This window comes from Zalophus californianus, chromosome 5 (assembly GCF_009762305.2).
Source record: "Zalophus californianus isolate mZalCal1 chromosome 5, mZalCal1.pri.v2, whole genome shotgun sequence".
In the NCBI taxonomy this organism is placed as follows: domain Eukaryota; kingdom Metazoa; phylum Chordata; class Mammalia; order Carnivora; family Otariidae; genus Zalophus; species Zalophus californianus.
The window spans coordinates 37,470,480-37,542,568 of NC_045599.1; positions in this window are offsets into that span (position 1 = coordinate 37,470,480).

A 72,089-nucleotide genomic window follows, 5' to 3' on the forward strand; every position below is an offset into this window, starting at 1 on the left:
GGGAAGAATGAAGGGGAGTAAATTGGAGGGGGAGACGAACTATGAGAGATGATGGACTCTGAAAACAAACTGAGGGTTCTAGAGGGGAGGGGGCTGGGGGGATGGGTTAGCCTGGTGATGGGTATTAAAGAGGGCACGTTCTGCGTGGAGCACTGGGTGTTATACACAAACAATGAATCATGGAATACTATATCAAAAACTAATGTTGCAATGTATGGTGATTAACATAACAATAAAAAATTTAAAGAGAAAAATATTAAAAAAATATTCTGTCAGAGAGAGTGAGAATGAGAGAGAGAGAGAGAGCACAAGGAGGGGGAGCGGCAGGCAGAGGGAGAAGCAGGCTCCCCTGGGATCATGACCTCAGCCGAAAGCGGATGCTTAACTGACTGAGCCACCCAGGATTCCCCTTAGTTTTAATTCTGCTTGATAATTTCACTAATGTAGACTTGGGTAGGATTTAACTCTCTGTTGATTGTTTGGCTCCAACTCATGGTGCCTTGTTTGTATATATGATATATGATTTTTGCTGTGAGGTCTTATACTTTGGGAAACCCTCCGCAAGAATTCTTTGAAATCTAGTCTAAAGTTGGATTTCTCTAAAGAATATTGCATTTGATTCTGCTGGTTACCTCCAGTTATTACCTACTTGACATTATCTGCTGAGATAATGTAAGTTACAGAAGGTAACAGTTATTTGAGCTCTAAACCTAAGTATGGCAGTTGGCTGGTTATTATCTTTCCCCTCCAGCCAGTATCGAGGTCAAATGTGACAGGGTTCCATGTTATCTTCTAGATAGTGAGTTAATTTATTACTAAAGCTTTCTGTGAAAGGGATAGATCTCCAGATTGATATTGGGGTTTCCTAATACGTTTTTACTTTCTACTGGCCCTAGTCTTTACTTCCATTCTTTTCTGCCCTGCATAGCAATTAAAACAGAATCCTAAAGTCAGCAAGGTTCATCTGAAGGTGAAATTCATTTACCTCTCAGGAGTCTTTCTTTGTTCCTTATTCTTTCTCCTCTTCTTTCTCCTCCCTCTCTTCTTTTTCTTTTATATGTGTGTGTGTTTGTGTCATGGCAAATTACACATACTCTGCACTTTGCCACAGCAATGGTAGATATTTTAAAAATGGGTTTAAAAGATATTTTATCCACAATATTTAGTTGTAAAACTATTAAGAGTAACCAATACATCAAAGGACCAGAAACGAAAGTCATTTGCATTCCCAACACAGTAACATTGTGTCTTTCACAAATTTTGCATTCCGTAAATTTGTGGGGACAGGTGGTGCCTGAGTAAGGGCAGGGTGTTCTAGGTCCTTCCACCTTTATTGTATTTTACATTAGACTTTAAGAAAAGTGCTGTGCTGGGGGACAAATTTAAAAATGCCCCAGCCATTAAAAGGTACCTAAGATGGTATATACTGCCTTATTGAACTGAATTGGGTTGAGCAATTACTTTTCTAATATGTTTTGTGTGGGCTTCCTAGAAAATAGAATTTGTGAAAATGACCCTCAGGCCTGTTATGACAATCAATCTTGAAGCCCTCTCTGGAGGCTCAATTTGTCTAAATGTCCAATTTGCTAATGTTTTTTTCTAAACCAGTAACCTGAAGTGTGAAAATGCCTAAAATGTAGAAATGATATATATTGTTTCCAAAGTTGCCCTCTTTAAAATGGTACGAAAGCAGTTTCATGTTGTAGGTGAATGCAGGTCTAGTTTGTGACCCGAGGAAAGAATAAGAAGAGTGTACTTTAAACACCCAGGATGGAGAACATAGAGTCAGTATTACACTGAAGTTCTTAAAAATCTCCAGGCTGATTTCACATTCCATAAAAGACAGAATCCTTTGAGAGGAGGAGGCAAAAAGAAGGAAAAATAGACAGAGTGCCTTCTGCATGTCTTCCTAGCTAGGATCCAAGTGTTGCTTTTAAATTTATGAGATCAGAACATCAAAAGATAGCAGCTAAATATATTCAGGTAGAGTAGAAATTTTGACATAAATTTAGTGACTTATTTTTCCCCTCAAGAAATGAGTGCATGTGTTTTACAAGCTATTTCTTAGGATTTAATTTACATAGAGACCCATTTATTTAGGAAAGAATTAATAAGCAGGAGTCCAAGAAAGAGTTTCAATGGGGTCAGCTGCTCTGGCACTGCAGTATCCCTGATTACCTCCTCTCTACACTATTAGAGCATACATAGACAACCTCTCAGAGGGTTCCCCACTGGAAGCGAGGCCATGATGAGGCATCCAACAGCACCATGGAGGGAGGCTTCTGTTTTACCCTAGACAGGGCACTTACTTGAAAGATTTATAATCTTTCTGAAGTATAAACTTTCTGAAGCTGCTGAACTCTGGGACAGAGGTTGGGTTGTCCCACAGAGCCTATAAAATGTTTAGAATGTAGACACCAGTTGGAAAGCTCCAAACAGTTTCTCATACAGGAAGTAGATAGATACACAGTGGGTTTTCATACAGAAAATATAGAGCAGATAAATGAATATATAGAACGACATGTATCACTGTGGTTAAATCTCAAAATGTTAAATGGAAACAACAAGCAACCGAAAAGAGCAAGTTGCAAATAGCTGATACAATTTATGTAAAAATTATAAAAAATTATAAAAAATAATAGTTTATATATGTATTCCTGCAAAAACATGTTAGTGGGTGATTCATACCATCTTGAGGATAATGGTTACCTTTAGGAAGAAGGGGAGAAGAAGGGAAGGGAATATTGGTTTTTCCTTATTTATAATGTTTTATATCTTATTTTTCAAAAAGTCAGCTGAGACAAATGTGAAATAGAGCAGCATATGTTTTATCTTGGTATTGATTATAATAGATATCTACAATTTTGGGGGGTTTTCTGTGTTTGAGATAATTTATTATTAAACTTTCAAAAGTAATAGCACAATTTTAAAGATAGTCCCTTCTATTAGAACTTCCTGTGATCTTGGAAATGCTCTATATTTGCTCTAATATGATAGCCACTAGCCACATGTGGCCACTGAGCATTTAAAATGTGACTAGTGCAACCAAAGGACTCAATTTTTTATTTCATTACATTTTATTTAATTTTAATTTAAATAGCCACATTTAATTTAATTTTAATTTAAATAGTGAGTAATGGCTATTGTATTAGACAGCACGAGTCTAGATTATACACTCCTTAGGAATGCTGAATTTGTCAGTCCTCACAAACTGTAATCCCAGTGCTTAGAATCAGTCTCAGCACTATTAGGTCTCCATACATAGTTTCTGAACTAATGAATTAATGAATCCCAGTGCAGACATTCCACTTTCCTCCTGTGTTTTGGTTGCCATACATATGGTGTCAAAAATTTACCAAGCCTAGAATTATTTTTGTTATTATCCTATAAAATCAGTACTTTCTAGTAACCATCCTTCTTATCCTACTTATACTAACAATTTCTAGTGCATATTATAGTTAGACGATATTTTACATTTTGCATTACTTAAACTTTGTTTTGTGACTCCTATTGTGTTATGTTCTCTGTATTAAATATTCTGTCAATGTATGAGGTAAGGCTAATATTACACCAAATATCTCAATGACACATTATTAGAAATGTATAAAATTATCTGAGTACTTCTAAAACCTGAGCTTCTGAAGTACAGTAATAATAAAACATAAATAAATGCTTACCAGAGAGAAGGGCATACCATGGACCAAAGAAATTGCTGATCTAATGTGAAAGAAAAAAAATAATTTGGCAAGAAGCAATTTGAAAATAATACAAAAAACCAGTTCAATATCAAAAGTAGGTTTAATGTCTAAGGATCAAGTAAAAGATGAGGATAAAAAATTATATGACCAAAATGGTATTTTTGCTCTAACTCTTCCATACCACTTCCTCTCAAAAGTATTACAAAAGAGGGGTACTTTCTGTGATATGTAAACTATACCTCCGTAAAAATTGATCTACAAAAATACTATGGGGGTGCCTGGGTAGCTCAGTCAGTTGAGCATCCACCTCTTGGTTTTGTCTCAGTTCATGATCTCAAGGTCCTCCCCTTCTCATGCTCTCTCTCTCTTTCTCTCTCTCGCTCAAATAAATAATCTTTAAAAAAATACTATGAAGGAAGTACATGTTGGAAGATTGACTCAAGCCTGGAAAATCTAACATAGTAAAACATAGATGAAAGGGAAGGAAAGAAAATAGGCAGCAACATCTCCATGACAGAATTTCCTTCAATTCCCTACCCAAGAAGGAAAAATGGTAAAGAAAAAGAAAGCCGTTTGTCTCGAAAAAGTGAGTCAGAAAATTGAAGAGACAAGAGACCTTGTTTTAGCATATGAAGAAAGTGAGTAGAGGATAAAGGGGAAGGCCCCTATGCTATGGTGAGTGCTGTGAATTGTGTAAGCCTGATGAATCATAGACCTGTACCTCTGAAACAAATGATACATTATATGTTAAAAAAAAAAAAAGATAGTAGGAAGGGAAAAATGAAGGGTGGGAAATCGGAGGGGGAGACAAACCATGAGAGACTGTGGACTCTGAGAAACAAACTGAGGGTTCTAGAGGGGAGGGGGGTGGGGGGATGGGTTAGCCTGGTGATGGGTATTAAAGAGGGCATGTGTTGAATGGAGCACTGGATGTTATATGCAAACAATGAATCATGGAACACTACATCAAAAACTAATGATGTAATGTATGGTGATTAACATAACATAATAAAATAAAAAAACTTTTTTAAAATCTAGAAAAAGAAAAAAATGCACACACACACACACACATACACACAAAAAGAGGAAGGCCTCTACTGATGGGAAAATGACTTGGGGACCAGTGGACATACAGCCAAACTTCAGCTATGTCTAGATCAATAAGGAAGTATTAAAATACCATTATTTAGGGCGCCTGGGTGGCTCAGATGGTTAAGCATCTGCCTTCGGCTCAGGTCATGATCCCGAGGTCCTGGGATCGAGTCCCGCATCGGGCTCCCTGCCCCTTGGGAGCCTGCTTCTCCCTCTACTTCTCTCTCTCTCTCTCTCTCTCTCTCTCTCTCTCCCCACCCTGTCTCTCATGAATAAATAAATAAAATCTTTAAAAAAAAATACCATTATTTATGGATCCACAGAGCCTGTTGCCCAGGTGAGATGAAACAGGCCTAGAAGGCAGAAGAATCAAGAGGAAGAATGTCAGTGGAATGGCACTGATCCTCACTGATGCAAAGAGCAATGGGGAAATAATTTGAAACAGATTTCATAAGATCTTTTGTTGTGCAGGGCAAGCAGAATGAATAAAGGAGTAAATAAAAGTTAAATGTCTGATGTCATGACTCCCCAAAGCCAATATCAATCAGAGGAGAAAACTTCCCTTGCAGTTCTAAGAAATTGTTTAGCTTTCCCTGAAAGCATTCTCCAAAGGTCTGTGCATTTTTTTTTAATTTTGAGATTCATTTACTTATTTGAGAGAGAGAGCACATGCGTACAAGTGGGGGGAGGAGCAGAGGAAGAGAATCCCCAAGTAGACTCCCTGACCAGCATGGAGCCCATCATGGAGCTTGATCCCACAACCCATGAGATCACAACCTGAGCTGAAACCAGGACTTGACCACTCAATGTACTGAGCCACCCAGGAGCCGCCAAAGTTCTGTATATCTTTAAATGACAGTGCTACAGAACAAGATGGGGATAAAAGAACCAACTAAAGTCACTCTAAGCAGTACATATTTGATGAAAGTGGGAGCACAACAGCAGATGTAATCAGAGGGATGTGCCACAAACACCTATGACTAACTCAGGCTGTGAAGCAGAATTCCAAATTGAAATACAGAATTTCTTGGACCAGGTCACTCCATAACCCTATTTTGGAAAATCCATTCAAGAATCCACCAGCGCGGATGTCATGAATCTCATGTGGGAAGGAGCCCAGAAGAAGAAGAGCATTTCCTTTTAGCTATTGTTAGTTTATTAAGAAGGAAAGTGTGATTTGTAAAATAATTACTTACAGCCTAGTCATGAGAATTGAAAATTAATAATGTTTAGACTATTTATACCATAAATGACATGGAAGTGGAAAGCATTTGAAAAAGGAGAAACCAAGCTTTGGTCCAAATTTCTCTAAACATTTTGTTTAAAAATAAATTAATACTGTTTAGACTATTTTACTGATCCAACAGAATTGACTAGTTTATTATGTTTATTGTGCTCCTAATATGTTTCAAAACATTGTGGTGAATATTATGCAAAAAAACAAATAAGAATAAAAGTAGTTAAGACTTAGGACTTTCCACCATGTGCCAGTCACTGTGTGGGGGTTTACATAAATTATTTCATTTAATCCTCACCACCCTCTGAAGAAGAGAGACTATTTACCCACTTTTTTTTTTCAGAAGAAAAAAAGCAGGTATAGGGAGATTGAAGAGCTTGTTCAGTGTAAAAGCTGATAGGTAAATCTTAACTCTAGTGGATTCCACAAATGTCCTTCCCATTTGTCCACACTGCTCTCCAGAGAATGAGATTTGAATAAGAATACGACCATATTGCTCAGAAGTCTGCAATCTAGTTGGTGTGTGTGTGTGTGTAAAAGAGTACGGCCCACGTTGTATGAGAGGAATGGACAAGGGGTATGAGAGTTTGGGGAACTCTTACTAGCTAATGGCTTTTTAAAACAAGAAGAGAAAGAGTAACATCTGAATTGAAAAATGAGCACAGGCCATGAACAGTTAGTTTCAAAAGTCAGGAAAATGGGTAATAATGGTATGCAGTAATATTAGAGGCAACCTATTAAAAAACAAAACAAAATTCACATTCACTGCTGATGTCATTGTTTTTAGCTCTTAAATTACTAAGTTCAACATGTTTGGACTAAAGTTGGTAAGTAGGTAGAGAAATAGGCATTCAGTCCTACCCATAGAAGCAAAAAAAGCATTTGACAAAATACAGCATCCATGCTTGATAAAAACCCTCAACAAAGTAGGTATAGATGGACTATACCTCAACATCATAAAGGCCACATATGAAAAACCCACAGCTAATATCATTCTCAATGGAGGAAAAATTGAGAGCTTTTCCTCTACATTCAGGACGAAGACAGGGATATCCACTCTCACCATTACAATTTAACATGGTACCAGAAGTCTTCGCCTCAGCAATCAGACAACAAAAAGAAATAAAAGCCATCCAAATTGGCAAGAAAGAAGTGAAACTTTCGCTCATTGCAGATGACATGATACTCTATGTACGAAATCCGAAAAACTCCACAAAAAAATTGATAGAACTAATACATGAATTCAGCAGTCTCAGGACATAAAATCAACATACAGAGGAATCTGTTGAATTTCTATATACCAGTAATGAAGCAACAGAAAAAGAAATCAAGGAATTGATCCTATTTGCAATTGCACCTAAACTGATAAGATACCTACGAATAAACCTAACAAAAGAGGTAAAGGATCTGCACTCTAAAAACTATAGAACACTTACAAAAGAAATTGAAGAAGGCATTAAGAAATGGAAACACATTCCATGGTCATGAATTGGAAGAACAAACATTGTTAAAATGTCTATACTACCCAAAGCAATCTACACATTTAACGCAATCCTTATTAAAATCCCACCAGCATTTTTCACAGAGCTAGAACAAACAAACCTAAAATTTGTATGGAACCACAGAAAATACCCTAAATAGCCAAAGCAACCCTGAAAAAGAAAAGCAAAGCTGGAGGCATCATGATTCTGGACTTCAAGATAAATTATAAAGCTGTAGTCATCAAGGCAGCATGGTACTGGCACAAAAACAGACACATAAATCAACGGAACAGAATACAAAACCCAGAAATGGAACCACAACTCTATGCTCAACTAATCTTCAACATAGCAGGAAAGAATATCCAATGGAAAAAAGATAGTCCCCTCAACAAATGGTGTTGGGAAAACTGGACAGCAAAATGCAGAAGAATGAAACTGGACCACTTTCTTACACGATACACAAAAATGAATTCAAAATGGATGAAAGACCTAAATTCGATACAGGAAACCATCAAAATCCTAGAGGAGAACACAGGCAGCAACCTTTATGACCTAAGCCAAAGCAATTTCTTACTAGACACGTTACCAGAGGCAAGGGAAACAAAAGCAAAAATGAACTGCTGGGACTACATCAAGATAAAAAGCTTCTGCACAGAGAAGGAAACAATCAACAAAACTAAAAGGCTGCCTACGGAATAGAAGATATTTGCAAATGACATAGGTTTAGTGTCCAAAATCTGTAAAGAACTTAACAAACTCAATACCCCAAAAGCAAATAATCCAGTTAAGAAATGGGAAGAAGACATGAATAGACATTTTTCCAAAGAAGACATCCAGATGGCTGACACGTGAAAAGATGCTCAACAATTTGGCATCAGGGAAATACAAATCAAAACTTCAATGAGATACCACCTCACACCTGTCAGAATGGCTAAAATTAACAACACAGGAAACAATAATGTTGGTGAGGATGCAGAGAAAGGGGAACACTCTTACACTCTTGGTGGGAATGCAAACTAGTGCAGCAACTCTGGAAAACAGTATGGAGATTCCCCAAAAAGTAAAAAATAGAACTAACTTGTGATCCAGCAATTGCCCTATTATGTATCTACGCAAAGGATACATAAATATAGAAGGGGTACATCCACCCCAATGTTTAGAGCAGCATTATCAACAATAGCCAAATTATGGAATGACCCTGAATGTCCATCAATGGATGAATGGATAAAGAAGTTGTGGTGTGTGTGTATATAAAATGTTACTCAGCCATCAAAAAGAATGATCTCGACATTTGCAACGATGTGGATGGAGCTAGAGTACATTATGCTAAGCTAAGAAAGCCAGTCAGAGAAAGACAAATACCATATGATATCACTCATGTGTGGAATTTAAGAAACAAAACAGATAAATGTATGGGAGGGAGGAAAAGGAGAGAGGGGAAAAAAAACCACAAGAGACTCTTACTAATAGAGAATAAATTGAGTGTTGATGGAGGGAGGTGGGGGGTGGACAAGATGGGTGATGGGAGGGCACTTATGATGAGCACTGAGTGTTGTATGTAATAAACTACTGAATTCTCCTGAAACCAATATTACACTATATGTTCACTAACTAGAATTGAAATAAAAAGTTGAAAAAGAAAATAAAAAGAAATAGGTATTCATACTGTACTGAGGAGAGTGTAAGTTGCAATAATCTCCTGGGGATGGACGTGATGTCACTTGTCACATTTAGTGACACTATTTAAAATTCTTATGCCCTTTTTCCAAGTCATGTCACTTCGATTTATTTATGATATATACAGGTCAAATAGGGAATAATAGGTACACACATAAAATAGGTATATGTGTATAAAATTATGGTCAAATAGGAAATAATAGGTACACATATAAAGTCTCAGCTATAAAGATATCTATCATGGAGTTGTTTTCAAAGTAAAAAATTGGGAACAAAACAAATGTCCAAAAATTATGAAAAGCTTAATTAAATATATTCATATGTAATGGAGTAATGGAGTATTTCATACGCATTAAAGTGAGATTCTTGAGAGATATTTAAAATGAAGAAAAATTCACCTTAAGTGAAAAGCAGTGTATAAAATGTTCTGTATCTCCTGTTTGCAATTTATATTCACATATATAATTAATTCATCAACATAGACATTAAAATGTCAGTAACTTCAAGCGACAAAATGTTAACACTTTTCTCTAGGGAATAAGATTACAGACACTTGTTCATATTGTATACTTCATTTCTCAACTATTCTTAAATATAAAATACATGTATTAAATTCTTTTTTTAGAATTAATTCTAAAAATTAAATTTAATACATAAATTAAATTTAAAAATGAGAGGACAATCCAAGTTACCATAGGAGCTGACTATAAAAGATACATTATAGAGAGACATTCTAAAGAGAATAAAATCATTCTAAGTAATGAGAAAAGAATCAACACACATAGGATATTACAAAGGATGTTTATAAAACTGAGCCTAGATCAGCCAGGAAGACAGAAAGAGCACTGAATTTAGAATGTTCCTAGAAGTGGAATAAATGCAAACTCTAAATAACTGCATTAGAGGACAAGGGACCTTGGACAAGCACAGTTCAGGTGGTTATCACCAAGGCAAACTGTGTACTCCTTTATCAATTCACTCAGTGATTTATTCATGTAGAAAATACCTTCAGTGCTTACTGTGCACCAGACCCTGTTTTAGATGCTAGGAAATATAAATGGATCAAACTGAGGTTCTAACTCCCTTACGGAGTTGGCAATTTAAGACAGAAATAATCTTATACATTTTGTTCTTCAATTCCCTTCCTGAATTCCATCCCAAATCCCATAGGAACTCTAGGATCCCATTCTGTCCATTTGTAGTAAAATAATCTATGTTTATGAAAGCTGTCCTTTTGTTCATTGGAAGGGAGTGTCAAGCTCCATCATGTCAGCGAAGCCATAAGCCATGATTTTGCTTCCATCTTACTTACCTAGTCCCCACTATAACTTCTTGCATGCTTCTTAGATACAACCTTCTCCTCACTGGTTTCTAATCCACATGGCCTTTCCAGTCTAAACCATCCTTCCTTTTTCTCTGCCTGTCAAATTCTACTCATCTTTCCAAGTCATATTAAATGTCACTTTCTCACAGTGCTCAAACACAGTCCTTCCCTCAACTATTTAGTCCTCAGCCAGTGCATTCAGAGAGCTTATACTTTATACTGAGAGCTCTATTCACAAGTATTACTGTATTATATAATTCTTCCCATAAAGTGCAGTGAAGAATAAATGAAAAAATTTAAGTGACCCCATAAGACCCTTAATGATTCTGTAAACACAGGATTAATTTATAATACTATTAAAATAAATTCTAGCTGAATACCCAGCTGAAACAGCTTGATCAACTGACTACTGGCGTATTTATTCATATTGTTAATATAGAGCAGTGTTTTTCAAACTGGGCGCTACAAACAGTGGGTTATAAAATCAATTTAGTGGATCATAATCAGCATTAAAAATATAAAAATAGAAAGGGTTGGGAAAATATCACAGTATATGACCTACAGAAAAGGCAAGTATTGTGTTACTGAAGTTTTGTCTCATTTCTGTGTGTGCGCATGTGTGTGTATTTATTAGACTGTGAAGAAAAGTTATTTTTTAGACAGGTTGTGGATAAAAAAAAGTTTGAAAGCCACTTATATAAAACTGGTGACACATTTCTGTCATATATCCAAACCCATAAAGGAATGAGACATGTTTCTTCTTAAACTATCCAACATTTCTACATTCTGTAAAGAACCAGCATTTCCTTAGACTGCTTCACTTTCTCCTCACGTTCGTCACAAGCATTACATTTGGATTTGTTTTCAAATACAAGGATTTTATCACTTAATATGTGTTATGCGCATTAGGGCCATGAGGAGATACAGATGATGAGATGTCAGCATTGCTCACCCACTAATCAGTGATCCGCTTCTCTTCCCAGAACAACGCCAAAGCCTGAGCAGTTCAATCCATGCTTTAAGCAAAATAATAAATTATCCTGGTTTGTGGAACTCCAGTGTTTAGGAACAGTTGAAACCGCAAATATTGAATTTTCCAAGATGTCTTGTGGAACTTGTCAAATTATACTTAGAATTTGTCTGCATGGGCTGGCAAATGAACCCACTCGGGGCAGGAGACTGTTCTGTTTTACATTTATATTCCTAGCCAGAACCAGCACTGGCTCCTGATGAGTGCTCAGTATTTATTGGATGAATTACACTGGGGAGGGATCCTAATTGAAAAAAAAAAAAAGAGATTAGTGGGGGCTCCTGGGTGGCTCAGTCATTAAGCGTCTGCCTTTGGCTCAGGTCATGATCCCAGGCTCCTGGGATCAAGCCCTGCATCAGGCTCCCTGCTCCCTGCTCTGCCAGAGGCCTGCTTCTTCCTCTCCCACTCCCCCTGCTTGTGTTCCCTCTCTCGCTGTGTCTCTCTCTGTCAAATAAAGAAATAAAATCTTAAAAAAAAAAAAAAGAAAATTACCATTAGCAGTTTCTTGATTGGTGATTCCTAAAATATTATGAAACTGATTTGGAAAAGCTAAACTTAGAAGATCACTTTCTATCATCCACTATCTGTAAAACCCCGTTACCATCGATCACATTTCTTTCCTTAAACCTTTCAAACATGGCCAAAAAGAAGGAGAGATGGCCTCTAAAACATTTTCTTCAGGGACTGGTATCCTAGCATGATACCTCAGAAACTTCGGGGAGTAAGCTGCAAGGAGCGGGGAGGAGGAAAAGGCAATCTGATAACAAGTGTGTTGCCACGTGTTTAGGCCTGGTTAAATCTTAGAGCTGGAGACAATGAGCTGTGGTTATGGGGCACTAGGACTGCAGAGTCAGACAAACCTGGGCTTGGGCCCTGCCTGGTCCCACCACTTCTACCTGTGTGACCATTGTGATGATTACAGTAACTCCATCTGAGGATTCTTGCATGCCTGGAATCGAATACAGCATGTAAATTCTTGAGCATATATATTGGCACGTGCTGTATGCTCAACATACGTAACTCCTGTTTTGTTGTAATTACTGTGATTACTATGAATGTGACAGGGATCCTAGCAGATTGATTCTTCTAGCCAGCTTCAGAAGACTAACATGAAGACCCTATGTATAAGCATTTATGAGAATTAACATTTCTAAAGTGTCCTTTTATAGCTAAGTAGTATTTTATGTTTGGGGAGTATGTCTACCAGTAAACACGAAAGATACTCAGAAGAAAAATTCCACTGAATCAGGAAGTTCTTGAAAAGAAGGGGGGGAAAATTAGCAAAGGTAGCAATAATCATCCTGAAGGAATTGGTATAGTTTCCAAGTATTTAATGTTACTGCAAGGAAGCATCTTCTTCATTGGAAAAATGTGTTACATCAGAATTGGAAAATGGAAGAGAAAAGCCGGTTAGCTTTATTTTGCCACAAACAAGGTAAAATGTAAAAACAGCAACTTGGGTCAGTTTTTCAAAAGCCATTACAGTTTAAAATCTCCTTACCCACCATTTTAATGGGTTGAAGTGTCACTAATCTAGGAAAAAAATTACAAAGTGTGTTTTAATGTATGGATTCAGCCCTTCAAGACTGAATCAGCTTTAGAAACAACCTCTGTCGTGGTCTGATTGCCTAAGACTTTGGGAGACAGCTAGGCAGAGGACAGTTGGATCATGCCTGCCAGGCACCAAGGGAGGAGGTTTTTTGACTAACACCTCACCTGCAGCACAAGACTTCCTAAAGGGAGAGAAGGAAGGGAAAAATGAAGGGGGGGAAATCGGAGGGAGAGACGAACCATGAGAGACTATGGACTCTGGGAAACAAACTGAGGGTTTCAGAGGGGAGGGGGGTGGGGGGAGGGGTTAACCCCGTGATGGGTATTAAGGAGGGCATGTATTGCAATGAGCCGTGGATGTTATATGCAAATAATGAATCATGGAACACTACATCAAAAACTAATGAAGTACTGTATGGTGACATAACATAATAATAATAATAATAAAGACTTCCTAAAGGGAAATGAAACCTGCTTCAAGCATTTTGTTAAATTCCACTCCTGAGTCTTTACTAGGAATTGTCAAAGCCAGGGTTACAACATTACAGGTTGCAAACTCAGATTTCTAAAGGGGCTAAGGAGATAAGGGGTTGGGTATAAATGGAATTGTTTGTAATTACTCAATTTATGCCTATTATATAATTTGTGTGCACTTTTACTCGCTCAAAATGCACTTAAGATACTGTTAGCAGTAAGCATGTGTGGCTTTTACTAAGTAATCACACTGAAATAAAACCAATCTGTCAAGAAAGAGAGTTTTCCTAGCAGAAAACTTTATCAAGCTGAATCATTTCAGGTAACAGATGCCCCCCCCAAAAAACATTTAATTAGATATTATTTTGTGATTGGACAATTATGTGAGTATAGACAGGACTGAATAAAACAATTAGAGACATAAGATGGCCAGAGAGTGGTAACAGTGGGAATCTAGTATCAGCCCTAAGCGTGCAGGGGCAAGGAGTGAAAAAAGTGTTACCAGACCCAGAAGAGCTGGAGTCACGGAGAAGTGGCTGGTTGGTAGACGCAAGGGCTGCAGAAGAGCATAGTTAACTGCTAGCACCAGAGCAAAGCAAAAGGACAGGCAGGGTAGTAATAAATACTCTACCCTCTCTTTCCTCTCACTTTTTAATCTCCTGTCAGTATCTCTCATTGGTCCCACCCACCCACCGTGACAGTGATTTTGTCCCAGCCCGGTGGACAGAGCACTGGACTAGAAGTAAGGAGACCTGTTGCTTATCTCAGTCCTTATGATTTTAAGTTGGACATCAGACATAAAGAAACAGGGTCCTTCAGCCTGGAAAAGTTTCACTCAAGGGGAGGGGTTGAATGGATGGACCAGAAGGCAAAAGAGCCTGCCATATAATGCACAGAAGTCAGCCTTCCTGGGACAAAGCAAGAGAGAAAAAAGCAAGACCTATCTGGTAGAGGCAAACTAAGAATAAGCAGTAAACCCACAAACCATTCTTTTTGTCTACAAACTCTATTAAGAATTAGGTTGATCCAAAAGATCTTTGTTTCCCCCAATAAATCAGCAAAACATTTGTCAAATCAAGGTAACCTCAGATGGGTTAGGCCTACCATTTTGGTGGACTTGAGCATCTGGTTTATTCAAACACTATGAGTATTTCAGGGGGGCTTACTGATTGTTTACTGGTTACTTTTTTGGTATTCCTTTAGATGCTGCCTTTAGATGTAGTACCTTCTTCAAAGGTACTACAATGTTTAAAGTTCAGTCTTCTAGAGATCCATCTGGGCTCCAGGGCATTTCTCCTGAAGATGCATATTACTCTGAGAATAGAATTCAGGAGTTAAGGGCCCCTGGACCACAGCAGTGCATTTCATCAGCTGGTGACTCTCCCATTTCCTATTGCTTGAATGGGCAGCTAGATTCATGAAAGCACAATATGCCTTTGCCTGTGGCAGAGGTATGCTACTAAAAAAAAAGAAAGAGAGAGAGGGAGGGAGACTGGCGTGAAAAATGAAAAGTACTTAAGCAAGCAGGACCACTGTTGGGCTCTCTAAAAGATAGATGATTGCAGTGAACATGATGTCTGCAACTGTAGTTTGCCCAAATTAAAGTGGAACATAAAAATAGGGAGGAAAGGAATCTAATTTCCATTTAAAGTTGCTATCAGTGGTAGTTGTACAATATTCTTTGTCACACCTTCAGGTGATGGACCAGCAGAGCCACAGAGCCGTGGTAATTCAAAGTTAGCCAGGGGCAAGAGAAATATGGAACTTGCATCTGCCAAAATATGTGTGAGTGTAGAGTTGGCCAGAGAAATGTGGCAAGAAAAACAGCAGAATACAGTTATGAAGAAGTAATCGATCGCTATTAATGGTGCCTGCCCGCATAATAGGAAGCAAGGAGGGAGGGACTCGCCATGGATTTTCCTCTCGGGACAGTGTTCGAGAAGCTGGGCTGTGACTGTCCAATCTTTGACTCTTGTAAAGTCAGGAAACTACTTTGCCATGTACATTTCAAAATGTCTGAGTCCTATTCGTACCCTTAGAAGAAAAATACAGCTTTGTCTTACTACTTAAACTAATCATAGATTTTTCTATGTGAAACCATGATAATCTGATTTTTGCTGACCATGACAGGGATTTTGTCCCAGCGGGGTGGGCAGAGCACTGGACTAGAAGTAAGGAGACCTCTTGCTTATCTCAGTCCTTATGATTTTAAGTTGGACATCAGACGTAAAAAAAATAGGGTCCTTCAGCCTGGAAAAGTTTCACTCAAGAAGAGGGGTTGAATGGATGGATCCTCGTATCGAACTCCTCTCAGGAAATGAATCATCGTCTCTGTCATAGAACCTAAAATGTTGCCCTAGTTTCTGCTTTTCACATTTGCCCACACAGACTTTTCTGACTCTTGGTTCTGTTCCCCTAATAACCCCTGACTTCATTCCTCTGACTACATCTATTCAGTGGTTTGAATTAGCACTTTTACAAATGTACAATTTGGGTCAACTCACATAATCTCTGGGAGATCTAATTTGATCACCTGAGAAATATGGACAATTACAGTATCATATAAAGTTGATGAGAGAGTTAAATATGCTTAAAAAATGAAATGATATTAAGAGTAAAAGGAAAAATAGATAAATTTAATCAAAATTAAAAATTTTTCTAGTTGAAAAACACAAAAAGAAAATGGAAAGGCAAGATTCAGAATGGTAAAAATGTTTGAAATACATTTAGTTGGCAACAGAATTGTATTCAGAGTATTTTGAGTGTTTTTACAACTCAGTAATAAGATAAACAATCTAATAAAATATTTGCAAAATATTTGACCAGATGCTTCACAAAAGAAGTTATAAGAATGGTGAAAAATATCTGAAGAGATGCCCAGCATCATTAATTATGAAGGAGATGTATATTAAAGCCACAATGAGATACCACTTTAACCCTTAAAATGTCCACAATCAAAAAGAAAATAAAAAGTGTTGGTGAGGATGTGAAGCAACTGAAGTTCTCATACACTGCTTATGGAAATACAAAATTATACAACTACTTTGGAAAAAATTTGGCAGCTTTTTAAGAAGTTAAATAAAACCAACTAAAGGTCTCAGTCATTCTATTATAGCTATTTACCCCTAACAAAATCAAAACATACAGGACACAAATCTGAATGTTTTTTGAAGCTTTCTTCAGAATAGCCAAATCCTGGAAACAACTTAAATGTCTAACAGTTGATAAATAATGGATAGACAAATATGGTATACCATTACAATGGAATACTTCTAATCTGTATAGAGGAATACTTATACACACAATAAAATGAATGAACTCAAACCATTATTCTGAGTGAAAGAAACTCAATATAAAAGAGCACATAATATATTAATCCATTTGCATGAAATTCTTTTTAAAAATTCAAATTAATCTACAGTGACAAAAAACAGACTAGTGGCTGCCTTGGGACAAAGAGGATAGAATGGACTGCAAAGGGGCATACAAATCCTGGGGATGATGGAAATATTCTGTCTGGATTGAGGTGGTGGTTTCACAGGTGTATGTATCTGTCACAATTCATCAAATTATACACTCTTAATAGATGCAGCTCATCATAAGTGATTATACCTCAGCAAAGTTGAGTTAAAAATAACAAAATAAGTGAAGTGCTGAGATCCACCTTGGTCCAGAGTTCTAAATATCAGATAAATATTCTTATTTTTTTCATTATAGCGGTTATTATCATGGCAGCATTGATGTTTGACTCTGTCCCATCCATACCTGATGTTATGTCTCAGTTCCATCTTATGTACAATGGATAGGTTGGTAGTATCAGGCCAAGGGCAGTCCTTCCTTAATCACTTAATAAAATTTCTTCCTTCCTTAGAGGATAGGTGGTAGGATCACATGATGATACATGATATAGGAAGTCATGTTTATAAATATTATCTTTTGTATTCTTATTATTATGTGCTTATTCATTGGATGCTCCCTCAGAAAGTTAGCACTTTTCCCAACAAAGAGAAAATAGGTGGAAAAAACAAAAACAAAAACAAAAACATGAATCTCAAGCTTTTTCTCTGCCACCCTTATGGTTCCATCTACCAGTGGTGTCTTAGAATTGGAAGATCTGATGGATAAGAACAGGCTTTGACATGAAGTGGGTCTGGATTCAAACTTCATGTCTATCACTGACCAACTGTGTGAACTTCAACAAGGTACTTAACATAGTTCAGACTCCTCCATTTGCCATATATAAAATGGGAAAGATAGTAATACCTGATATGATTGTTGTGAGATTTTAAAAAAAGAATGTTGTAGAATATATTACATAGCACACAATGCCTGGATCTAATAATCTCAAAGCAGATGGTAGCTATTCTTATACTCTGCCCACTGGTCAGGTTTGATGAGTGTTTGTTTAACCACTGAGGAACCAACCCTGGAGCTATGTAACCTTTTAGAATGAGCAGCACATTATAGAGTTCTTCTCTTTGCATCTGTTTTCCTCACTCTGCTTGAGAAGCTGTGTGGTAAAAGGTCAGGGTGGAGAATGGTCTCACTCTACATTCTCTTCTCTTGCTATAGGTAATTGCCTCTGTCCATGGTGCTTTTAAGGATGTGCTTATCAGTGCTAGTGGCCAATCGTATGACCTCATCATAGCACTGAATCTCAATTCACCTCTCAACGGCTCCAGATGGTATCTGAACATTCACTGGGAAGATAGATAGATAGATAGATAGATAGATAGATAGATAGATAGATAGATAGATAGATAGATAATAAAAATAAAAAACTGGGAAAGATTCTTTTAAAATTTTTAAAGTGTTCTCTAACCAATTTGGATAATTACCTCAAAAATAATAATAATTCTGAAACCTCTCCATAACCCATATGGAAAACCTTAAGATCATGAAGGAAAGAGCCGCTAATTAGCTATTTTCATTTTACCTCAAAAGAACAGGACCAAAGGCATTCAGTCTGGCAACTGAAGTCACATCTTCAAAAGCAAGTTTGATTAAGGAAGAAGTGAGGCAAGCATTCAAGGGCTTGCTGCAAATAAGTAGGTACTGAGGCAAATCTTAATGTGCAAAACGGGCCAAGGAAAATGATTCAAAATGACCCAAATTTGAGGAAAGAAAGGGAAAAGCCATTTGCTTCCCGTAAGTGAAGAACTCAGCTCACCAGTTTTGTCACTCCATAGGGTAGAGATAGGAATTCTATAAAGTAAAAGGATATAATGAGGGCGTTACATTGTTTTTAATAAAAAGAATATGACTTGCCCTTCATACTGCTTAATCAGCAGAAATACTAACATTTCATTAGAAGTATTCAGTCTCTTTCAATTAGTGTTGGTGGCAAAAAAATGTTCCTGTTGCTCCATAAGAGGTAAAATGAACTATTACAGATCCCTCTACAGGCAGAGCCCTGGATCTTGATGGATGTCCAGCAGAGTTTTAGATGCACCTACCAGAAAATGCTCTGGCATTACATGTGGACGCATTTAATGAAGCAAAGGATAATGGATTCCTTTTAGGCACCAGAAAAAGCTGCTAAGAAAATGAGATTTGAGCTGAAAAGTTAGGATTTATCAGACTCTGTCTTGCCCAAATCAAAACTGTATTATCCTTATGGAAATGTTAGCAATGATGTGGCTAAAGAAAGGAAGACAAAGTTAATCTTTTTTTTATGTAATAACTTCACTCTCACATTTAGAGAAGATTCCCCTGTGAAAACCGTACAACTCTTCACATGAGTTTCAAAGTTTATATATCACAGAATTTATAATCCTGAGACCCCAAAAATACAGTGACTGAATTTTGAGGACTTGCCATGTCTTTAAAATAAGATGATAATTTTGTTGTATTTTAGGTATCATAAATCCTAAAACTACTAAGAAAAGTAATTGTGTAGGGCAATCTGTCTTTTTTTTTTTTTTTTGCCTGTCACCCATCATCCTTTATTTTGGTAACAAAACCTGAATGTTCCAAGAAACCACTACTATGTTCCTAAGCTTTTTGCCTGGTCAGGCAGAATATTGCATCTTTGGGCCATAAAATGGCCAACACCTGGTATGAATCTGCTAAAATTGAAGTTAACACAGATCAAAGATCCAAGAGACAGAAGAGAAGCTCCAATGGTTGTGAGTTGAGTCCCTTGACCTTGCCAGGCCTGACACTGGAGCACCCTGGACTCTTGTTGCAGGAACCAATAAATGTTTTTTGCTCAAGCCAGGTTGCGTTGATTTGTGTCACTTCAAACCAGAGAGAGTCCTAGCTAACACAGGAATGCAATTCTTATATTTTAAAGTTGGATATGACATCTAGTAAAGGAGGTTTAATTTTCTTTACGTGGAAACTTATGCAGAAATATATCCCGATTTTCAGATCATTGTCACAGCTCTTCTGAGGAAGAGAATAAAGGAGGGATTGAGAACAGGTGATATTAATGAGCTATTAACATCTAAGAACTAGAGATTTTGAAGAACCCAGTACTTCTATAGTTCAAGAAGGCCTCTAGGAAATACATTAGACCCAGAAGGAAAATAACTTGGAAAAATTTTATTGCTAATAAAATCCTGCTTAATTTCCATAGGCGCAACTGAAAAAAAAAACAAAACTTTGCTGGCAGGAATAAAACCTGCATGAAGGAAAAAAATAGATAATATTTATGTGTTTTTTAATGATACCATTAAGTCCCTCCCCCAGTACTTATAGGATGGCAGTAATTTATTGAGATCTAAAACTGTGAACTATATTTAATTAAAGGTCATGCAAACATTAAAATGTTTTTTCCAAAAATCTGTCTGAGAGAAATAGGATGATCAGATCTTCTCAATCTTTCAAGTATACTTGCATCATAAGCTTATTAATAACTCTGGTGACTCAAGTTTTGCCTTAAGCACATGTGGGAAATACAGAGCAAGGTGACAAAAGCTAAGAAATATTATTTTTGGCATCCATTGTTGCTTTGTGGGCTGTAAAAAGGAGTCATTACAACAAGAGCACAAACAACAGCACACTTTTTCACTTTTCACATTGGATACAATGGAAAACTGATGGATCTGTAAGGAGCCTGTCACAAGCTGCCCTTGACAACTCTCCATTTCCTGCTACACGACCAGCCCAGACTCTCAAACACTAAATGCTAGCCATATTGAATTTGCACGCAGTTCCTCAAACGTACCTTACTGCCTCTTACTTCCAGAGCACCCCAGGTCCCCCGGGAAAGCCTCCACCCATCCCCAACAAACACATTGCTTCTTCACCTGGCTTACCTCTCTCTACATCTATTTTTTCCTCAGGGAAGACTTTATTGATGCTTCTGAACCAGGTTAGTCCCGCATGAGTTCCAGAAGAATCCTGTATTCTGACCTCACGTGCTCCACTGGTACTCACCACAGCATCTTATAAATGCTCATCTACTTTTGATCTGTCATGCCAGACTGTACCTTCCCTGGAGGTGAGCATGTCTGTCTCTCTCGACATTTTATCCTCTGTTTCTAGAACACAGTGATGCTCAGTTGATGTACATTAGACGTTCAATTAATATATGGATGCTTAACACACTTCCAAGGCCCTACAGCGCAGTAGAATAATACTTGGCTTCTCACCAAACATGATCTAAGACCCGATTCAGTTACTTTCCAGAGCAGAGAATTTGACAAAGTTATTCAAACTTTCTGAACTTCTTCATCTTTAAATGAGGCATATATTCTCACGTCACAGTACTATGATAAAGATTAAATGAAACACCACAACAAAAACTTCTAGCATTAGCAAACCTTCCACAAATGTTCATCCTAATTCCTTTCTGTGAACCTCTTTATTCCCCTATGGTCTACTGCGTTTCTCCTTGTTTTCTGCCTCCTGCCTCCTCCATGATGGCTTCCCAGACCACTCTTCTCCTGGCACCTTTCTCTGAATATCTGTGGCAACCTGTGTGGATCCCACATTTTGGCCTTACACTCCTGGAGGGCAGTAGTACTCCTAAGACTTTCAATGAGCTACTGTCGATCTGTGAGAAAGTTTTCACTGTTCGGGGGCAAAATGAGTAAAAATGAGGTTTTTCAGAAAATGAGTTTTTCATTTAAAAGAAATCAGTTGCTATTTTTTCCTGCTTTCTTTTAACTGTAGTTGACATACAATGTTATATTAGTTTCAGGCTTACAACTTCGTGATTCAAGAATCCTATACATCACACAAAGCTCACCATGATCAATACAGTTACCATCAATTTGCAAAATTATTGTAGTATTTTTGACTATTTTTCCTAGCTATATTTTTCATATCCAAGACTTACTTATTTTATAACTAGAAGTTTGTACTTTTTAATCTCCTTGACCTATTTCACCCATCCACCACCCTTCTCATCTGGCAATCACCAGTTCTCTATTTAAGAGTATATTTCTTGTTTGTTCATTTGTTTGGTTTTTTAGATTCTATATATAAGTGAAATCATATGGTATGTGTCTTTCTCTGTCTGAGTTATTTCACTCAGCATAATACACTCTAGGTCCACCCATGCTATCGCAAATGGCAAGATCTCATTCTTTTTTTTAATAGCGTAATACTATTCCCTTTGTGTGTGTGTGTGTGTGTGTGTGTGTGTGTGTGCGCACACACGTGCACGCCACATTTTCTTTATTCATCTATTGATGGACACACTTGGGTTGCTTTTATATCTTGACTATTATAAATAATGCTGTAATAAATATGGGGGTGCCTATATCTTTTCAAATTAGTGTTTTTGTTTTCTTTGGGTAAAAAACAGTGCAATTGCTAGACTGTTTGGCATTTCTAATTATAATTTTTAGAGGAACATCCATACTGTTTCCCAGAATGGCTGAACCAATTTACCTTTACATCAACAGCACACAGTGTACTCTTTTCTCTATATCCTTGCCAGAACTTATCCCTTGTCTTTTTGATTCTAGCCATTCTGACAGGTGTAAGGTGACATTTCATTGTGCTTTTGATTTGCATGTCCTTGATAACTAGTGATACTGAGCTGCATTCCATGTGTTTCTTAGCCATCTGTATACCTTCTTTGGAAAAATGGCTATTCAAGGGCTTGGCCCATGTTTTCACTAGATTATTTGGGTCATGGTGTTGACATGTATGAGTTCTTTATATATCTTGGATTTTTAACCCTTACAAGATATATCTTTTGCAAATGTCTTTTACCATTCAGTAGGTTTGTTTTTGTTTGTTGATCATTTCCTTTTCTGTGAAAAGACTTAGTTTGATATAGTCCCAGTAGTTTATTATTGCTTTTGTTTCCTTGCATGAGGAAGACAGATTAAGAAAAATGTTGCTAAAGACAGTGTCCAAGAGATTACTGTGTATGTTTCCTTCTAGGAGTTTGATGGTTTCAGGTCTCACACTTTTTAGTCCATTTTGAGTTTATTTTTGTGTATGATGAAAGATAGTGGTCCAGTTTCAATTTTTTGCATGTAGCTGTCCACTTTTCCCAAAACCATTTATTGAAGAGACTTTCTTTTCCCCATTGTATATTCTTACCTCTTTTGTCATAGATTAATTGACCATATAAGCATGGGTTTATTTCTGGGCTCTCTATTCTGCTCCATTGATTTAGTTTTGTGCCAGTACCACACTGATTTGATTACTATAGCTTTCTAGCTTTGTTCTTATAGTCTATAGTTCTTACACTCTAGCTTTGTTCTTCTTTCTCAAGATTGCTTTAGCTATTTGGGGTCTCTGTGGTTCCATATAAATTTTAGGATTATTTGGTTCTAATCCTGTGAAAAATGCTATTGGCATTTTGATAAGAATTATATTGAATCTGTAGATTACTATGTGTTGTATGAACATTTTAACAATATTCTTCCAATCCCTGAGCACACTGTATCTTTCCGTTTATTTGTGTCATCTTCAATTTCTTTTATCTATGTTATAGTTTTCAGAGTATACTTTCACCTACTTAAATTTCTTTCTAGGCATTCTTTTTGATATAATTATAAATGAAATTTTTAAAAAAATACTCTTTTACTTCATTATTAGCGAACAGAAATACAACAGATCTCTGTATATTAATTTTGTATCCTGCAACTATTGGTGGAGTCTTTAAGGTTTTCTCTACATAGTATCATGTCATTTGAAAATAGTAACATTTTAATTCTTCCTCACCAATTGGGATATCTTTCATTTCTTATAGATTGCTATAGCTAGGACTTTCAGTACTATGTTGAATAAGTGGCAAGAGTTGACATCCTTTCTTGTTCATGATCTAAGAGAAAAAGCTTTCAGATTTTTTACCATTTAAATGATGTTAGCTGTGGGTTTTTCATATGTGGCCTTTATTTTATTGAGGTTAAACTGCAGCATTTTTTTCTGTGCCACAGGGTGGATGAATCTGTGTGTAGGTCCCTCAGTCCTTCATTTATTCATGAAAGAAATGAATTGTTCTTAAATGAAATGAGTAGTTTATTCTTTTTCAAGGGTTTAGATACTTCCTATATTGTAGTGTTAAATCTCCTCTTCTTCATTCAGATGATAATAGATTACATAGGTAAATATATTTTATTTATATGTATTTTATATTTATATAAAATTGTATATGTAATATTTTTGTTTTCTGAAACTTAAAATCTGAGAAATGCTACCACAGATTGATTCCTCAGCATAAGGTATAGAATTGGAGGAATTATGGTTATTTAGTTGCAAAAAACAAAAACTCAAGTTTCAAAATAATTCATTGGTATCGTAGCTAGTCTCCAAAGGCACCCTACAGAACCACATCATCTCCTATTCGTGTTCCTGTGTAGTTCCTTTTCCTTCAGTCTGGGCTCATTCTGTGACTGTTTTGTAACTAACTGAATTCAACAGGACGAATGCTAATTGATTTTTGGAGCAAAGCTAAATGAAGCTTTGTAGCTTCCACCTTAGACTAGTGGTATATCTGCTGTGAGGGAAGCCATCCACCTTGTATGTAGTCTGACTGTCCCATGAACTGACATGCTGTGAGAAAGCCCAGCTAGCCATATGAGAGATCACCTGCAGAGAAAAAAAAAAAAAAAAAACCCAGCCAACTCCAGCTATTCTAACCAGTCCTGTGAATGTACCAGGCACGTGAGTGAAGAAGCCATGTTATATATTCTAGGAAATGTGATATGGAAAATAAATGAAAAATCCAGATGACAGCCAGACTGACATATGAAACTCTGTAAACCATCCAGTCATCTTTAGTCATTGGGACGATACAAGCTGAGGGCCCAGTCATGGTGGAGCAGAGGCCAACCATCTCCTCTCTGCCCTCGCCTAACTCGTGATTAAACTAGTAAACTAAGGGTTTAATAAAATCACTGTCCTGGGTGGCTCAGTCGTTAGGCATCTGCCTTCGGCTCAGGTCATGGTCCCAGGGTCCTGGGATCGAGCCCCACATCAGGCTCCCTGCTCTGCAGGAAGCCTGCTTCTCCCTCCCCCACGCCCCCTGCTTGTGTTCCCTCTCTCGCTGTGTCTCTCTCTGTCAAATAAATAAATAAAATCTTTAAAATCACTGTCCTGTTATGCCACTAAACTGTGGGGTGGTTTGCTATGTATCAGTAGTTACCAGAACAATTTGAATAACATGTTCAGCTCAAATAATTAAGAGAAAAGCTTAGGAACTAGGTCCTGAAGACATAAGTAACTAGGAGCTCTAGAAACTTTACTAAAAGAAACCAGTGAAAATCTCTTCTGGACCCACCATCACATACTCTATTTTCAATCTTTGACTTATTCTACTCAAGATTAAAATTCCAGGGAGAGATGATATCATTGGCTTGTGAATTGTTTCCATTCTTATATCTAGGGTAGATTCATCCCAGCTAAATCACTTGGACTAAGAGTTAGGGAAGGATTCTTAGCCAAAGCAAAATCAAGATGTTCTACCAGATGAAGGAAAAATGCACTGGGGGTAAGAAAACAACAACCAAAAATAGTTATAGACATAAAGAAGATTCTTAATTATTGCTTTTTTTCACTTGATTCTTTTGGCATAAGTGTCTGAAAATGCAAAGTGGCAGCCTTCAAAGAGACTTATATGTGAGCTAATTCTTAAATGTGAGCTCTAGAAAAAAAGAAGTATCATTTTATTGTTTGAAAGCATTTTAACTTAATTTGTGTCTAACATTTAAGCAAAGAGAATTATCCTCATGCAGTCTTTGGAGGAATCCACCCGTTTTCATTTTCTGACCATTGAAAGTGCAATCTCATCACCACCACAGGATGCTTCGTGAGTTTACAGCAGATGAGGACCTTCACAGCAGAGAAGCACATGAAGCAGTTCATCATCATTTGTTTTTGTAATTGCCTAGAGCCAAGTACCTTTAATTATGTTCAATGGACCCTCCATATCCATGCTGGGGAGGCCACCATGAGCACCGTGAGCTGGGCCATGAACCAGGAAAACAGCTGCCTTTTGTGTGGAGAAGAGAGAGCCATGAGTTATCTCAGGAAATTCCCTCTGATTAGATATAATCAGCCTATATGGTATCAATGTAGATGGGTTCCCTAGTTTAAAAGACTCTGTTCTGTGTGAAATTTAAGGGACAAAGGAGATACACCACACACAAATCTACTCTTTTGTTTTTCCAGAATTATACCTTCCAAATTAATTATAACGTTACCCACACATCATCCCATTTTTGCGTATTTTGCAAGGAAATATTTAAATGACTTGTTAACATTGGATTTAACTGCAACAAATATTATAAGTTCTTTGCTTAGTGCCAGGTATGGTGCTAGGCACCGGAGTACAAAGGAGAACAAATCAGATAAGGCAGTTGACTTCATGGAAGTAACATTATATTAGAGGAAACAGGCAATAAACAAATAATTTTAGATAATAATAAATGCTAGGAGGGAAATACAAACACCTTGTGGAAGAGATTATGAGGTAGGAAGTGTCCATAGAAATTAGGGACCTGCTATCCGAGATGGTTACAGTTCAACTGAGATCTAAAGAAAGAGAAGGAATGATTCAGAGGAAAAAACCTACAGGCACATGACATCATGAGCAGCCCTGAGCAGAGGGAAAAGCTCAGCCCACAAACTAACAGAAACTGGTATGTCTGGAGGTAGGCAGGGACTAACTGCCATGCATCTGTGGCCTTTCAGGAGTGTGGGTTTTATTCTGTTAGCAATGAGAATCCATTAGAGTGTCTCAAGTGGGGAAATGTTATGGACTGATTAATACATTTGAAACATTGCTAGCTGCTATGTGGAAGGTCAGTTGGAGGACTCAAACTGGAAAATCAGTGAGAAGACGACTTGAGAAACCCAAATGAGATGCAGTGTTGACTTGGATGAGGATGACGATAGTGGGAAAAAAAGTAAACAAATGATATATTCTGGAGACAGAACAAAGGGTTTTCCTAATTGATTAGAAGTTGGAGGAAGGGATGAAGAATAGGAAAGTGAACATCTGGGCAAGGCAAGAGGAGACAAAGATGAGTCACTATGAATAATCAGGTGGTTAGTGATGCTCTTTATTGAGATGGGGAAGATGCAGAAGTGAACAGTATCCAGGGGTTAAAATATCAAAAGTTCTGTGTGGGGCTGAATACAAGAGGACTAGGAAACAGCCAGGTAGAGGTGCCATGAAGGCAGATGAATACACCAACCTTGAATTTGGACTTAAGGGAACACAAATCTATGGGAAGACCTCAAAGATGGCATGAGAATGTTTTGAGAATAACAAGCTATAGTACCTGCAGTTGTCTAAACGTTTGCATTCCCACAAAATTCACATGTTGAAATCCTAACTCCCAAAGGTGATGGTATTAGGAGGTGGGGCCCTTGAGAAGTGCTTAGGTCAGGAGGATGGAATCCTCATCAGTAGAATTAGTGCCTCATAAAAGAGACTCCAGAGAGATCACTAGCCCTTTTGGCATGTGAAGACACAATGTCTGCACCGAGAGAAGAGCCCTCACCTCAACATGCCGGCATCCTGATCTCAGACTTTAGTCTCCAGACCATGAAAACTAAATTTTTGTTGTTAATAAGTGACCCAGTAGGTGGTGTTTCATTTTAGCAGCCCCAATCAACTCCAGAGCATTTCTAGAACAATTTTCCTTCAACATTATTTAATTGCATCAGAATGACTTACAGAGCCTGATAAAAATTCACATGTCTTTTATGATTTGCCTTCCTCTCTGTTTTCATCTTATTTTATTTTTCCTTCCCTTACCCTATGTCCATCTGTCTTGTTCCTTAAATTCCACAAATTATAAGAGGCTCTTAAGTATAGGAAACAAAGTGATGGTTGCTGGAGGGGAGGTGGGTCAGGATGGGGTAACTGGGTGAGGAGCATTAAGAATGGCACTTGAAGTAATGAGCACTGGGTGTTGTATGCAACTGATGAATCACTAAATTCTACCTCTGAAATTAATAATATACTCTATGTCAATTTAATTGAATTTACATTAAAAAAAACTCACATGCCTGAGTTCTACACATTGGATCAGAATCCCCATGATGGCACACATGAATAAGCATTTTCAAAAGCTCCTTGGGTGATTCTAACGCCTCCCAAACTTTGAAAACCTCTGCTCTGAGATCCATTTTCAGGAAATTTTATTTCTTGACCTGTCTTTCCTTCAAGCTGAAGATAGTTTCTTGAAATTCCTTTTGAGTAATACAACTGAGTATACAGTTCTTCTATTTGCTGGTTCTACTCTTTAGGGAAATAGAAGAAATCAAGTGGACACTGGGAGTTATGTGGTCCTCTGGCTTTATTCCACTGCCACTTTCCACTGTGAACAGAAGTCGCTGGAGGAGAAGACAGGGGGGTGAGTAGTTAGTGTTAGTCTTTATTAAAATCTACCCCCACTCAGGCTAGCCAATGGTTAAAGTAGTTAGAAAAATTGCAATTCATTTTTAGTGTTTCAGCTTCGAATCACAGACTTTTAGAGCTAGACAGGATCTTGGAAACAGCCTAATAGTTAAGCAGCGGGATGTGGCATTTGCTGCTATGGTTCACCTCCTGCCTTTTGCATTTACTCACTGTATGTCCTTGGGCAAGTCACTTCACATTTCTCTACCTCATCCTCTGTAAGTAAGGGAGATAATAATGCCTAACTTGTAAGATTTTAAAATAACAGAACAAAAACTGATACAAAACTACTCATAATCATAATGGCATATAATTTTGAAGCCAGAAGAGATTATAAAAACTATCCAATACACTCACACCGCGGGTAAGAAAAGTGGGAGACCCAGCTGATTTGGTGCCCAATGAGAACGAAAGCCCAGATTTTAAAGGGCTCTGTCCCTATAGATCATTACATAAGTAATTTGATTTCACTCCGTGTTCATTTCTTTGTCTAAATCATAGATCATTTAGGAGGAGGACAATTTGCTGTTATTTACAAGTTCTAAAAACTAAAATGCCCTTCTTTTTAAAGTTTTTATTTAAATTCCAGTTAGTTAACAGAGTGTAATATTAGTTTCAGGTGTACTGATTTAATGATTTAACACTTACACGTGTCACTGGTGCCCATTCCGACAAGTGCACCCATGAATCCCCTTCACCAGTTTAACGCATCCTCCCACCCACCTCGCCTTTGGTAACCACCAGTTTTCTGTGGTAAAGAGTCTTTCTCTTGCTTTGTCTCTTTATTTTTTTCCCCATTTGCTTGTTTGTTTTGCTTCTTAAATTCCACATGAGTGAAATCCTATGGTATTTGTCTTTGTCTAAGTTATTTTGTTTAGCATAATACTCTCTAGCTCCATCCATGTTGTTGCCTTGCCACACTATTAAAAAGCAGAAATGCTTTTGGTGGATTGTCTGGCCATTGCACTGAGGTTGTGCATGTGAAATATCTGCCTGCCTGCGGTGTGGTCAGGCCAAGCCCTCACTCAAGTTGGTTGTCTGGAAGCATTTCAGGACAAGCAGGGAAAACAGCTAAGTTATTTCCAATGTGTTGGGACCATCAGCCAAATAGCTATGATGCCCATTCATATTGTGAAATCTCAGGAAAACCCCAGAACAGCAACTCTCCTGAAACTGTGTAAATAACACTCAGGCTCATTTAGTAAAAAGGGAAGCAGATGAAAACTTTTCTCTTTTATTTCTACCTTGAATGTTTAGGGCTAATCTTGTGCTCTGATCATCTTAAAACCTTTTTTCTTTTCTTTGCCATTTTGATCAGGCTTGCTTATGAATCTAGAGAAGTCTCATTTTAGGGACAGAGTCTATAAGAATGGAAATTGGTTTCTAAGACTCTGAACACTGGCCATGTAGTAAATGTCACTGGTGTTGCTTTTCTCTTCTGATGTACTGCTCATGCCTTATATCTGACAGCTAATGAGCTCCACTAATCAAACCAAGGAGCAAATGCTATTTCCCACCCTCTCCTCCTACCTGAGAAGGTAAGGGGTTCTAACCCTCACCCTGGCAGACTGACAGCCCTGAATAGGAGCAGAATAACAAGGAAACCTGGAAGGTTAATTAAGGTAGTACCCAAAAGTTGTTTTTAAATGAATTTAATTAACCTGTGATCTCTTAAAATTAGAATATGTTGCAACTAGAATGAAGGCAAATTTTATTCTACTTTTTTTTTTTTAACTTCATCTTAGAAGCCAGAAACTGAACAAGTTTCTGGGTAAATAGTAGTGGGGAGAGTGTTAATTACCACCTGGACTTTTTCAAATCTATCTTTATTCCCTGTGTATCTCAGAATGGATGGTTTCCAATCTTGGAGGAAGAATCCATAGCATTAACATCTGGTGCTGTTGTCAATCATCCAACTTTCTGGTAGCATACTCCCTCACCAAATGAATGTACTCTTCACCCCTCATCATTATTAAGGAGAAGCGATAGAGTGACAAAAAACAGTAAGAGTGTGGATAAGAGAGTGATTCAGGCTGCCAGAGTCCAAAATCAGCCTCTACAACTTCCTAACAGTTTGGCCTACTGAACACTCTCTCTCTTTCTCTCTTTCTCTCTCTCTCTGCACCTGTTTATTAAACAGGGTTACCAATAGCATTTACTGTAGGGGATTGTAAGAAGAATTAAAAAACCTAATGTTATAATGCATGTAAATTGTTGAGTATCAGGCCTGGAACATAGTATGCTCTCAATAAATGCTGATTACTAGGTAGGGTTGTTTTTTTTTGGCTTTTGTTTTGCTTTGCTGTGTTTTGTTTTAACACCTCCACATAGAGTTTCAGGGATGGGATTCAGAAGATCCCTTTCCTCGCTCCCTGACAATTTGTGCCTACATTTATGTTCCATGCGCATTCTTTCCTGGGGAGAAATTTCAGCTTTCAAGAGCTTCTTAAAAGAGGTCTGTGATCCCATATGGTAAAGAGTGACTTTTACAAGGTATCAGTTTTAAAAGATCTCATCTAATCTCTTGGAGCATTGAGGCCAATACAATGCAGCCACAATCAGTGAACCTATTGCTGATTCTTATGCGGTAAGGCTCCTGCCTGCTGCTCTGCCTGATTCCTTTCCATTCTTCTCCCCAGCCCAGCCTAACATAAATGACAAGAGCACAATATGCAACACTCTGAAAAGCATCATGTCACTAGGATCAAGAGTGTTAAAGGAAGGCTTCCCGCATGAAATGGGGCTTGAGTTAAAAATAGAAGGAAAGCCCAGAACTTAAATCATTGTAGATTAGAATAGGAACTGTGTGCTATAGGTAAACTTTGGTAGTAGAGGATATAATTTTAAGGAAATCATAGATGCCTTTTATAAAAAAAATTAATATTTATGCATTTATTTTAATGTATGTTGGAAAAATATAGGTATGATATTGAATATAATATAATCTTACAGATATTAATGCTCAGTATATGGCTGTGGTAGATATTTAAGTTTTTTTAAGTAAGTCAAATAATCACATATATAACAACAATGTAGGTGAAACTCAGATGTGGTAAAATTATGACAGTTGAACGTGCACAGCTGAAGTTTTAGAAACATAGGAGTGTCAGTGTTTGGGCATTTCTGGAAGGAATAGAACTTTGTCACCAAGTCATGGAGGCTAGAACATACTTGGAATATTCTAGAGATAGAGGGAATCATTTTCCTAACACAGATGATCATTCCATGTGGCCCCCTGAAGTCCCTTGAAGATGCCAGTGCTGAGAGAAAAGGGCCAATCAGTGTTCCCAAGCAATATCATCACACGTGTAAATTTACATAGAAGAGTCATACAGTCATTCCTTTAATTCTTCCAGTATTCAACAAAAGTATCACAGTCCCTAACTGCTAAAGGAAAGATATTATGTACAGGGTGCACGTTTTGCCCTCAAGGTGACTATCAGCTTTTGGGACAGAGACTCATGTAGTGATGATGCCAAGGTCTGACCCACTTTTGGTTGTACAAATACCTCAGTTTCTTTTTCAGGGCAAGGTCTTTGCATAGGCTTTCATTTCAGTCTAGGGTACTTTTCCCCCACACTTCTCCTGTCTAACTTCTCATATGTTATGTCTCAGGGTACATTTTACTTCCTCAAAGAAGTGTTTCTAATCACCACACTTAAATTGCAAAATACTTTAATCACATCTTCAGTGATCACACTGTTGGCTTATTTAATAGAACTTACACAAATTGTAATCATTTGACTTACTGGATTCTTCAGTATTTTTCTTATCCCCCACTGAATGTTGGCTTTATGAGAGCAGAGACTTGGGTCTCTCCCAAGACCTAATACAATGCTTGGACCAAGAAGTATTAAGACCATTAAGATAAATTGAATGAATGAGGAATGGAGGGAAGGAGGGAGTGAGTGAAGAGCTATCCAATGCATATGTAAAAAACACTTAGGCAATAAGAAGAAAGCCAGGAAGTGATTGTAATAAGAATGTTCTAGGAAAGAGTTCTACTTATGTATAAGAATAGTTTGGTCAGGGTGAATAAAAATAGTAGAATCTTAGTTTAATCTACACACAGATATTGAGATTATTTACTCAATGTCAAATACCATGTGAGAGTCTTTTAATAAAACCACGGTTGAAAGTTAGGGAGAACTTTGGGGCGCCTGGGTGGCTCAGTCATTAAGCGTCTGACTTCGGCTCAGGTCACGATCCCAGGGTCCTGGGATCGAGCCCTGCGTCGGGCTCCCTGCTCAGCAGGAAGCCTGCTTCTCCTTCTCCCACTCCCCCTGCTTGTGTTCCCTCTCTCGCTGTGTCTCTCTCTGTCAAATAAATAAATAAAATCTTAAAAAAAAAAAAAAGTTAGGGAAAACTTTGATAACCCAATGTGAATTTGCTAATCCAAAGGGAAAAGATCTGAAGGACAGAACAAAGACCCTAACATTTTCCTACTACATGTGTGTATCCCCAGTAGCAGAGATTTAGGTAATCCCAATTCAGAAAATGGATTACAAGAGCACAGTCCAGAACTACGTGCACTGCACTCTATTAGCACCCAAATGGCAATAGACAGAGCATGGCCTGTTGCCCACCTAGTCGAACATCTGCTGGTCCCAACCAGAATGTTTTAATAATGTTGCAGCTTCCCTTGGTGAAGTTTTAGGTGGGCTGGGTGTTTAAGTTGAAGCCATCCTGACAAAGGCAAGATCACATGCAGTATGAAGGGTGTTCTGTGTATAAGCTACAAATCCATGTAAAATAATACCAGAATTATCCCCTCCAAAATTGCCTACACACAGATATATTTTGAGTTTTTTTCATTTTAATTATGGCATCAAATACCCTTTCAAATGTCAGAATTAATAAGTTGCTTGTTCATGATATGAATGAGATAAAGTAGGTAACTGCTACTCTTATTCTGCAGCCTTCCCAATCAACTCCTACAGGCAGAGAATTGGTTTTACTAATAAAACCATGTCATAAGAAACAAACACAACTTTCATACCCTTTATCCTTATAAAATGGGAAGACAACTGCGTTCCCTCCTCCTTCAAAACACAGATGGAGGTGTGAATTACAGCATCCTGGGAATCTATTCTCAATCATCCTGTCCCAAGTATGTTCGCAAATGGTACTAAGAACCCTTAAAAAGTTTAGCCTAGTAATCCTGTTTTAGAAATCTTTCCTGAGGAACTAACCAGAGTTGTTGTGAGGGTTTTTTTTAAAGCAAGAGTAGGAGTAGTTCTTTTATTCCTACCTTTAAGAGTTAAAATATGGACTTCCAGTACTCTGTTGAATAAAAGTAGTGAGAGTAGATATCCTCGTCTTATTCCTGATCTTAGAGGAAAATCTCTCAGTTGTTCCACACTGAGTATGAAGTCAGCTGTGGGTTTTTCATCTATGGCATTTATTACGTTGAGCTATGTTCCCTCTAAACCCAGTCTATTGAGCATTTTTATTGTGAATGGATATTGAATTAGTCAAGTGCTTTTTCTGCATATTATCACATGATTTTTAGTCTTCATTTTGTGAATGTGGTGTATCACAGTGATGTGTTGCAGATATTGAACCATCCTTGCATCCTTGGAATAAATCCTGCTGGCTCATGGTGAATGATCTTTTTAACATACTATTGAATTCAGTTTGCTATTATTTAATTGACAATTTCTGCATCTGTGTTCATCAGGAATATTGGCCAGTAATTCTCTTTTTTCTTACGGTCTTTGTCAGGTTTGGGTATCAGTGGAATGATGTCCTCATAGAATCAACTTGAAATCATTGCTTCCTCTTCTATTTTATTGGTACTCTTTGGGAAGGATAGGTGTAAATTCTTCTTTAAATGTTTGGTAAAATTCACCTGTAAGGCCATTTGGTCCTGGACTTTTGTTTGTTGGGAGGTTTTTGATTACTGATTCAATGTTGTTATTAGTAATCGGCCTGTTCAGATTTTCTCTTTCTTCCTAATTGAGTCTTGGAAAATTGTATGTTTCTAAGAATTTATCCATTTCTTCTAGGTTGTCAAATTTGTTGGCATATAATTGTTTTGTAGTAGTCTCATAATCTTTGTATTTTTCTGTAATGTTGGTTGTAACATGCCCTCTTTTATTACTGATTTTACTTATTTGAGGCATCTCTTTTGTTTCTGATGAATACTGATAAAGATTTTATCAATTTTGTTTATCTTTGCAAAGAATCAGCTTGTAGTTTCATTGATTTGTTCTATTGGGTTTTTTATTTCATTTATTTCTAATCTGATCTTTATTAATTTCTTCTAATATCTTTGGTCTTAGTTTGTTCTTTTTCTCATCCCTTTAGGCATAGGTTAATTGCTTATTGGAGATTTTTTCTTGTTTCTTCAGGTAGTCCTATATCACTATAAAGTTCCCTCTTAGAACTCTTTCTGCTGTATCCCAAAGATTTTAATCTGATTTTTTTTCCATTTTCATGTCTCCATGTATTTTTTTTATTTCCTATTTGATTTCTTCATTGACCCGTTGGTTGACGGGTTGATTTCTTCATTGACCCATTAGTAGCATGTTGTTTAGCCTCTATGTGAAATGGTTAGAGCTGGAGTGGGTAGAGAGTACAGGGTCCCAGAGCACTCTGTACTGGGTCCACTTGGGTGGGAGAATGCAAACGGGAAAGACATGGGCTGGGGTATTCCTTGCAGGGGATGCTCTGGCATGCTGGTTGGAATGGAAGTAGGCTTAGTCTGGTGAGTCCTCATGGGATGCACACCAGTGCTGCCCTGGTGGGAATGGCTGGAGCTGGGGGTGGGGCACAGGCTGGATTATTCTGCGTAGGGGAGACCCTAGTGATACAGCTGGAGCTGAAGCAGGTGCAGGCTGGGGTGCTTCTCATAGGTGCCTCTGTGGTGGGATGGGTAAAGCTAAAGTGGGTAAGGTCAGGGGTATCCTGGTATTTTTCAGATTTTTTTTAAATTTTTTGTAAGATTTTATTTATTTATTTGACAGAGAGAGACACAGCGAGAGCAGGAACACAAGCAGGGGGAGTGGGAGAGGGAGAAGCAGGCTTCCCGCGGAGCAGGGAGCCCGGTGTGGGGCTCGATCCCAGGACCCCGGGATCATGACCTGAGCTGCAGGCAGACGCTTAACGACTGAGCCACCCAGGCGCCCTGTATCCTGGCATTTTTCATACCATGGCTGCCTTGGTAAGATGACTGGAAGCATGATGGGCATAAGCTGGGGGTTTCCCAATGTGCCCCATGCCAGGGCAGGTTTGGTGGGAAAGCTGGAACTGGGACATGCCTGAGCAGTAGGGGCTATCTTGGAGGAATGGCAGGAATTGATGTGGGATAGGAGCCAGGGCTCACTGAGGTGGTGGACTAGCTAGAACACTTGAAGTTGCTCCCCTCCAGGCTAAAAAGGGGAAACATAAACAATGGTGCTTTCTAGTACCTCCAACCCTGGAGAAAGTTCCAGCAATTTTCCCATTGTTTGGCAGAGCTTTAGTCTTAGTATATAAGTTTCCTTCACTTATAATCTGTTCGGTCTTTAAACCACTGTTCTTGTTTTTTTGCTGTGCCCCAAGTCAGGCAAATGTGCTCATAGGCCCCTCAGTAAGGATATCCCTCCCTACTGCGAGTTGCCACATTAGGAGTGGGGTTCCCATCATTACTATGTCTCCATCTCTGTTGCCATTCTCTGGGTGGTCCCTGTATCTTTTGTTGTGTAGAAAGTGCTCGGTCTATATATAGAGAGAGAGTAATTGCTCTCTCTATATAAGGTATAGGTTTGGTGTGTCTGGGAGATGAGTTCAGGGTGTTCCTATGCTGCCATCTTGCACCCCTCTCCTCTGGCCTTTGTGTTTTTAAGCCTTTTAAAACCTTGTAAAGTTTTAAATTAGATTATTTCATTATTAATAGATCAGATTTTGAACACAATATTGGCTTATATTTAGATACAACCCATTTCATTATATCAGCACCACCCCATATATGTCATCTCTTCTACTGATAGTTATTCATATTTACTTGACTTCTCTCCCCAAAAGGAAGGTTTTGTTTTGTTCACTGCTCTAAATCTCCATGATAATTGCCATGATAAGAGAGCGTAAAACAGGAGTTGAATTCTTCTCAGTTACAGCCCTTTATAAAACACCAACTGTGCACAGCAAATTGGATATGCTGTGACTCTATGTTGATTTGTGCTTTTCATAGAAACTGTCTACCTAAATGCATTACTGATTTAAATTCTACAGCAACAGCGTGGCAACATGGAAAAAGGTAGACTGGGAAGAAATAAAGTCCTATTTGCAGCAAAAAATCATGGAGGCTACTAGCTAAGGGAAATAATGTATCTGAAGCCAAGAAATATGAGCAGAGAAATTCAAAATTGCCTGTGTAGATGAGAAGATGAATCTTTACCAAGAAAAGAATAGAAAATATAATCCAGAGAATAGGGAGGATATGTGTGTGTGTGTGTGTGCGCGGGCGCATGTGTGTTTTGAGGGACGGTGACTATGTGATGCTGAAGAACCTTGGAAATGCATATGCATGTGTTCTCACATTCCTAACCTCTAGGAGGTAAGAGAAGTATTAATAACACCAGGCAGCACGTCTAGTAAGGGACTTATGGAGCCCAGTCTTTTCCCAAAGGCATATTACACTTGGGCCTCAAACCGTCCTCCCACCCCCCTTTGTTTTAAACTACCTTTGACCTCAAGCACACTTCTCCTTAAACAAACCTCATCCATCTCACTATGAGTACACTCGCACCACACCTACTTACTGTCAGGGGTTTTTCCGTTCATAAATATTTCACACAAATCCCATCTCTTCTGAGAACGCTCCTTCAAGAGCCTCTGTCATCTGAGATTCCCTATCACTTATTTACAGAACCCCATATTTGAAATTCATCTGTACTGTTGTTTTATAGTTTTTTAGTTTGGTCAGGTAGATCCTTCTTCTCTACTGAATTTGGAATTTATGCAAATTCTTATCATTAAATATAGTCCCATGTATTTTACTATTTGTATATATGAGTTCCTGCTATGCTTGATTAAAGAGGTATGAGTAGATTTAATCTATTCCTCTATTCCTAGCATTTTGAAAAGAGCCTTGTCCAGTAATTACAGTGCTTGATCTCTGTTGAATGAATGAATATTTTCCATTTTCTGATAGGAATATCTATGTATATTGCATGCACATTCTACTCTTAGTGTTTGTTACTAACACTAGAACTACCTTTTCAATGCCTATGTAACATAAAGTTGTAGTCTCTTTAGGGTACTAAGGTAACAGAGAAAAAATATGCATGTCCACAAAAATTTTAGGGAGCATTGTTGATATCGTGGCATTTATTGGCATTCTGAAAGCAAATAATGGAATCCATTAATACCATCATTAGCAGTTAATTATTTCTAAATTTATATAGGCCCCAATTGTGGTATTTTCACAATTTTCCCCTCATTCCAGCCATTTTCTACCATAATCACCAATATCCATATTAAATAGTGGGAGGGACATTAACAAGAGAGGTAATATAAGCAAGCCTCCCAATTTGGAGATTTTTCCCTTTGAGTTTTTATTCAGGAATATTCATTCTATACTTGGCAAATTATCATACAGAACCCTCCCTGTGGACATTGGAAAGTTTCTAGATGGCTTCTAGCTCCCCTGGCGTACTGGCATCTTGGCTTTCTCTAAATTACAGTAGTAGCAAAGTGGCAGCAAACTTTCTAAGACAAAAATAGAAAGCAGACTACAATCTGTGACCCTATTTAATTGAGAGGCTATTAAACGACTGAACTTCTAGAAAACAAAGATGCAAACCAAAGCAGGTTTGATTTCTGACTCTCCCTCCATCCCCCTAAGCAACATTGTCTCCTGTCACTCATTACTATTGCTGAAGAATGGGACAGCAAAAATTTAACAATTCAATATAGCAAGTTTCTTTAGGCAATGTGATGACAAATGTGTGGTTTGATTCAGTTATTAACTTTTCAACCAGTTATTTTGACAAAAAGATCAAGTGTCTACTAAGTGTTGAACTTGGAGCTAAAGAGAAGTAAATATGAGTTTAGGTTAACTTAACCACACTGAATTCAGTGCTCTTGCCCATCAAATGGAAATGATCTGACTTACACCCTGTCACTTTGGAATTGCTATAGAAATCAAATGAGGAAGAAGGCCTAACAGTGCTGTGGGATAGCACTGTCAACATGGAGTCAGTATTGCTACAGTATTGCTCCATGGGAAACCCAGAGTGAATACCCCAGCATCTGCTTTCACCCCTCCCTCCCTGCACAATAGCTATGCAGTTTGAAAAGTATTTATACATCTCCAGCTGCAGAGTGAACCCTTACTGGACCAAGTCAATTTATGCTTGACTTTTCTGTGGTCACATGGGTTGATGCAAGGGTTAGCATGTAATCTAACTTAGCCCCACAAGACTAAAGTAAGTCTTTTGTTAAATGGTAGGGAAAACATTTTTCCCTCACTCCTTTCTTCCCACATGTGCATAGCACCTTTGGCAGCTACTATGTGGCTGAAGGAGAATCAGTCTTGGGATGAAACAGACAACATAGGAGACAGAAAGATAACAAGAATAGAAACAGGAATGACCCTTTTGGGTCACTTTTCAAAATCTTCATAGAACTTCTACCTTTGAATACCATGGTTACTGAATATGCTTAAAGAAAAGGAATAAGATCTTTAGTCCTCCACTCAAAACAAACAAACAAAAACAAAAAAAAAACTCTGAGAAAAGAAAATGATGGCTTTTCATAGCACCCTAGTGCTAGCAAGTCTTTTATATGAAAGAAGTTCTCCTAAATACTTCATTTGGGAAAAAAAATTAATACTATTTGAGTAAGTCATCGTAGCCTGAGAAATGATATTAGTTTTGGATGTACATGAAAGTTGCTTGACAGAATCAGTTAAAAAAAAAAAAGAAATTTACCATGAATTCAGTAATTATTCTTGAGAGGTATGATTTTTTTAATTGAAAGCATTGAACATCATTGTAAGAGAGACTTCGTACCATCTTTTCAGGATCCATTCAGTAAGCTGCACAATATAATATATAAATATTCATATATACATTCCATTATAATAAATACATTGTATACATTAGATAATATATGCATTAAGATATATAGATTAAAGGGCAGAGGAGTAGGAGACCTGGATTTCGTCTGGTCTCAGGAATTCAGCTGAATAGGGATCAAAACATTCTGAACACCTACGAACTCAACAGGAGATCGAAGAAGAGAGTAGCAACAACTCTCTGAACAGAGAAGCGGCCACTTACTGGAGGGTAGGACGTGTGGAGAAGTGAATCCGAGGCGATATTCGGGAGAATAGACAGTGGGGGAGGGGGCCTCCATCGGCCACTTCTGGCAAATGATAAAGCCGCGGAGCGCAAAATCAGAACTTTTAGAAGTCGGCTCCGCTGAGGGACGTCGCTCCAGTGGCTAAGCAGGGGATGGAACCCTCGTGGGACAGTGTGGTCTCAGGACCCTTTCGGGGGTGCCTGAGTGCAGCAGAACTCCCAGGTATTGGAGCCGGGAAGCAGGATGCAGAGACGGAGCCCAGGCGTGGGCTCTCAGCTCGGGGTTGCCATAAACTGTGATCCGTGGCCCAATCGGGCCACTGCTCCTCCAGCAGGGACCCAACAAGCGGCAGAGCTGGGGAGACTCCCCTTCCTCCTCTGGGACGAGCGGCACGGGAGCGTGCCGCAGGGATCTGCTGGGTTTGGAGACTCCACACGGGGTCGGGTGCCAGAGATAGAAATGCTCGGTCACAGGCCGGGTGAGCACGGAGTGCGGCCAGAAACGAGGGACACGGGAGTGACTACTTTTCTCTGGAGGTGCACTGAGGAGCGGGACCCTGAGTTCTCAGCTCCTCCGGGTGGAGATTGGGAGGCCACCATTTTCACCCTGGTCCTCCAAAGCTGTACGGAGAGCTTGCAAGGGAACAAAAGCTCCTGAGAGCAAACCCGAGCAGCTTGCTTAGCCCGGACCAACAAGGGCGGGGCAATTCAGCCTCCGGCAAAGACATTTGGGAACCACGGCAACAGGCCCCTCCCACAGAAGATCAGCACGAACAGCCAGCAAGCCAAGACCAAGCTTACCGATCAAGGAGAACAGGAGAACTCCAGCGCTAGGGAAATACTGCACGTAGAATCCATGGCTTCTTTACCATGATTCATTAGTTTTTCCAAAGTTAATTTTTTTAACTTTTTGTTAATTTTTCTTTTTCCCTTTTTCAACCAACATCTTATCAATCCCTTTTTAAAAATTTTTTTTTTATTTTTCATTTTTAGAGTCATATTTTATCCCTTCATAGTAGTTACCCTTATTTTTGGCATATATATATAAGTTGTTCTCTCCTGTAAATTTTGAAATACAGTTTCTTCTAACAGATCAAAATATACCCTAAATCACTAGTGTGATGGTCTCCTGCCTGATCACATTCTCTCCCTTTTTTTTCTTTTTTTTTAAATCTTCTTCTTTCTTTTTTCAAACAATATCTTATCAATTCCTTTTATAAAATCTTTTATAATTTTCATCTTTACAGTCATCTTCCATCCCTTCATTGTATCAACCCTTATTTTGTACATATATAAGTCTTTCTTTCTTTAAAATTTTAGGAGGCACTTTTTTCTAACAGATCAAATTATGCCCAAAATTTAGTGTGTGGCACTGATCTATGCACTAGCCTGATCATATTTGATCATATTCTGTTTTTCTGTATTGTTCTGTTTTTGTTTTTATCTTTTTCTTTTTTTTTTTCTTCTCTTTTTTCTTTATTTCCCTTTCTTTTCCCCTGGTTTCAGGTCTTTTCTGATTTGTATAGAGTATATTTGCTGGGGACGTTGTTAACCTGTTAGCATTTTGTTCTCTCATTCATCTATTCTCCTCTGGACAAAATGACAGGACGAAAAAATTCACCTCAACAAAAAGAACAAGAGATAGTACCGTCTGCCAGGGACCTACTCAATACGGACATCAGTACGATGTTGGACCTAGAGTTCCGAATCATGACTTTAAAGATATTAGCTGGGCTTGAAAAAAGCATGGAAGTTATTAGAGAAACCCTTTCTGGAGAAATAAAAGAACTAAAATCTAACCAAGTCGAAATCAAAAAGGCTATTAATGAGGTGCAATAAAAAATGGGGGCACTAACTGCTAGGATAAATGAGGCAGAAGAGAGAATCAGCGATATAGAAGACCAAATGATGGAAAAAAAGAGGCTGAGAAAAAGAGAGATAAACAACTACTGGATCACGAGGGCAGAATTCGAGATGAGCGATACGATAAGATGAAACAACATTAGAATAATTGGGATCCCAGAAGAAGAAGAAAGAGAGAGAGGGGCAGAAGATATATTCGAGCAAATAATAGCAGAGAACTTCCCTAATGTGGGGAAGGAAACAGGCACCAAAATCCAGGAGGCATGGAGAACCCCCCTCAAAATCAATAAAAATAGGTCAACAACCCGACATCTAATAGTAAAACTTACGAGTCTCACAGACAAAGAGAAAATCCTGAAAGCAGCTCGGGAGAAGACATATGTAACCTACAATGGTAGAACATTAGATTGGCAACAGACCTATCCACAGAGACCTGGCAGGCCAGAAAGGACTGGCATGATAACTTCAGAGCACTAAACGAGAAAAATATACTATATCCACCTAGGCTGTCATTGAAAATAGAAGGAGAGATAAAAAACCTTCCAGGACAAACAAAAACTAAAGGAATTTGCAAACACGAAACCAGCCCTACAAGAAATATTGAAAGGGGTCCTCTAAGCAAAGAGAGAGCCTAAAAGCAGCATAGACCAGAAAGGAACACAGACAATATACAATAAGAGTCACCTTACAGGCAATACAATGGCACTAAATTCATACCTTTCAATAGTTACCCTGAATGTAAATGGGATAAATGCCCCAATCAAAAGACACAGGCTATCAGATTGGATTAAAAAACAAGACCCATCAATATGCTGTCTGCAAGAGACTCATTTTAGACCCAAAGACACCCCCAGATTGAAAGTGAGGGGGTGGAAGACCATTTACCATGCTAATGGACACCAAAAGAAAGCTGGGGTGGCAATCCTTATATCAGACAAACTAGATTTTAAAACAAAGACTGTAACAAGAGATGAGGAAGGACACTATATCCTACTTAAAGGGTCTATCCAACAAGAAGATCTAAGAATTGTAAATATCTATGCCCCTAACATAGGAGCAGCCAGTTACATAAGGTAATTAATAACAAAAGCAAAGAAACACATTGACAACAATACAATAATAGTGGGGGACTTTAACACCCCCCTGACTGAAATGGACAGATCATCTAAGCAAAAGATCAACAAGGAAATAAAGACTTTAAATGACACACTGGACCAAATGGACTTCACAGACATATTCAGAACATTCCATCCCAAAGGAACAGAACATGCATTCTTCTCTAGTGCCCATGGAACATTCTCCAGAATAGATCACATCCTAGGTCACAAATCAGGTCTCAACCATTACCAAAAGATTGGGATTATTACCTGCATATTTTCGGACCAGAATGCTGTGAAACTAGAACTGAATCACAAGAGGAAAGTCGGAAAGAACTCAAATACATGGAGGCTAAACAGCATCCTACTAAGAATGAATGGGTCAACCAGGAAATTAAAGAAGAATTTAAAAAATTCATGGAAACCAATGAAAGTGAAAACACAACTGTTCAAAATCTTTGGGATGCAGCAAAGCAGCCCTGAGAGGAAAGTATATAGCAATACAGGCCTTTCTCAAGAAACAAGAAAGGTCTCAAATACACAACCTAACCCTACACCTAAAAGAGCTAGAGAGACAACAGCAAATAAAGCCTAAACCCAGCAGGAGAAGAGAAATAATAAAGATCAGAGCAGAAATCAATGAACTAGAAACCAAAAGAACAGTAGAACAAATCAACGAAACTAGGAGCTGGTTCTTTGAAAGAATTAAAAAGATTGATAAACCCCTGGCCAGACTTATCCAAAAGAAAAGAGAAATGACCCAAATCAACAAAATCATGAATGAAAGAGGGGAGATCACAACCAACACCAAGGAAATACAAACAATTCTAAGAACATATTATGAGCAACTCTACGCCAGCAAATTAGATAACCTGGAAGAAATGGGTGCATTCCCTACTGGGTATTTACCACAAAGATACAAATGTAGGGATCCGAAGGGGTACATGCACCCCAATGTTTATAGCAGCAATGTCCACAATAGCCAAACTGTGGAAAGAGCCAAGATGTCCATCGACAGATGAATGGATAAAGAAGAAGTGGTATATATACACAATGAAATATTACGCAGCCATCAAAAGGAATGTGATCTTGCCATTTGCAACGACGTGGATGGAACTGGAGGGTGTTATGCTGAGTGAAATAAGTCAATCAGAGAAAGACATGTATCATATGACCTCACTGATATGAGGAATTCTTAATCTCAGGAAACAAACTGAGGGTTGCTGGATGGTGGGCGGTGGGAGGGATGGGGTGGCTGGGTGATAGACATTGGGGAGGGTATGTGCTTTGGTGAGCGCTGTGAATTGTGCAAGACTGTTGAATCACAGATCTGTACTTCTGAAACAAATAATGCAACATATGTTAAGAAAAAAGGAAAAGAAGAAGATAGCAGGAGGGGAAGAATGAAGGGGAGTAAGTCGGAGGGGGAGACGAACAATGAGAGAGGATGGACTCTGAAAAACAAACTGAGGGTTCTAGAGGGGAGGGGGTTGGGGGAATGGGTTAGCCTGGTGATGGGTATTAAAGAGGGCACATTCTGCATGGAGCACTGGGTGTTATTCAAAAACAATGAATCTTGGAACACTGCACCAAAAACTAATGTTGTAATGTATGGTGATTAACATAACAATAAAAATTTTTTAAAAAAGATATACAGATTAAAGATAAATAACAAAAAGAGCCATCAAAACCACTACAATTAAGTACTGGTGACTTTGTTTTTCTTGTTGTTGTTGTTTAATTTTATTATTTTATGTTAGTCACCATACAATACCTCATTAGTTTTTGAAGTAGTGATCCACGATTCATTGTTTTCATCTAACACCCAGTGCTCCATGCAGTACGTGCCCTCCTTAATACCCATCACCAGGCTAACCCATTCCCCCACCCCCCACCCCTCTAAAATTCTGTTTGTTTCTCAGAGTCCATAGTCTCTCATGGTTCATCTCTCCCTCCGATTTCCTGCCCCCCTTCATTTCTCCCTTCCTTCTCCTAATGTCCTCCATGCTGTTCCTTACGTTCCACAAATAAGTGAAACCTTATGATAATTGACTTTCTCTGCTTGACTTTTCACTTAGCATAATCTCCTCCAGTCCCATCCATGTTGATGGAAAAGCTGGGTATTCATCCTTTCTGATGGCTGAGGAATATTCCAGGGTATATATGGATCACATCTTTATCCATTCATCTGTTGAAGGGCATCTCAGCTCTTTCCACAGTTTGGCTATTGTGGACATTGCTGCTATGAACACTGGGGTGCATATGGCCCTTCTTTTCACTACATCTGTGTCTTTGGTGTAAATACCCAGGAGTGCAATTGCTGGGTCATAGGGTAGCTCTATTTTTAAATTTTTGAGGCACCTCCACACAGTTTTCCAAAGTGGCTGTACCAACTTGCATTCTCACCAACCGTGTAAGAGGCTTCCCCTTTCTCCACAACCTCTCCAACATTTTTTTGTTTCCTGCCCTGTCAATTTTTGCCATTCTAACTGGTGTAAGGTGGTATCTCAGGGTGGTTTAGATTTGAATTTCCCTGATGACTAATGATGATGAACATTTTTTCATGTGTCTGTTAGCCATTTGTATGTCTTCTTTGGAGAAGTGTCTGTTCATATCTTCTGCCCATTTTTGGACTGGATTATTTGTTTTTTGGGTGTTGAGTTTGAGAAGTTCTTTATAGATCTTGAATACCAGCATTTTATCCGTAGTGTCATTTGCAAATATCTTTTTCCATTCTGTGGGTTGCCTCTTTGTTTCATTGACTATTTCCTTTGGTGTGCAGAAACTTTATCTTGATGAAGTCCCAAAAGTTCATTTTTGCTTTTGTTTCACTAGCCTTTGGAGATGTATCTTGAAAGAAGTTGCTGTGGCCAATGCCAGAGAGGTTACTGTCTATGTTCTCCTCTAGGATTTTGATGGATTCCTGTCTCACATTGAGGTCTTTCATCCATTTTGAGTTTACCTTTGTGTATGGTGTTAGAGAATGGTTGAGTTTCATTCTTCTGCATGTGGCTGTCCAATTTTCCCAGCACCATTTACTGAAGAGACTTTTTTCCATTGCATATTTTTTCCGGCTTTGTCGAAGGTTATTTGACCATAGAGTTGAGGTTCTATATCTGGGCTCTCTATTCTGTTCCATTGGTCTATATGTCTGTTTTTGTGCCAGTACCATGCTGTCTTGGTGATCACTGCTTTATAATATAGCTTGAAATCAGACATGATGCCCCCAGCTTTGTTTTCCTTTTTCAACATTTCCTTGGCGATTCGGTGTCTTTTCTGATTCCATACAAATTTTAGGATTATTTGTTCCAGCACTTTGAAAAATGTGATTGGAATTTTGATCAGGATGGCGTTGAAGGTATAGAATACTGTGGGTAGCATGGACATTTTAACAATGTTTATTCTTCTGATCCATGAGCATGGAATATTTTTCCATCTTTTTGTGTCTTCTTCAATTTCTTTCATGAGTGTTCTGTAGTTCCTAGAGTATAGATCCTTTACCTCTTTGGTTAGGTTTACTCCGAGGTATCTTATGGTTTTTGGTGCTATTGTAAATGGAATCGTTTCTCTAATTTCTCTTTCTACAGTTGCATTGTTAGTGTATAAGAAAGCAACTGATTTCTGTGCATTGATTTTGTATCCTGCCACATTACTGAATTGCTGTATGAGTTCTAGTATTTGGGGGTGGAGTCTTTTGGGTTTTCTAAATAAAATATCATGTCATCTGCAAAAAGAGAGAGATTGACTTCTTCTTTGCCAATTTGAATACATTTTATTTCTTGTTGTTGTCTGATTGCTGTTGCTAGAATATGTTGAACAATAGTGGCGAGAGTGGGCATCCTTGACACGCTTCCTGACCTTAAGGGAAAGCCTCTCATCTTTTCCCCTTTGAGGATGATATTCGTTGTGGGTTTTTCGTAGATGGATTTTATGAACTTGAGGAATGTTCCCCCTATCCCTATATTCTGAAGAGTTTTAATCAGGAAAGGGTGCTGTATTTTGTCAAATGCTTTTTCTGCATCAATTGAGAGGACCATATGGTTCTTCTCTCTCCTTTTATTAATGGGTTCCATCACGTTGATTGATTGGCAAATGTTGAACCACCCTTGCATCCTGGGGATAAATCCCACTTGGTCGTGGTGGATGATCCTTTTAATGTATTGTTGGATCCTCTTAGGTAGGATTTTGTTGAGGATTTTGGAATCCATATTCATCAGGGATATCAGTCTGAAAAATTCTCCTTTTTGATGGGGTCTTTGCCTGGTTTGGGGATTAAGGTAATGCTGGCCTCATACAATGAGTCTGGAAGCTTTCCTTCTGTTTCTATTTTTTGAAACAGCTTCAGGACAATAGGTATTACTTCTTTTTTGAATGTTTGGTAGAATTCCCCAGGGAATCCATCAGGCCCTGGACTCCTGTTTTTTGAGAGGTTTTTGATCACTGCTTCAATCTCGTTACTGGTTATTGGCCTATTCAGGTTGTCAGTTTCTTCCTGTTTCAGTCTTGGGAGTTTATAGGTTTCCAGGAAGGCATCCATTTCATCCAGGTTGCTCAGTTTATTGGCATATAGTTACTGATAATAATTTCTAATAATTGTTTCTATTTCCTTGGTGTCAGTCATGATATCTCCCCTTTCATTCATAATTTTATTAATTTGGGTCCTTTCTCTTTTCTTTTGGATAAGTCTGGCCAGTGGTGTATTGATCTTATTAATTCTTTCAAAGAACAAGCTTCTAGTGTCGTTGATGTGATATACTGGGTTTCTGGTTTCTAATTCATTGATCTCTGCTCTAATCTTAATTATTTCTCTTCTAATGCATGGTTTAGGCATCGTTTGTTTCTTTTTCTCTAGTTCTTTAAGGTATAGAGTTAGATGGTGAATTCGGGATTTTTCTACTCTTTTGAGTGAGGCTTGGATGGCTATGTATTTCCCCCTTAGGACCACCTTTGCAGTATCCCATAGGTTTTGGACCGACATGTTTACGTTCTCATTGGTTTCCATGAATTGTTTCAGTTCTTTGGTTTCCTGGTTGACCCAAACATTCTTAAGCAGAGTAATCTTTATCTTCCAAGTGTTTGAATTTCTGCCAAATTTTTTCTTGTGATTGAGTTCCAGTTTTTAAAGCATTATGGTCTGAGAATATGCAGGGAATAATCTCAGTCTTTTGGTATCGGTTGAGACCTGATTTATGACCCAGTATGTGGTCTATTCTGGAGAAAGATCCATGTGTGCTTGAGAAGAATGAGTATTCTGTTGTTTTAGGGTGGGATGTTCTGTATAGATCTATGAGGTCCATTTGGTCCAGTGTGTCATTCAAACTCTTGTTTCTTTGTTGATTTTCTGCTTAGATGATCTGTCTGTTGCTGAGAGTGGAGTATTGAGGTCTCCTACAATTAACGTATTGTTATCAATATGACTCTTTATTTTGGTTAACAGTTGGCTTATGTAGATGGCCGCTCCCATGTTGGGGGCATAGATGTTTACAACTGTTAGATCTTCTTGTTGGATAGACCCTTTAAGAATGATATAGTGTCCTTCTGTGTCTCTAACTACAGTCTTTAGTTTAAAATCTAATTTGTCTGATATAAGAATTGCTACCCCAGCTTTCCTTTGAGGTCCATTGGCATGGAAGATGGATCTCCATCCCTTCACTTTCAGTCTGGATGTATCTTTAGGTTCACTATGAGTCTCTTGTAGACAGCATATGGATGAGTCCTATCTTTTTATCCAATCTGCCACCTTGTGCCGTTTTATGGAAGCATTTAGGCCATTCATGTTGAGAGTGATTATTGAAAGATATGAATTAACTGTCATCATGTTGCCTGTGAAGACCTTGTTTTTATAGATTGTCCCTGTAAATTTCTTTTCTATATCACTCTTGGGATCTTTCTCCTTTTATAGAACCCGCCTTAATATTTCCTTCAGGGCTGGCTTAGTGGTCACATATTCTTTCAGTTTCTGCCAGTCTTGGAAGCTCTGCATCTCTACATCCATTCTAAATGACAGCCTTGCTGGATAAAGTATTCTTGGTTGCATATTCTTTTTGTTTAGTACCCTGAATATGTCTCGCCAGGCCTTTTCTGGCTTGCAAGGTCTCTGTGGATAGGTCTGATGTTATTCTGATGTTCCTCCCTCTGTACATAAGGAATCTCTTCCCCCTAATTGCCCTTAAGATGGTTTCCTCGGTTCTAAGATTGGCGAGTTTTACTATTACATGCTGGGGTGTTGGCCTGTTTTCCTTGATCTTGGGAGGATTCCTCTCTGCCTCTAGGACACAAATGTTTGTTTCATTCCCCAGATTAGGGAAGTTTTCAGCTACGATTTGCTCAAATATATCTTCTAGTCCTCTCTCTCTCCCACCCCCTCAGAGATTCCAATAATTCTGACATTGGAATGTTTCATGGTGTCACTTATTTCTCTGATTCTATTTTCATGGATTCTGAGTTGTTTTTCCCTGGCCTCCTCTTTTCCCTTTTTTTCTATTAATTGGTCTTCAAGGTCACTTATTCATTCTTCTGCCTCACTTATCCTAGCTGTTAGATTATCTAGATTAGATTGGATTTCATTGATAGCATTTTTAAGTTTTGCCAATTCAGCTTTCATTTCTGCCCTTAGAGACTCTATGTTGCCATTAATCGATTTCTCCATTCTCGCTATTATCTTCACAATCGCGAGGCTGAATCCATCTCCAACATCTTGGTTATATCTGAATCCATTTGTAAATCTGTGGCATAAGTCATAGTCTGAGTCTTTCCTATGTTGGGGGTTCCTTCTCCTAGTCATTCTGTTGAGGGGTGGTTGAGGGAATGTATAGAGTCCAAATTATTGACCAGAACCCAAGCAAGATGCACCTGTTTTCTAGGGACCTTAGGGTTGCTGGCCTCTTGTTCTCCCAGCCTGTCTTCTGGGGGTGGAGACTGCCACACTGTTACTCAGGCAACCCTGTTTGGGCAGAGTTGCCCTGCCCCCTGTGGTGGGGGAATGAGCTCAGTGAAAACCAGGTTTTGGGGGCTTTTGTTCTCTGGCGGCTTTCCCTGTTGGCTTTCTATGTTCTTCTGAGAGTCAGAGCAGAAGAGACCGTTTCCAACTCTGCCTCAGAACACAGCGATCACAGTCTGTTCTTCAGTTAGTGCTCCAGGCCACACCATCTCTGTTTGTGTGTGTGCTGCTATAAACTGAAGCATCATGAGTTGTGCGCACCTCCACAGTGCTCCCAGTCCTCGCCTCCAGGTCCAGGCTCGTCTCTGCCCTTTGTGCTTCTAAAGTCGCCAGCCACTTTAGATGTGCGGCCCCGCCGCTCTGGTTTTCCATCCGGGGGGCTGCCCTAAAGTCCTTTCCCCGACGCTACCGGTTTGTGAGTCTGTGCCCCGTCCCCAGCGCACGAGGCTGTCACTCACCAGCGGTGTAGGATCCCCACAGCCAGGCTCCCTCCCCCTGCCATTTATCCTCTGATATCTGCCTGCGGAATCATGGCTCCCTGCTTCATACCTCGAAACCAACCGCCTGCGATATTCTGTTTGTAGAGATCCAGATCCATCTTCTTACATCTCAGGCTGATTTCATGGGTGTTCAGAGTGGTCTGGTAGATATCCAGCTCATTTCCGGGGACTGGTTGGCACAGGGTCCCCTACTCCTCTGCCATCTCTTCCCCTCCAGTACTGGTGGCTTTGAATAACATTTTTATGATAACAGGAGACACAGATACCAAAAGTGCTGTCACAAACACCAAACACTCTAGATGGAAGTAAAAATCATTTGCTTTGGAAAACTGTTAGAAAACTCAAAACTGAGTCCTTATGAGGGCAAAGAAGATGCATGTCCATAATTTAAATCAGATACTTCCATGAAAAATGAAACTGGGGAAAAAAACAACTCTATTCCAAATTTTAGAATATGCTGTTTAAAATGCACAATTAAATTAATATCAAAAGTAAAGTTCTTTAACTAGCACAGGTAATAGTTTATATATTCACATTCAGACAATCATTTTCAAGTTTTGGCTGCCATGGCACCTTTAGCTCTGTGGAGTAGCAATGGGATTAGAACCCAGCATCTGGAGTTAGAAAAACTCACTTCTCCAACCACCAGGCAACTGAGGAATGCTTCCAAGGCCTTATAAACTTCTGCTTTCTAAGTATTTCCTTCATAAAAAGGTATGAAAATTAAAAGAGGTAGTGTAAGAGAAATGATGAGCACACCATTGAACATATTAGACTTTAAGTATCTATTGAACAGGTGAATGAACAGCAAGAGAAGGAAAAAGACTATTAAAATTATTTCCCCTGTACTTTTAGTCATTGAGAGAAAGACTGTTTTCATGTGAGGTCTACAGATGACCCCTCAGTACAGATGTCTAAAAATTCTTTTCAGTTTCATTCTCTTTCATAGTGTTTTACTTTCTGACCTCGGCTGCCAATGGGAACACCAGTATCCTGCTTCTGAATGTTTTCATTTGACAGGCATTTTCTAACCATAAAATTGGTGTATCATGTGTCAAAGGTACTTTGGAGGGATATTTAGTTAATGACTTCTAAGTCCTTTCAGATCTTTGGATAAAATGGTGTCTCTAACCTTAAGTTATTTCACTGGAAATACTCTTTCAGCAGATTGGTCCTTTTGAAGATTTTTTTCCCTTTTGTGGATGTGAATATTTAAAAAATGAATTTCAAGTGGAAAATACACAATTTATCTTACCAAGCCAAAATCACTTTCTTCCTTAATCCATTTTCCACCTCAGTAAGAACCATCTGAATTAAAAATATATTTAGAGGGGCTCCTGGGTGGCTCAGTTGGTTAAGCACCTGACTCTTGATTTCAGCTCAGGTTGTGATCTCAGGGTCTTGAGATAGAGCCCCACCTCGGGCTCCACGTTCAGTGGGTAGTCTGCTTGAGATTCTTTCTCTCTTCTCCCTCTTCCTTTGTCCCTCTCCTCACTCTCATGCACTCACTCTCTCTCTAATTTATATTTATACTTATTTATATAGAGTTTAAAATAAACACAATGCTTCATAGCACAAAAGTCCCTCCTAAGGAAAAAGCAACTTAACTCACATTCAGGTTTTTTGGTGCTCATGTCTATTAAATTGCTAAAATCACATCATTTTGCAACTAAGCATTTAAAGAACAGATAATAAAATGGTAGTTAACATTTACTTACTGAGTGCTTCTAATACACTAAAGACTACTAAAAAACATGTATTACCTTAGTTAAACATTAGAACAACCCCATTAGGTACCATTTTTATTATTCCCATTTTATAAGTGTAAAAACTAAATTTTAGAGAGGGATCAAGTAACAGGCCTAACATCACAGATCGGAACAAGGAGTTAAAATAAGGCTGTATGATGCCAGAGCCCATACTCGTAGCCACTACATTGCACTGGCTCCACTCCATGGTACTTAATAGAATATACCAGTTTAGTAGTTTAATAGTATTTTATGCCAAAATTATAGAACATTGGTCTGTGGGTGTTTTCTGAAGATTTCTGCATCTAATTTTCTCTATCTTCCAGTCTTATTAAAAAGTGTCTTTCTTCCTTCCTACTTTACCCCGTTCCCTCTATTAACATAGCACCCATGTGCCAGGCACAGTGCCAAGTGCCTTAATACAGTGATGAGTAAGACATTGCTCTTGCCCTTCAATGAATACATGCTGATTGAGGAAAGAAACCAGTAAACAAACCACGATATAAGTTGTGTAAAATGCTACGTGAGAGAAAAATACAGGTGTTTCTTCAGAGCTATGCTTCTCCAAGTGTGGTTCTGAACTAGCAGCATCAGCATCATTGGGAACTTGTTAAAAAATACACATTTTCAAGCTCCACCTCAGAATTAAAGTGAATATTCAATATTGAATCAGAAACTTTGGGGATGGGGTCCAACCATCTGTGTTACTACAAGCCCTCCAGGTGATTTCTAGAGCAGAAATGTTAGGGCAGGATTTCTAGAGGATCTGATACCTGAGTTGAGTTTTGAAGGATGAAGAGAAACTAACTGGACAAAGATCAGTCTTCCAAGGAGAGGAAGCAACCTTGCCAGCCCCAGGGGTGTGAGAGAGCATAACCATAGCAGGGATTTGTAAATCATTCAATTTTGTAAAAGTTTAATAATCCTGGTGTGGTTGAGGAGGGATATGGACACAGATGTGGCTGGTCAAATGCAATGAATCAGAACATAAAAATTCTTGTTAGTCATGTTAATGAGACTAAACTTTATCTTGATAGTAATAAAGCATCACTGAAGGATTAGAATCAGAGAAATGATTCACAGTGGGGCAAGATGGAAGACAGAAAGGTCAAGTAAGATTATGGCATAAATGTAAGTGAAGAAGAGAGAGATGCTAAAAATTAAAAAAAAAAGACAGCAGTGGAGGAAGAGATAAAAGGTATATTTTAGAGATATTTTGATAAAATTATGTTGACTTATTGGAGGTGGGGAACCACCCAAAAGAGAGAGAGGGTCTAGGATAAGTCCCAAGACCTAATTTAAGCATTACTGCATATACCATTCTATATACCTCTTGCCTTTTGTCCCAGGGCTACCCGGTTGACTCTGAGGTGTGACTAGTTATAGAACCTCACTTGACACCCACCCATGAGTAACCAGAAGTGAAAAAATGTTAGTGTTTTATGAGACAAATCTATATCCACTGGGAGAAAGAAGCCAATGGATAAAGTATTTCTCGCGTCTCTCCCTGAAACTAGTTTATAAACAACTTCTTGAGTGGCCAGCTTGCATTGGCTTTCTCCCCTCTGCTAAACCACCCCTGACCCTCACTCATCGAATATCTTAGATTGAGGGGGAAAGGCTCTCTTGACTTCCTGTAGAGTCAAATCTGCAGCCACACAACCAGCATTCCCAGAAATCACCTGTACCTCTGCAGTGTATCTAGGTGATGAATACCCCCTTCAGTAGTTAACTGAGTGTTTGTATTATCTATTGGTTCTCAGTTATCATAACAAGTCTAGTGGATTGTACTCCCTAACAAAGTAGTAGCAATTATCCTTTGCCTCAGTCTCTGCCTTCTGAGGAACTCAGGACAATGTACCACTGTTATACTGAGCACTCTGTGATCATTCTACCATGTGTGAAGTATTATGCTAGGTGCTAGGGATAAAGAAATGAACCAAACACAGCCACTGCTACCATGGGCTTGGAATCTATGCTATATACAGTTGAGCTTGCTGACAAACATAGTATTATAAGTACTCTGATGGAGAAATGTGAGTGCTATGGAAACACAGGAAAAACTGCCTTAAAAAAGAACTGGAAAGACAAGTTGAATTGAAGGCATCAAAGCATTCATGTGAAGAAGTCTAATAGGCTAATGAAATTTGGACTGGAGAATTGACTTGGGATTCATCAATTTATAGACAGTCTTTAAAGTCATCAGAATGGATGAAAGGGGAAGAAATTATAGGAGACAGTCCTGTTTGGGAAAGGAGGAACATTTTAAGTAAGTTCAGTAAACTACCAATGAGTCTAAGAAGCAGCAGCTAGAAGAGTTATTGGCCTCATCACTGACCAGCTCCACAAAAAAATGTGACTTAGCCCATTCCTCCAACCCTTTGGGCCTTAGCTTCTCTATCTCTCATAAATTTAAATAATTCATTTTTGTTTAGATAATTTTTATTTTTTTATTTTTTTAAGATTTTATTTATTTATTTATTTGAGAGAGAGAGAGAGAGAGAGAGAAACAGCATGAGAGGGGAGAGGGTCAGAGGGAGAAGCAGGCTCCTTGATGAGCCAGGAGCCTGTTGTGGGACTCGATCCCAGGACTCCGGGATTGTGACCTGTGCCGAAGGCAGTCGCTTAACCAACTGAGCCACCCAGGCACCCTGGATAATTTTTAAATTGCTTCTCTTCTCTGGCATTTTCTTTCACTCATTAGCTATTAGACTGCAGTCTGCAGGTAGAAGAAATGTGAGAGCTTGAGCAAAATATGTCTTATTCTTAATTTGTATCCTATAAAATACTTCCTTAAATAGATCTCTGTTTTCTACATGCAAAGCAAGAAAAAATGTATTTGCATTAAGGTTGAGTTCCAGATAAAAGGTATGTACAATACTGCAAAGTATAAGCCTTCCTATTGCCATGTTTTCTCTCCCTTGTACACGTGGAATAAATGCACTCGGGCATGACAAAATAGCTTATGTACTTGCAAAGAAAAGCAAAAAATTCTAACTTTCTGATCCCCAGGTGTTTTGCAGTATACATGCTTTTCTCTGTCAGGAAAAGCCTTGCATAATAGTTCAAGGAGTTGGTTTTTCAGCTCTCCTGACAGAGTTCTAGAAATCAGAAGTCGGACTGCATTTGCTGCTCTGGGCTATGCCCAGCATAGCCAACCAGAACCCTGTCCTGTGAGTTGACAAATGTTGGGAGCTGAAGGGGCAGCAAAACACCATACAACAACCAAATGCCTCAGTGGAACCCACAAAACAAGGCCGTATGAAGCAGTGGTTTGCACCAGTACTTCTCAAATGTATGAACTGGCTGGAGAACTTGTTGACATGAAGATTTTGATTCAGTAGGTCTGAGGTGCAGTGGTGTTGGGAGCTGGCTCCTAGTGCCTTGATGGAACAGACCATTAACTTCTTTCCCTTACTCTGACATGACAGGTGAAGTCATGTTGGCAGTCTATAGTCTGGCATGACAGCAGTATTTACAACATGGAAATCAGCAAACACTACAATGGACCCCCTCCACACACAGCCCCCCAAAAAGCTGACTGTAAAACATTTACCAGGACTGCAAGAGGGATAAGGTCTGAAATTCTGCGTTTCTAACAAGCTCCTTTGTGATGCTGTTGATTCACAGAGGACACTTTGAGTAGGATGCGTTTCTAGCACAGGCTCTGGAGTCAACCAGGTTGGGAGTAAAGTCTGATGCTACCCGGTAAGCAAGTGTAAATTGTGCAACCTATACAATACCTATTAAGGCGGGGTATTTCACTGCATTTGCTTGCCTAAACTGGTCTGGCATTTTCTGTTTTAATCTTTGTGGGCCTCAGTCTCTCCATCTGTAAAACAGACAGTGGGGATCAGTTCCTACTGCCTACTACTGTCTCAAGCAGTATATTAAATAATGTGCTTAGACCATAGTGCCTGGAAGAGAATAAGCATCAGTGAATATCAGTGCTTGCTATTTTTACTTACCAGGATATAATTCCATAAAATTGATGCCAGTGACAGAGAAAACCAAAGAATATGGTAAGCAAACACTTTGTTAGAATGGTTCAACATCATGAAATATTAGCATGTACATTTTAAACATTTTTGTCTCCCACTTAAGGCACTCTTTGTTCTCTAAATCTAACTCCACAATGTTAAGATTCCAAGATGTTTGGAGGTAAGGAGAGGATTGGGGGGAGAGAGAAGGAAGAAAACTAATCTTGTACTATGTGTGTCATGGAAAATACAAAAGTTGGGGGGTTTTTTTTTGTGTGTGTGTGTTTTTTTTTTTGTTTGTGGTTTGTTTGTTTTTTCTTGAAAAAGCATTCTCTTTCTGTTCTCTCTTTCATGAAGATGAAAGTATTTCTCCTTGACACAGAGAAAACACTAGGTATTTTATATTTCTGAAGCCCGTCCACATGCCTTTCATCCCCAAGTTCATGAATAACTTACATTCAGAGTGAGGACGGGTTCTCTTTACTTCCCGTGGAGTCAAATCTGCAATCACACAACTAGCATTCTCAGAAATCACCAGTATCTCTCCACTGCATCTGGGTGATGAACACCTCCTTCAGCAGATAACTGAGTGTTTGTATTACCTGCTGATTCTCAGTTGCCTTAGCGTGTCCTTCCCCTAACATATCCAAAAGGACAGGGCTAGAACATGAATCATGACATATGGGAAAGAAAACTGCTTATCATTTTCCATGCAGAATGTGGTAAGACTGGTGACATACACCTTTCATGATCTTTTAAGTAGAAAAGAAAAAGATGATGGATGTAGAAATTTCAAGTATAAGAACTACTGTATAAAGTCTGTTTTCACCAAAATTTTTGAGGTGGGTGGTAACCAAAAAGTTGCATCAATATGTGACGTTACATTATGCCAACAGACAGATAATTTTGATTTAGCCAAGTATTTTATTATCAGGACAGAAATTTTCAACATTTTTTTGTTTTTTAGCACCAATACACTGAAAGAACAAGACACAGTGCCATCAGTAACAAAGCCAATTACAACACTAATTCCCAGTGAGATTTGAGGTATATGTGTCAGGGGTACAAAAGAGAGGCTGATCTCAACTCCCATCATTTCCTTTAATCATTCCTGATTGAGAATTACTTTTGTTAGGGAAGAAGCACATGTATCCCCAAATACCACAGTTTATAGTCTTCTGCACTTCGAGTCCCACTTTGTTTTGGCAGAAAGAACCGTGGCAAAATGAAGGGCTTCTTAACCATTGGAGGCCGTAAAACCCAAAGGAAAATGTTGGCCCGTATGCAATTTTCCATGCTCAAGATTCAAAACTTTCATGAGGTCCTTGAAAAGTCAATGAGCCAAATAAAAACAAAACAAAAACAGAGCTACTTCAGTAGTAAGAACATGGAATTCAGAGACATAAAGGGTCTATCAAATTAGGGTCTATCGGTTACTGAAAGAGCACACTTTCATTTATTAATTATTGTCTCTGAGATTTCCTTTCTTTTCTCATCGATGAAATTGGAATCATATCAACCTGGAAAAATTGTTATAAATGTAGAAATAACCTGTAGAAAATGTCCAGACCAGTCACTGGATTTACAAGATCCTGAGTGCATGTCAGCTTCCTGACACAAACAGCTCAACTATTTTACCTAAAAAAGAAAGGGATATGGCATTTTCCCCTAAGCAGGACAACTAAATTTGCAATACTCAGTGTGATTTTCTTATTGCTGGTTCACATGGGTCACCCAGATTCAACCAGAGTTTTCCCCTGGTTGCCCCACTAACCCTGTCATATTCCCTAGCTGCCTTCTCATTCAACATGTCCTCTGTGTGACACTTTATGTTCTTCAAAAGTTAAAGTCCAGATGAAAGAGCCTGAGTACTTGGTCATTAGAATCCCTCTGCTGAGTTGAAATCTCTCTGGCTTCATTTCTTTCTAAGCAACGTTGTTTTCTTTTTGTTTTGTTTGTTTGTTTGTTTACCAATTATATGCTCTCATTCTACTCCCCACAGAACAGCAAAGGGATCAGAGTCAGACTCAGTTAACTCTGGCTTTGTTTACACAAACAGGGAAATTTGGAAATGAAAAGGACATTAGGGAATGCAGGGACTAGCAGAGCCACCAACCCTGAAAGCTGAGGGTCTAAGAGGCCTCAAACCACAGCTAGCCAGTGGCCCCATAAATTATGCCTGCCAACCCAATGAGCAAATTGAAAAACCAAAACAGATCAGGCAGGAACCTGAAATGTGGCCAGGGAGAGAAATTTAGCTACAGTAGCAATCGGAAGTGCTGCCCAGGAATTGTTCATGGTACAGTGATGCTAATTTCAGAGAAGCAATACAATTAAGTTGCCAGGCTAAATGATAGCCACATGCAGATGAGTATAGATTAGCAGACCTTGGAGAAAAAAACAAAACCCACACAGGGACTCACTGTTAAATGGAATACTTCTGAACCATATAAACAGGGAAACTGTCGAAGATACTAGAGCTGTCCTTTTGTCTAGGTGTAGCTTCTTAGACCAGCCCTTAGGGAGAGTTCACTGTCAGAAATCTTAACTAGGGGATGCCTGGGTGACTCAGTCAAGCTACTTGGTTATGTTACTTTGTTGTTTTACACCTTCAGTGTGAAAAAGCTTTTTATTTCAGCATAGTCCCAATAGTTTATTTTTGCTTTTGTTTCCTTTGCCTAAGGCGACCTATCTAGGAAAAATGTTGCAATGACCAATGTCAAGGAAATTACTGCCTATATTTTCTTCTAGGAGTTTTATGATTTCATGTTCACAGTTACGCTTTAATCTATTTTGAGTTGATTTTTGTATATGATGTAAGAAAGTGGTCTAGTATCATTCTTTTGCTTATAGCTGTCCGTTTTTCCCGACACTATTTATTGAAGAAACTGTCTTTTCACCCATTGTATATTCTTGCCTCCACTATCCTAGATTAATTGACCATATGCGTGTGCATCTATTTCTGGGCTCTCTCCTCTGTTCCAATGACCTATGTGTCTAGTTTTGTGCCAGTACCATACTGTTTTGATTACTGCGGCTTTGTGATATAACTTGAAATCTGATTGTGGTATCTCCAGTTTTGTTCTTCTTTTTCAAGTTTGCTTTGGCTTCCTGGTCTTTAGTAGCTCTATACAAATATCAGGGTTATTTCTTCCAGTTCTGTGAAAAATGCTGTTGCTATTGTAATAGTGGTTACATTGAATCTGTATATTGCTTTGGGTAGTGTGGACATTTAAACAACATTCTTCTAATCCATGAGCATGGAATATCTTTCCATTTGTTTCTGCTGTTCTGCAATTTCTTTCATCATTTTTTTATAGTTTTCCGAGTGTGTGTTTTTCATTTCCTTGGTTAAGTTTATTCCTAGGGATTTTATTCTTTTTGGTGCAATTGTAAATGACCCTGTCTTCTTAATTTCTCTTTCTGCTACTTGGTTATTATTGTATGGAAACACTACTGATTTGTGTGTATTAATTTTGTATTCTACAAATTTACTTAATTAGTTCTAATAGTTTTTTGATGGAGTCTATACATAGTATCTATATTTTCTATATAGTTTTCTATATATAGTATGTCATCTGCAAATAGTGACAGTTTTAAATCTTCGTTACCAAGTAGGAGACCTTTTACTTCTTGTGTGATTGCTGCAGATGTGACTTTCAGTTCTATGTTAAAGAGGCAAGAGTGAACATTCTTGTCTTTTTCCTGATCTTAGGGGAAAAGCTTTTAGTTTTTTAGTATAATGTTAGCTGTGGGTTTTTCATATACGGCCTCTATTATGTTGAGGTATGTTCCCTCTAAACCCACTTTGTTGAGAGTTTTTATCTTGAATGGATGTTGATTTTTGTCAAATGCCTTTTCTGTACCTATTGAGATAATAATATGATATTTATCTTTCATTCTGTTGATTGGTACGTGAATATTGAGCTGTCCTTGCATGCCTGGAATAAATTCCCCACTTGATCATGGTGAACAATCCTTTTAATGTATTGTTGAATGCTATTTGCTAGTATTTTATTGAGGATTTTTGCTTCTATGTTCATCAAGCTTACTGGCCTGTATTTTTTTTTCTTGTAGTGTCTTTTTTAGTTTTTTTTTTTTTTAATCAGGCTAATGCTGGCCTCATAAAATGTATTTGGAAGGTTTCCTTCCTTTTCTATTTTTTTGGAATGGTATGAGGAGAATAAGTGTTAAATCTTCTTAAATATTTGGTAGAATTCACCTGTGAATCCATCTGGTCCTGGACTTTTGTTTGTTGGGTGGTTTTGAACCACTGATTCGATTTTGTTAGTAGTAATTGGTCTGTTCAGATTTTCTATTTCCTCTTGATTCAGTTTTGGAAGAATGTATGTTTCTAGGAATTTATCCATTTTGTCTATGTTGTCCCATTTGCTGACATAGAATTTTTCACAGTAGTCTCTTAAAATCCTTTGTAGTTCTGTGGTGTCAGTTGTTACTACTCTTTTTTTTTTCCTAGTATTTATTTGTGTCTTTTTTTTTTAAGTCTAGCTAAAATTTTATCAATTTAATTTTTCAAAGAAAATTAAGCCCTTGTTTTTATCGATCTTTTCTAGGTTTTTTTTTTAAAGTATTTATTGCAATGATTTCCACTCTGATGTTTATTATTTCATCTACAAATTTGGGGCTTTTTTTTTCTGGTTCCTTCAAGTGAAAGTTTCTATTGCTTATTTGAGGTTTTTCCTATTTCTTCTTGTAGGCCAGTATTGTTATAAACTTCCCTCTTAGAACTGCTTTCACTGCACCCTAAAGATTTTAAACCTTTTTGTTTCCATTTTGATTTCTCTACAGGTATTTTTTTAATTCTTTGATTTCTTTCATTGACCAATTGGTTATTTAGTACCATGTTGTTTAACCTCTATGTATTTGTGTTTTCTCCAGTTCCCCTCCCTCCTTGTGATTGATTTTTTTGTTGCTTACCATTGTGGTCAGAAAAGATGCATGGTATGATTTAAATCTTCTTAAATTTATTGAGACTTGTTTGGGGGGCCTAACATGTTATTTATTCTAGAGAATGTTCCACGTGTACTTGAAAAGAATGTATATGCTGCTGTTGTAGGATGCAATGTTCTATTCATATGTTACATCCATCTGGTCTCAGTGTCTTTCAAAGACACCATTTCCTATTGATTTCTTCCTGGAAGATCTATTTACAGATGTAAGTTGGGTGTTAACTGTATCACACCCACTGTTACTGTATTACCATCAGTTCCTCTTTTTATATCCATTAATATTTGTTTCATGCATTTAGGTGCTCCAATGTAGAGTACATAGATATTTACAGTTGTTATCTCCCCTTATAGGATTGGTCCCTTTATCATTATGTAATGCCCTTCTCTGTCTCTTGCCACAGTCTTTGTTTTAAAGTCTATTTTGTCTGATAAAAGTATTGCTATCCTGGCTGTTTTGTTTTGCTTTGTTTTGTTTTTGCTTCCAAATGCATAATAACTATTTTCTCATCTCTTTACTTTCAGCTGTATGTGTCTTTTGGTCTGAGGTGAGTCTCTTATAGGCAACATATATATGTGACTAGTTTTTTAAATCCAGTCTGTCACCCTATATCTTTTGATTGGAGCCTTTAGGCCATTTACATTTGAAGTAATTATTGATAGGTATTACCATTTTGTTAATTGTTTTATTGTTGTTTTGTAGTTCCTCTCTGTTCCTTTCTTCTTTTCTGGCTCCATTTCTTTGTAATTGATGAGTTTCCATAGTATTATGTTTGGCTTTCTTTTTTTTTATTTTCTGTATATCAATTACAGGTTTTGGGTTTGTAGTTACCATGAGTTTCATATATAACATCCTAGGTATATAGCAATCTTTATTAAAGTTGATGGTCATTTAAATTCAAACACATTCCAAAAACATTATTTTCTTGCTCCTCCATGTTTTATGTATATGCTGTCATAGTTTATATATTTTTATTCATAACTTTCTTATGTCTAATTATGGCCTTTTCTCTTAAACTTAAAGCAGCCCTTTTAACATTTCCTTTAAGGCTGGTTTAGTGGTGATAAACACCTTTGTCTGTGAAAGACTATCCCTCCTTCAATTCTAAATAATGACCTTGCTGGGTACAGTATTCCTGATTATAGGTTTTTGTTGTTGTTGTTGTTGTTTTTTCCTTTCAGCACTTTGAGTATATCATGTCACTCTCTTCTGGCCTGCAAAGTTTCTGCTGATAAACCAGCTGATAACCTTATGGTGTTTCCCTTGTATATAACTAGTTGTTTTTTGTCTTGGTGCTTTTAAGATTTTCTGTTTATCTTGAATGTTTGACATTTTAATTATATTGTGTCTTGGTGTGGACCTCCTTGGATTCATCTTGATAGGGGCTTTCTGTACTTCTTGAACTGGAATGTCTGTTTCCTTCCCCAGGTTAGGCAAGTTTTCAGCTGTTATTTCTTCAAATAAATTTTTTCCCCCTGTCTTCTCCTTCTGGGATTCCATAATGTGAATGTTAGTGTTCCTGATGTTGTCCTAGAGGTCTCTTAACCTATACTCATTTTGTTTTTTCATGCTCACCTTGGTCCTCTCCAGTGCTCTGTCTTCCAGATCACTGATCGATTCTTCTGCATCCTCTAATGTGCTGTTCATTCTTTATTGAGTATTTTCAATTTAGTTACTATTCTTCAGCTCGATTTTTTTTAATATTTTCTACCTCTTTGTCAAAGTTCACATTAAGTTCATCCACTCTTTTCTCAAGTCCACTGAACCTCTTTATGACCATTACTTTGATCCCCTTATCAGGTAGATTGCTTATCTCCATTTCATTTAGTTCTTTTTCCTGAATATTTGTCTTGCTCTTTTGTTTGGATATTTCTCTGTCTCCTCATTGTGTTTGGCTTTTTGCACTTGCTTCTATGAAATTGGCAGAACAACTAATTTTTTCAGACTTGAAGGAATGAGTTTGTGCAGGAACATCTCCAGTCCATCCTCTATGTGGTCCTCTGTCCTTTGCTGCACAAAAGCTTTTCAATCAGCCCTCAGTTCTTCTTTAGGAGGTATTGCTCTATAGGTAGGTGCAGATTTGCTATGTCCATGGGCGGAGGCAAGTTCAGAGTCTTCCCATGCTACTATCTAGGAACCTCCCTCTTCCACATGATTTTTGTTTTCTAAACTTCTGTTGTTCCAGAGCGAGAATAGTTATTTTTGTAATCAGCACAATAGATATGAAAATTAGTATATACAAATATGTATATGCTTCATTATATCTAGATTTCAAAATATAAAAGCAAATGACTGGAAAGAAGTAAGTAATGTTAATAGTAGCTATTTCTGGGTGGTCAGGCAATTATGTTTTTCTTTCCCCCTTTTTATAAAGTAATTTTTGGTATTATTTGATGTTGGGAGATGCCTTATTAAAGCATCAAACCTCACTGTGTCTGGTTGTCTGGACTGGTCTGACATTTTCCACTAACTTTCAAGTTGAATATTTATGTAAAAGAACATCTTTCAAAGTGTATTCCTTAGAACACTAGTTCTTGGGATATTAATAACTGTTACCAAAAAAAAAGTGTCAGTGGTCAAGTAAGTTAAAAAATGCTGAGTTACTAAAGTTAAACAATCTGAACTTTTAAGAAACTTTAATACACTAATGTACACTATGCAGTCACATGCCAACAATAAAGTATGCTTTATTTGTGAAATTTACTTGATTATGGAATTTTTTTAACTAGTATAGGATCTTTAAAGGAATATATTTTGGAGAATATTAATATCAAAGCTTAAGCAAATCTAAGATTTATATTTATATTGATAATTTTTAAATTCACTAGTTCATTTATTAAAATATTCGTTATGAATTTCCTTTAAAGTGCCTCTTGCCTTAAAGTAGTTTAATAGCACCCAATTTATAAAACTATTTCTCTCCTACATGGTAGTGTTCCCAGAGTGCTTTGAATATAGTTCCATTATTGCATTCATATCAATGCCTTATATTTATTTGTTTTCATAGCAGCCTCTACCCTTAAAGTATGATCTTCTTGAGCTCAGGGATGTTTTTTGAGTCATCTTAGTATTACTGACACATTAGAGGTGCTCAATAAATAGTTATTGAATAGATTAACTAGGCATTATATATAGCTCAAAGTAAGCACAATTCTGCAAAAATAAGAATGGGAAGGCTAGAGTAGAGCTCATATGCTTTGGAAAGATTTTTTTTTTTTTTAAGTAAGAGGAATAACAGAGTGCTTTGGATTTACAAAGAACAACTCATAGCTGAATCAAATTAGCCTAATAAAAGTCTTGAAGGAAAATGAAACTGACAGGGCAGGTCCTTCAAATTAGGTGTAAAACATCTCTTGAACCAAGCTTGTAATAAAATGTAATGAAAATATTCGAAGCAGAGCAGACAGTTGTATCTTCAAGAGATGTGTATTTTAAGATGTGGTGAAATAGTCCATTAAAATGAAAAGAGCTGAAGGCATAGGAGTAAAAGGGACTTGAGTTTAAAGATTGAAAAGGAAAATGTGGCCCTCAGGGACTTAGATGCTATTGAGGGCACCATGTGGACTGTTTTCTGAATCCTTAATTGTTCTTTTTCTTGCTTATGCTTTGCAAATTCTCCTTAGGAAAAAAGAACTGCATTGAAACTTGTGATGCTATTGGAATGCATTATTTCAAATGGATGTACTGCCGTGATGGATTTCAGTGGCTCTGTTTTGGGTTTTGAAACAATACAGATAAAATTTGGGAATGAGGCATTAATGAAAATGTTAATTCCAGTATAGTTAACCCCCAGTGTTACATTAGTTTCAGGTATGCAATATAGTGATTCAGCAATTCTATATACTACTCCGTGCTTATCATCATGAGCTTAATCCCCTTTATCTATTTCACCCATCCCCCCACCTTCCCTCTGGTAACCATCAGTTTGTTTTCTGTAGTTGAGAGTCTGTTTTTTTGTCTTTTTGTTTGTTTTGTTTCTTAAGTTTTGCATATGAATAAAAGCATATGGTATTTGTCTTTCTCTGTCTTATTTCACTTAGCATTATACTCTCTAGATCCATCCATGTAAATTGCAAATGGCAAAACTTCCTTCTTTTTTATGGCTGAGTAATATTCTAGTGTGTGTGTACTGTATCTTCTTTATTCATCCCTCTATCAATGGACACTTGGAATGCTTTCATATCTTGACTGTTGTAAATAATGCTGCTATAAACATAGGGGTGCATATGTCTTTTTGAATAGTGGTTTTGTATTCTTTAGGTTAGTACCCAGTGTGATTACTGGATCATAGGGTAGTTCTGTTTTTTTGAGGAACCTCCACTCCACACTGTTTTCCACAGTGACTGTACCAGTGTGCATTCATTTCCACCAATGGTTTTTAAATCCCCTGACTCTTGTCCTCTGGGGGGGCGGGGGGAGGGAGTTCATTTGCATACATGAATGTCTCTGTGCAGCTCCTCTCACTATGCCCTGTAGACCAACTTCTGCTTGTGGCATGGCTAAAGAGAACCCTAAACTGATAAACAGAAGACATTATTCCAAATGAACAAATACTTTTTTTGTGTCCTTCTCACTTGGTATTGTGCTTTTAAATGACTTAGTATCCAAAATATCACAGGATGAAAATAGAAGTAGCATTTTCATTGAGCAAATACAATACCCCATAGGTTGTACAACTGGTTGCAGATTAGAAATCTCCATCAACCAGACACTTACCTAAATTGGCCAAATAGTCATGTAATAGAAAAATTAGAAAATCTGGCATTATTAAATATATTTGCATGACTTGTAAATCCTTAAAGCAACCCCACGAAGTATGTATAAAATATCTTTTCTATTTTATAAATGAGGAAACAGGATCCATGAGATTCAGTAATGCATCCAGATATAAATCTAGATTTTCCTGTTGACAAAAGCCAAGCTTTTTCTGTCACCCTAATTGCCATGACTTAAACTGATTGGTGTTTTGTTTGTTTAAAAACAAAAACATCAAACTGGTTCCATATGACCAAGACAGCCTTAAAGTTCCCTCAACTTGACTAAACTTTAGACAGGTTGCTTCTTAACCAAAAGTGGGCCAACCCCCACTTTTCTTAGGCATTTACTTCAGAAAACTTTCATTTATAAGTCCTTTCTCTGCCTCTTTGAGATGTAAATCTTCTCCAGCTTCTTGCCAGTTTTACATCCTAGGAATGTCTTTCTTGACACTGGGGAGTTATCCCTTTGAAATGAAATTATATAAGGAGATCTTGCTTCTATATCCCAGTCTCTGTGGGAGGGTAGGAGTTTAACTTTGATAAGCACCAATTAGCAAACACTCATGGTCTAATTACACTGACCAAACTCTTCCCTAAACTCCAGCCAGTACTTTTCCTTTAGCTCACATCACTTTTAAAAACTCCTGCCTTTTGTTTCAGTAGAGTGGGGTTCATTCACTCTCCCCTATTGCAGTAATTTTGAATAAGACTTTCTTGCCTGTTTCACTTGTCCAGTACAATTTTTCTTTTACAGATACTAATAAAGTTCAGGTTTAAAAGAGAAATATTTTACTAGGACATCACAACCTTGCTCTTTTAGCTCAAAGGATAGGCAAGGCAGATACTATTTGTTGAAAAATGGTATCTCACTGAAATGTTGCATTCCCTGTGTCTTCCCTGGAGTTCCTCTCTCTTTTGAGAATTCATTTCATCTTGGCATCCAGAGTTCATCATAGAGCTGGCTCCTTGCTCTGTTCCTAGCTTGATCTCTGGCCACAAGGAAACATACCATAAATGGGCCATAATCTTTCTCACCTCTAATCTTTGTGCATGTGTACCTTCCATCAAAAGTGCTCTCCTTTTCCCTGCCCCCACCATATGCCTGCCAGTATTCCACTTCTTTATGGATGCATTAAGTCCCTTTCACATTTCAAGATAGCACTATCTCTTTGAAGTATTACTTGCTACTAGGTATGCCTCTCAAGGCCCCCACATCATTCTGGGAGTCACTAGTCTTTTTTTTCAGTTAGTCAATAGTTAATGCTTTAGAGATAGAAACTGCACCTTTTCCCCCTTGTCTCCTCAGAATACAGTATAGTGCTTGGACAAAATAGACATCAACTCAGGAAGAAAAGAAGTAGATTTGGTTCTTTTCACTTCTCTTATACATGTTTCAAGGAAATAGACTGTTTTATTTATTTATTTTAGTGGTTCTTCTGGGTAAAGAAATATTCCCTTAGTAGATATAGAAAATTGATTTGGTAAAAGAGTGAAGCATTTGGGCTCAGGATTGAGAAGAGCTAGACTTAAACCCTGAGTTTGAATTCTAGCTGTGCAATTGAAATTTGTGTGATACTGTCAAGCTACTTTAACCACTGTTCTCTTTAATCTCCTTTTCAGTGAAAAGGGGATGAGATTACTTATCACAGGGCTATTGTCAGGATTAAATTGTTATATTCGTTTTCTATGGCTGCTGTAACAAATTACTGCAAACTTGGTGGCTTAAAACTATAGAAGTGTATTATCTCACAGTTCTGGAAACCAGAGTCTTTAATCAAGGTATTGACAAGATTGTTTCCTTTTGGAGGCTCTGAGAGAGAATCCATACGTAGCCCCTTCCCTAGCTTTTGTTGGTTGTCTGCAAATCCTGGTGTTTAGATTATACACCCATTGCTCCAATCTCTGCCCCCGTCTTCTCACGGCTTTGTCCTCTAGGTTATTATGTCTCAGATCTCCTTTTTTTTTCTTTTATAAGGATACCAGTCCTTATGGATTTAAGCTCCACTCTAAATTGAGAATAATCTCTTCTTGAGTTCCTTAGTTATATCTTACATTGCTTTCCTAGGGATGCTAGGTAACAAAATACCACCAAAGTAAGTGGCTTAAAACAACAGAAATTTACTCTCCAACAATTTTGGAGTCCAGAAGTCCGTGATCAAGATGCCTTGCTCTTTCCAAAGCTTCTAGAAGAGATTTCTTCCTCACCTATTTTAGCATCTGGAGGCTCCTGGCATTTGTTGGCTTGCTGCAGCATACCTCCATCTTCGTATAACCTACTTTCTCTGTATGTTTGTCTGAGTCTTTATGCTCTCTTCTTATAATGACAGCAGTCATCGAATTTAGGGCCTTCTTAATGAAATATGAGCAAATTTCGGATCCCTAACTAATTACATCTGCAAAGACTCTATTTCCTAAGTCACATGCAAAGGCTGAGGTATACATGAACTTTGGGATGACATTATCAAACCCAAAACACATCTGCAAAGACCTTATTTCTATAGGCATGAGCAATTAGGACTTGGATACATCTTTTTAGGGAATATAGTTTTGGGGGAGAGCACAATTCAACCCACTACAATGGCAGAGGCCTTTTAAGTTCTAAATACAAAGGCTGGCACAGAGTAAGCACCAAATAAGTAGAAGTTAATATTACATGCCCATTTTGGTGGACATTGGTTGGATGAGTAGGGGAGGTAGGAAATGGAACTGAGACTCCAACACAGAAAAGAGCAAGGACTACTAGTGAATATATTCTTTTTAAAGGCACTGTAATGGGCCCCTTGCTTGTGGATCCCCAAACAGTGGCATACGCCTTTTCCCAACTTCTGCTTTCTGCAGGCTGCTAAAAAATAACATACTAGTCCTGCCAAGAAAATAATGAAACATTCCAGGCTATTAGGCCTTAGCAGAGTTTAATCAAAGATTCAGTGATCTATACTGGCTCTGGAGGCCTCTTCAAAGATGAAATCCACAATGTAATGACCGTGACATGAACTACAACCGAGAAAGAGCAGCATCTGTGAATGGTGGAGGACATGCCTCTTTTCTGGTTAGTTACCCACTGCTCCACAAAGCTACCTGTAACTCAGGGGTGAGTTCTAACCACAAATGCATGTATGTATCAGAGTTTATGTGTTTTAAATGCCCTTTGACAAGATAACTTATTAATATACAAATTTGTATTATTCTGTTTTTCCCTTCTTCATTTTCTGAATATGTATCCAGGTCCTGTGTATTTTCTGGACCCCCTGTTTCAAGCCAGTTTTGCGGGGTAGAAAGCAAAGCAAAATCTGCTTGAGTTCAATAGATCTTTCTAGTTTTGATGAAAGGCCTCAGAACATTTTTTTTTTTTTAATAATGGGTATTCTAGAGAAGGTGGGAAAAAAAAGAGAGCACCACCCTGGCTGGGAAGTGATCATTGCATGGGGATGAATGGGAGGTGCAAACAAATGCACCTAGGGAGGATGTTGCTTGGCACAGGAGTCCAGGCTTTGCCAAGCATCTCCATGTCTGTAGGGAAGCATGGAAATAAGGGAAATGTGAGTAAAGACAATGGATATGTCTCATTGTTAGTAAGAGTAAACAAAAGGTCAGTGGCCTGAGGGAGTCTTCTGAATGCTCTTGTGATGCCAAAACACCTTCCTACAGGTGTAGGGAGGAGGAGGAAGGCTCAAAATAACCAAGATTGAATTTTCTGCCAGCCCACTGGGATGAGGGTGCAGATTCTATTTTAAATGTTTTTTGATAGTTTTGCACATCTGAGTTTATGAACAAAGACTCATTACATTTGCACACCTACTTGTTTTCTTTACAACAGGTTTTGGAAGTGTGCCATGAGGTATAATTGTTCCCCTTCAACAATGTAAAAACTGAAGATCAGAGATGACTCAGCTAAGGTCACACAGCCAATATGTGACTGGTAGGGAAACAAAGCCCTGGAACAGTGGCAGCCCACAAGAGGAAGGAATATCATAGGTATAGTGTCACTGCCTGAGAACCAAGAGATTCAGCCCCAGATTAAAAACCCCAAGGTCTGGGGACCTGCACTGGGAAGACAAGCCCACATAGTATTATGGCTTTGAAAATCAGAGGAGCTTAACCCTTGGAGCTGGAGGGCTATAGGACACTGAGTCTCTACTCTTAAAGGGCCAGCATGCTGTATCACTAGGCCAGAGACCCAGCACAGAAGCAGCAGCGTGAAAAGTTCTGAGTATACAGGAAGATTTATTGACTAATTTTTGGACATATGCTAGAGGAGAAGGGATCTGCAGGAGCTTTCTCTGGGAATGGAAATGCTGACAGGTGCCATTTTTCTTGCCCTCCTACAGCCTTGCCAGCCAGATAATTGTGGAAACCAGTTCTGACACCTTCCATCTATGTTGCTTACACTGCCTAGCCAGTTTAGACATTTCTCTACAGATCCACCCTGCCCAACCCACCTGTCCTAAGAGGAACCCCTCCACAGTAACTCCTACCACACCCTGTGGGCAGCCTCAGTCAGGACTGGCATCCCTCCAAGAAATGTTAAAGGGACTTCGTTAAGTGGAAAAGAAAAGGTCATACCTAGAAGTAAAAGTTTTTTTTTTTTTAAAGATTTTATTTATTTATTTGAGAGAGAATGAGAGATAGAGAGCACGAGAAGGAAGAGGGTCAGAGGGAGAAGCAGAGTCCCTGCTGAGTAGGGAGCCCGATGCGGGACTCAATCTCAGGACTGCAGGATCATGACCTGAGCCGAAGGCAGACGCTTAACCAACTGAGCCACCCAGGCACCCTAGAAGTAAAAGTTTTTGAAAGGAAAAATTGCACTGGTAAAAGCAAATGAACAATAAAGACAGTCGATCGGTCACTTGAAAGCTAGTATAAAAAGATAAAGGTAGTAAAATCAATTATATATGTATACACATGCACATATATATATATAAATTAGTCAAGGGATACACAAAATAGAAAGATGTAAAATATACCATTGTAAACATAAAATGTTGGGGGGGAGTAAAATGTGTTCAAACTTAAGAGGCCATCAAGGTAATATAGACTGCCATATACACGGGGTATTATATTTGACTCTATGATAACCACAAACCAAAACCTACAATAGATAAAAAATAAAGAGTAAGGAATCCAAACATAACACTAAAGCAAGTCATCAATCACAAGGGAAGATAGGAAGAGGAGAACGAAAAACAAAAACTACATACAACCAGAAAAAAATGAACAAAATGGCAGTCAGTATATACCTATCAGTAAGTACTCTAAATGTAATTGGTCTAAATGATCCAATTGAAAGACACAGGGTGACTGAATGTATTAAAAAAAAACAAAATCCATCTATATGCTGCCTACAAGAGACTCATTTCAGACCTAAAGACACATACAGATGGGGAGAAAAAGGTAGATAGCAAGACATATCAGACAAGATAGACTTTATTGTTTGCAGTTATGTTTTCCCATTCAGTAGGTTGCATTTTTCTTTTGTTGATGGTTTTCTTCATTGTCTAAAAACATTTTTGGGGTCTGTAATAATAGTTTTATTTTAATTTTGTTTCCTTTGCTTTAGGATACATATCTAGAAAACTGTTGCTAAGGCTGATATCAAAAAGATTATTGCCTATATTTTCTTCTAGATGTTTTATGGTTTCATGACACATTTAGATCCTTACAGTTTTGAGTTTGTGTGTATGGTGTGAGAAAGTGGTCTAGTTTCATTCTTTTGCATGTAGTCATCCAATTTTCCCAACACCATTTATCAAAGAGACTGTCTTTTCCTACAGAGTGTCGCCCCCTCTGTCATGGACTGACATATAGGTTTGGATTTAATTCTGAATTTTCTATTCTATTCCATTAATCTCTGCACTTTTTTATTGGTGCCAGTACCATACTTGAAAATCTGGGAATGTGATACTTCCAGCTTTGTTTTTCAAGATTACTTTGGCTATTCAGGGTTTTTTGTCATTCCCTATAAATATTTGGATTATTTCTTCTAGTTCTACAAAAAGTACTGTTGGTATTTTGATAAGAATTGACTGAATATGTAGATTGCTTCAAGTAGCATGGACATTTGAACAATATCATTCTTCAAGTCCATAAGCATGATGTCTTTATATTTTTTTGTTATCTTCAATTTTTTTCATCATGTTTTATAGTTTTCACAGTTACAGGTCTTTCACCTACTTTGTTAAGTTTATTCCTAAGGATATTATTCTTTCTGTTGCAGTTCATAGTTTTCTTAATTTCTCTTTGGGCTACTTCATTATTAGTGCAACAGATTTCCATATATTAATTTTGTATCCTGCAACTTTACTGAATTCATATATTAGCTTCATTATGTCTTTGGTGGAGTTTTTAGGGTTTTCTCTGTATGGTATCATCTGAAAATAGTGATAATTTTACTGTATTATCTGCAGCTAGAACTTCCAGTACTATGTTGAATAAGAGTAGTGAGAGTGGAAATCCTTGTCTTGTTCCTGATCTTAGAGGACAAGTTTTCAGTTTTCACCATTGAGGATACTAGCTGTGTATTTGTCATAGATGGCCTTTATTATGTTGAGGTATATGCCTTCGAA